Source organism: Hemicordylus capensis, chromosome 3 (genome assembly GCF_027244095.1).
Source record: "Hemicordylus capensis ecotype Gifberg chromosome 3, rHemCap1.1.pri, whole genome shotgun sequence".
NCBI classification, from domain to species: domain Eukaryota; kingdom Metazoa; phylum Chordata; class Lepidosauria; order Squamata; family Cordylidae; genus Hemicordylus; species Hemicordylus capensis.
In genome coordinates this window covers 341,235,558-341,307,646 of record NC_069659.1, presented here as the reverse complement: position 1 = coordinate 341,307,646, position 72,089 = coordinate 341,235,558, and the positions used below count along the sequence as shown (strand labels likewise).

The 72,089-nt window shown below is 44.6% G+C and overlaps 1 long non-coding RNA gene across 1 annotated transcript; it reads left to right on the top strand.

The window, feature by feature from the left end:
- The first annotated feature begins 35,224 nt into the window (after nucleotides 1-35,224).
- LOC128352027 (uncharacterized) lies at nucleotides 35,225-70,340 on the top strand. The gene is made up of 3 exons (XR_008320177.1): nucleotides 35,225-36,311; nucleotides 46,777-46,926; nucleotides 67,863-70,340. It is a non-coding gene; the product is annotated as an uncharacterized LOC128352027 (long non-coding RNA).
- Nucleotides 70,341-72,089: the final 1,749 nt, after the last annotated feature.

The window sequence follows — 72,089 nt, the reverse complement described above, 5'->3', positions numbered from 1 at the left end:
ATTTGCGCAAACCATCGCACAATATCCTTAATTTCACATGCCAGCAAAATAATGTTTAGGATCATCCGATGCAGATTAGAGCCCTACATGGAAGGGGAAATGCTGGATATTCACACTGGTTTCAGAAAAGGCTGAGGAACAAGAGACATCATTGCTGATGCACACTGTATAATTGAAAAAGCCAAAGAATACCAAAAAGAAGTCAATATGTGCTTCATTGACTACAGAAAAGCCTTCAATTGCATCGACAATGTCAAGTTGTGGAATATCTTTAGGAAAATGGGCCTACCAGAACATCTCATTGTTCTCATGAGAAACCTGTACACAGAACAGGAAGCCACAGTCCAGACAGAACATGGTGAAACAGACTGGTTCCAGATTGGCAAAGGTGTAAAACAAGACTGTCTACTTTCTCCTTATTTATTCAACTTATATGCTGAACATATACTGAGAGTAGCTGGATTGGAAGAAAATGAGCGTGGTTTTAAAATTGGTAGAAGAAATATCAATAACCTGCATTACGCTGATGACACTACTCTGATAGCTAACAATGTGAATTATCTGCAAGCTCTAGAAGTGAAAGTCAGGGAGCACAGTGAAATAATGAGACTATGACTAAATATAAAGAAGACTAAACTAATGACAACGGGAACAGCAGCTAGCCTCAGAACTGATAATGAAGACATTGAAATGGTGGAGAGCCTCTGCCTTTTAGGATCGATCATCAACAGTAAAGGATCCAGCAGTCAAGAAATACACCACAGACTACAACTTGGTAGGGCTGCAATGAAGGTCTTGGAAAGGATATTTAGATGCCATGACGTGTCAATATCTAGAAAGATTAGAATCATTCGGACAATGGTGTTTCCCATAGCAATGGTGTTTCCCATGACACTCTATGGATGCAAAAGCTGGACTTTGAAGAAGCAGGACAGAAAAAGTATTGATGCTTTTCAACTTTGGAACTGGAGAAGACTTTTGAGAATATCATGGACAGCCAGGAAAACAAACAAATGGATCATAGAACAAATCAATCCAGAATTTTAATTTGAGGCACAAATTACCAAGTTCAAACTATCATACTGGACACATTATGCATAGACCCAGCTCCCTTGAGAAGCCCATAATGCTGGGAAAAGTTGAAGGAAAGAGAAGAAGGGGTTGACCAGCAGCAAGGAGGATGGACTCAATTATGGCAGCAACCATTGAGAGACCTAAATGGCCAAGCTGAAGACAGATCATCCTGGAGAGAATCTATCTATGTGGTCAGTAAGAATCAACACTGACTTGATAGCACTTCATCAACCAACCAACCAACCAACCAATCAATCAATCAATCAATCAGGGCAATGGGAATCATGGAGTCAGGTTCCCGGATGCCGAAAATCGGCCTAAAATTGGTTGAAAATGGTGGGTTTTGCTGCATTTCGCTCCCTAATCATGCCCAATCACTCCAAACGGCCTCTCAAAGTGCCATATCATACCCTACTGTGCCACACCATCATCCATGGGACCGGAAATCAGCCAGAAATCACATTTTTTTGCCTTCATTCTGAGCCATAAAATGGCTCCTGATCTCTCCGACAATCAAAATGGCAGCCAGAAATGACCACCAAGGTAATTTCCAGCCATGCCCAACCCAGGGATACGTGGGTTTAACACTTTTTTCTCCACGTTGTTTCTGCATATATCGAGGTTGGGTGCTAATGATCCAACCGCGGATATGTGAAATTGCGAGTGCTGGACCCATGAATAGCAAAGTCGTCCTATATGGATCACTCAGGGTTAACTATTTTATTATTGATGTTATCAATTTGGCTTATTCATATACCAGCTAAATATATGTCTCAAGGCTTCTTATTAAAATTAAAACCTACAAAATTTTAAAAAACTGGCTCATGCACTGCACAGCGAGCCAACTGTCTAAGTGACAGGGAGGTCTGTTGCATCTGAGCTCCTTTAAACATGCTGGTGCAGTTTTCAAAGGCAGGGAGGCTCCGTGCCTACTAAGAAGTGTGTCCTCCATAGAAGTCTGCTACCCCCATTATTTCTAATGGGAAAAGAGGCTAGGGGTGTGCGAACCGGTTCAGATCAGAACCAGTTCAACTTTGAGCCAGTTTGGTTCAACAATTCAAGGTCGAGCCAAACCACCCCCGGTTTGGATTGACTGCGGACTGAACCTCCCCGGCCATTCAGCGGGATCACGGACCAAATACTAAGACTTTTTTTTTCAACTTACACATTCCAGGGGGCTTCTCTGAGGCGGGTTCTCCCCTCCCTGCTGGCCTCTGTTATTACAGCCAGCTATTGCTTGCTCTGGGCGGTCTTCGGCCCTTTCCGGGCCTTTGCCCCGACACGGTGGCCATCTGTGAGGCTGCCACGCATGTGCAAATGGCCCCTGTGTAGCCTGGGCCACCTGAACCAGGTGATGGCTGTAAGAATGGAGGCTAGTGAGGGGAAGAGGAACCTCCATGTACCCTCCCCTGCTGCCTTGGAGAAGCCCTCTGGAGGGGGTAATTTGAAAAAGAATAAATATTTTTTTTAAAGTATTTGGACCAGACTGAATTTGTGGGGCGGGTGTTGAGGGGGTGCTGGGCCAAACTGGCCCAGTCTGCTTTGGGTCCAGTCTGAACCCAAACTGAACTGGGCCAGCTGGTTCCATGCACACTCCTAAAAGAGGCAGGAGTGTGAGATGTGCACACTGCATAGCCTCCCTGCCTTTGCAAGTCACACAGGAAAGGTTTAAAGGGGCTTGGAAGCAGTGAGAGGCTTGGAAGGGTTTAAAGCACAAAGGTTTAAAGGGGCTTGGAAGTCACTTAGACAGGCAGTTTTCTGTGCAAGCCAGAAAAACTAAACAATACAAACGTTTTAAAATTAGTTTTAAAATGAACAAAAAGCTTGGTTAAACAAGTGATACTTGAGCTTCTTCCTAAAAGCTGCCAGGCAAGTTGAAGCTCTTATTATTGACACTTGAAAAGGATTTCATACTTCAAAATGGTTGTACACGAGGTTGCCATTGTGGAATTGATGAGTGCATTTGTTTCACCTGTTCTCTTGACCCTTGCCCAACTTGGTTTATCTCACCTGGTAATAATATTATCACAGGGATCAGGTAAATATTATAAATGCTTCTCTGATAGAAGGCAGGATGCTTCCTTGTCTTAAGGAGGCTATTATTAGACCTTATTTGAAGAAACCTGCATTAGATCCCTCGGAGTTGGCTAATTACAGACCCATTTCTCATATTCCATGGTTGGGCAAAATGATTGAGTGGGTGGTGGCCTCTGATCTGTTTCAAACTGGCTTTTGAGTGGGCTTTGGTGTTGAGACTGCCCTAGTTGGCTTCATGGATGGTCTCCAATTGGCTATAGACAGGGGGAGTGTGACTCTGCTGATCCTTTTGGATCTCTCAGTGGCTTTCGTTACCATTGACCATGATATCCTTCTGGATCACCTGAGGGAGGTGGGGCTGAGTAGCACTGTTTTACAGTCGCTCCATTCCTATCTCTCTGGCAGGTTCCAGGTGGTGTTGCTTGGAAACTGCTGCTCCAGCTAGCATTTGAAAGTACGGTACTGTAATTTTAGAGCAAGCAGGAAGGCAGGAGGAGGACTGAGGAACTGAATGGGGACCCTAACCATAAACCTAACCCTAACCCGTGCTAACTTGGCAAAGAGGCACCTTTTAACATGGTGATTCTCTTTATTTAGCAGGGTGAGAGTAACTGGCCCTATCCACCCCCAGCACATTACCTCCAGTGACTGTTGCTGGTGTCTATCTTGTGTTTCTTTTTAGATTGTGAGCCCGTTGAGGACAGGGATCCATCTTATTTATTTATTATTTCTCTGTGTAAACCGTCTGAGCCATTTTTGAAAGGGCGGTATAGAAATCAAATGAATGAATGGCAAGGGAAGATGGAAGGAATATGGCTGTGGGCCTGTCTCCCTCTAGGAAAGTAAAACATTTTAAAAAAACAAAACCCAACCCTTATCTGACTGTTAGTTTTGTTTGTGTGTGATTTGTTTCCCTTGCTTAAACCACTGTGTTTCTCTTTCCCCCGTGTGAACCATGTGTGCAAATGTGAGAGAAGCAGAAGCCCCATCCCTACTTGAAAATTTCCATTTGTGTGTGTTTGAGAGAGAATTAAATTTTAAAAAATCATTTTCAAAGTTTAAGTCAAAACTTCTCCACCATCCCAACAATATACCTTCTTGTGGGGAAATTGGTCAGTAAAAAAGTATTAAAAAATTCAGAAAGAGTAAGAGGAAAGAAAAAAATGCTCTAATGAAATGGAGTTGTTCTTGTTCCTGCCTTGGTTTATCTCATGCTGGTTGTGTGTTGCTAAGAGCTCTAATCTGGTCTCTATCTGCGATTTGTTTGTTTTCCTTATTAAAATATATATTTTTAGCAACAAAGTGCTCAAATTGGCTTAAATAGCAAAATATATGAGAAAATGGTTCTTTCTCAACATGTTTCTACTTATAATTTTAATTGCTTTGTGCTTGTAACAGTAGCTCATATATAAATAGCGTACATGTTGTCTTTTTCTGCTCTCCTGTTTGAAATCAAATTGGTGGCTTTTCATACACTATAGTTTGCATATGCTGTTGCCTAAATGTAGAGATCAAACTGGGCTGCTTGCTACTATAATAGGTGTAAAGAGCTGTTTGAATTTGCTTCTGAGTTTACATTTTTAGGATTGGAGTGCATGTGGCTAAAAGTCAACATAAATATGTATAGGTTATGTAAATATGCTTATGCTATATAAATAAGTATATGTATATGTTATATAGACACACATCCTGTTCATTCTCCAATGAGTTCAAGGTAGTGTACTTGTTCTTCCTCCCCACTTTTATCCTCACAACATTCCTGTAAGGCAGGATTGGAGGAGAGAGAGAGTGTCTCACCTAAAGCCCCACAGTGAGTTTCATGATTGAATGGGGAATGCAAGCCCCCCAATCCTGTCTTAACACTCTAATCACTACACCACACTGGTTCTCAACTGTGTTGCAAGAGAAATCTGATGCAGGTGAAAAAGCAGATTCATTTTTAGTGGTGAAGTAAACTAGTGGGGAAGAGAGAAAGTAGTTGCAAGGCAAGTGGGGCAAAGGGAGGGAATGAAAGAAAGAGGAGGAGGGCATTTGTAAATGCACTATGCTCAAGTTTTCAGTCTAGGGACATAGGAATATGCCATCTACCAAGTCAGACCATTAGTCCAACTAGCTCAGTATTGTCTACACAGACTGGCAGCAGCTTCTCCAAGGTTGCAGGCAGGAGTTTCTCTCAGCCCATTCTTGGAGACATCAGGGAGATAACTTGGGACCTCCTGTAAGCAAGCATGTAGGTGCTCTTCTCAGAGTAGCCCCCCATGCCCTAAGGGCAACACCTTATAATGTTCACATGTAGTCTCCCATTCATATGCAACCAGGGTGGTCCCTGCTTAGCAAAGGCAACAATTCATAATTCCTGCCACAAGACCAGCCCTCCTCCCATCTAGATCAGGTCTAGAAGGTCTGAGTGAGAACTGTGAAACAAGGGGCCTCTGTTGTGCTTTCAATGTTTTCCCTTACAGATGCATTATATGTTCAAGCTGGTTGGACATGTCCCAAAACCTCACTCACTCTACTCAGACTATTTACATAGTATGTCGTCAGTCAGTATGATTCTGCAAACATATGAAAGGTTTCTTTGCCCTAAGCTCCGAGGAAAACCAAGGAGCAGAACAGGCTCCACCAAGTTGGAGAGGGCATTTAGGAACGACTGTCAATAGCCTGGGCTGTCTCCAATTTATGAGTGTGTATGGTCTTTTGTGGATCCTTTTGGGTTTTTTTGTTGGTTGAAGCTCTTATTCTGACAGGGAGTAGGTTTCAAAGTCCTTTGACAGCTATAGAGAAGGCCCAGCTCTGAGTCACTACCAGATGAGCTGGTGGAAACCCTAGGTGGACCTTCCCAGTTGATGAGCACTGTAGTTGTTAACCAATCAAGTTGCAAGTTATGCATTATTAATAGTGTAGCAAATGTGTCTCAATTGTACAATATCAGCTTTAATCTTTTAAACCAAATACATTACCAAGAGTCACAAGTTGTATAGGTCTGCTGTGAAGACTATGTTTGTGATTGCCCTTTTGTCATTCCCATATGTCTTGAAATGTCTTGAAAAGCTAAAAATTAACAAATCGCCAGGGCCAGATGGCATCCACCCAAGAGTGCTGAAGGAACTCAAATGTGAAAATGCGGATCTCCTAGCAAAAATATATAACTTGTCCCTACAGTCAGGCTCTGTACCAGAGGACTGGAAAGTAGTCAATGTGACTTCAGTTTTCAAGAAGGAATCCGGGGGGATCCGGGAAATTACAGGCCGGTCAGCTTAACTTCAGTGCCAGGTAAATTGATGGAAAGAATACTTAAGGACAAAATTGTTACGCATATAGAAGAACAGGTCTTGTTGAATGAGAACCAGCATGGCTTCTGCAAGTGAAAGTCTCCCCTCACTAACCTTTTGGAGTTTTTTGAGAGTGTCAACAGGTATGTGGATACAGGTGATCCGGTTGACATAGTATACTTGAACTTCCAAAAAGCTTTTGATAAAGTTCCCAATCAAAGGCTCTTGAGTAAACTTGGCAGTAATGGAGTAAGGGGACAGGTTCATGTGTGGATTGGTAACTGGTTGAAGGACAGGAAACAGAGAGCAGGAATAAATGGACAGTTTTCACAATGGAGGTAGGTAGGAAGTGCGGTCCCCCAGGGATCGGTACTGGGACCAATGCTCTTTAACTTGTTCATAAATGATCTAGAAATTGGGGTGACCAGCAAAGTAGCCAGATTTGCAGATGACACTAAACTATTTAGGGTAGTGAAATCCACAAAAGATTGGGAGGAACTCCAAAAAGATCTCCCCAAACTGGAGTAGTGGGTGACAAAATGGCAAATGCAGTTCAGTGTAAGCAAGTGCAAAATGATGCACATTGGGGAAAAAACCCCAACTTCACATATACGCTGATGGGATCTGAGCTGTCGGTGACTGACCAGAAGAGAGATCTTGGGGTTGTGGTGAACAACTCACTGAAAGTGTTGTCTCAGTGCATGGCAGCTGTGAACCGGCCCAGTTGGGTCTGAGGCCGGTTCCAGTTGGGTCTGAGACCGAACCAGGCCAACAAGTTCCATGCACATCCCTACCAGCTTGGATGGCTTTAAAAGGGGTCTAGACAGATTCATGGAGGACAGGTCTATGTGGCTACTAATCTGGTGGCTGTGGGCCATCTCCAGCCTCAGAGGCACGATGCGCTGAATGGGAGCAGCAGTAGGAGAAAGGGCATGCTCATACCTTTTGCCTGTGGGCTCCCCATTGGCATCTGGTGGGTCACTGTGTGAAACAGGGTGCTGGACTAGATAAGCCTTGTGCCTGATCCAGCAGGGCTGTTCTTATGAAATAAAAATGTCCAACAAGCATTTCAGTCCTCAGTCATTTGCTCCAGTGGAAAGAAGTGCCCTTACACTAGACAAGCAGGTTTGTAATTACATCAGCAATTTAGGACAACTGATGAATGTGTAGCTGAGTTGCATGTTGTCTCCCTCTCACTTGGTTGATAATATGTTTGCTGCCATACTTGTGTACTTTAGAGGCTGCTACTGCTGCCACCCAAAGAGCAACAGTAGACCCTACGGGAAGTATTTGTTTTGTTTAGCGAAACAAATTAGCAGCTGAGTACAGCATGCAGCTGTAGATCAATCTTTCAAGCCTGCTGTCAACATTGGCGTGCTGTGTTCTTTTTGAGCGTGCTTGGTAAATACACACTCTCCAGTAAGAGGGGGGAATCAAATGTTGTTGCAAGGATTAATTAAGCAGTTCAGGTTTGTGGAGCATTCTGAACATGAAAAGCTCTGTCTGTGCTAATGATAACGACAGAAGAGCCAAGGCACTCTGCCATTAGCAAGCCACTCCAGCTAACAAGGTTATTAGCCTCTCTTGAGCTATTATGGTTATTTAACAGGACAGACCGTATGATGCAGGAAGGACCTTACTTCCTACTTGCAGCTCAAGAAGCTTTTTCCAGTGGAGAAAATGGATCTTGACTCCAGATATTGAGTTGGTGTCCACTGTTATATCTGTTTATCCTTCAGCAGAGACCTTCAGATAAATCATACTCATAAAGCTGGTTTCTTTCTGGCTTCTCTAGTCCTTAAGTCATAAAATATAAAACATCTGTCTCTCTGGACAAAAATGCATCATGTATCTATTAGGTTAGTCACACCTTCTACTGACTGAGAATGCTGGGGGAATTCTCCATAGAAACTGGGTGGTAGGGATGTGCATGAATCAGTTGTTTGATTCTATTTGTGCTTGAATCTAATCACCCGATTTGTTTTGTGTCCAAATCTGTCCCATCCAAATCACCTCAGATTTGATTTGATTTGGATTTGATTTGATTCAGACCACTTATAAAGGTCCTAGGGGCACCAAATTTGGGTGGTGGGTAGCTCTCCATGGGTGCCACCTACCACCCAGATTTCAAGGCAGTGGGGCACTTGGTTGATTTTTAATGATTTTCTATTAGCTTTTACTCATTTTTTTATATTTCCGCCTTAGGAAATAATGGGGATTCGAAGTCGCCCTATCCTAACCCTAACATGGATCCGCAACTTTATTTTTATTTTATTTTATTAAAAAAAGCTAAGCTCTAGCCCTTATAGAGTGGCACAAAGGAGTAAAATGTGTGGTCACAATTTTTCAAGTGCCAACTGTCAACTGCCATGTGCCAACTATACCACCCACCCCACCTGCAAGGCAGAATATTGGCATGTTTAGATTCTTTGGTGCCTAATAACGCTTTATCATAATGAATCCCTATGAGGGATTCATATTTATCATCAATTTAAAAAATTCCTAGAACATAAACTGAGTAGTACCTCACTGCCTTGCAGGTGGGGGGGTGGGTGTAGTTGGCACATGGCAGTTGACAGTTGGCACTGTCCAAAGAAAGACACAATGAATAGAAGTAATGAAGGTGTGTAATGAATCCTCATAGGGATTTATTGAGGGGAAGTTATGATACACCAAAGAATCCAAATAGTGACCACACATTTTGCTCCATAACTCCACTTCTGGAATCTGGGGAAATTAATAGGAGTGATCTGAATCTTGAATCAAATCTGTGCGTGATTTGATTTGGAACTGAACCTATCCAATGAACCACATGGGCAATTTGTTTTGTCTCCAAATTACCCAAATCAGCTAGATTTGTGTACAAATTGATTTGTACCCAAATCGATTCGCACATCCCTACTAGGTGGAACTGCTCACATGTGGGTTTGGTTTTCAGTGATCTCACAAGATTAGGAGATATTGTCCTGGTTACTCATTTTTTTGAGAACCAAATCCATGAACTTGGTTCAACAAAAAGATGGTGCTCATGGATCCATTCAGCAAAAGTTGTTATTATTACTTACTATGATTGGTGTACATGTCCTGCAGTGTAACACAGCCCAGACCTAAGTATGCTGGCACAGGTTTGAGATGACAAGTCTGCTTATGAGGCATAACTGGGGGAAGTGGCAGGAGAGCTTCTTGTTAGGACAGATTATTGATATCAGAAGCAGCCATGATGTAATGAAGCTGGAGCTAGTTGCCATGGGAGAACAGGGACAATTATATGCCCTAGATTCACTATGAAAGGTGAAGGAAATAATCAGTGCAGTGTTTGGTTACTGGAGACTTGAGATGGCCTACTTTGCCTCATATGAGATGGAGCTGCCCCCTTGGGATGAGGGAGTTGACAACTGAAAACTTTCCAATAGACTTAGTTTGAAAAGGGTTCTGCCATGTTACTGAACAACCACTACAGGACTTGGTGGCATTGAGCTGATGTAAAGAGCAAGGCCAAGACATCATCCTGGCACTAGGGATGTGCACGAAACTGGTTCAGCGCTCCTTTTCTGGAGCACCGAACTGGTTCAAAATGTTGGCCTTTGAGCCAGTTCGGAGGTGGGGGGTGGTTGCTTTAAGGCACGGAGAAGGTGCATTTACCTCCCCCGCCACGTTTTCCCCACCAGCAATGCTGCCAAAACCACTGACGTGGGGTAGCTGAGTACCTTCTTGCTGCTTCGGTCAGCATAATACCTGAGGTGGCTGGCGCACGTGTGCAAGTGTAATGTGTGCAAGCGCGCTGGCCACTTCTGGTATTATGCTGACCAGCGCAGCAAGAAGGTACTCAGCCACTCCGCATCAGCAGTTTTGGCAGCAGCACCGGTTGGGGAAACACAGCAGAGGAGGTAAGCACACCCTTAAAGCAACTACACCCACCTCCCAGGAGTGTGAGGAACCAGTTTTGTGCACATCCCTAGCTGGCACAGGTAGATAGGTATATGCACAACTACTATCAACCATGGTATCCTTCTGGAACATCTGAGGGGATTGTGAGTGGGAGGCACTGCTTTGCAGTGCTTCTGCTCCTACCTCTCGGGCAGATTACAGATGGTGTATCTTAGAGACTGTTGTTCATTAACCTCTGAACATCCATATGGTGTCCCTCAGGGCTCCATATTGCCTCCGTTGATGTTTAACATCTACATCAAGCCACTCGGAGAGATCATCAGGTGATTTGAAGGGGGGTGCTATCAGTATGTTCATGACACCCAAATCTATTTCTCCATGTTAATCTCATCAGGAGAAGGCATAACCTCCCTAAATGCCTGCCTGGATGCAAATATGGGCTGGGTGTGGGATAACAAACTGTGGCTGAGTCCAGATAACACAGAGGTACTTATTGTGCAGGGTCAGAACTCAGGAGTCAGTTTTGATCTGCTGGTTTTGGATGGAATCACACTCCCACAGAAGGAACAGTTACACAGTCTGGGAGTGATTCTGAATCCGAACCTCTCGCTGATGTCCGAGTTTGAGATAGTGGCCAGAGGTGATTCCTATCAGTTTTGGCTGATATGCCAGTTGCGTCCATTTATTATTATTATTTTTACATTTTATATCCCGTTCTTCCTCCAAGGAGCCCAGAGCGGTGTACTACATACTTAGGTTTCTCCTCACAACAACCACCCTGTGAAGTAGGTTAGACTGAGAGAGAGTGACTGGCCCAGAGTCACCCAGCAAGTCTCATGGCTGAATGGGGATCTGAACTCGGGTCTCTCCAGTCCTAGTCCAGCACTCTAACCACTACACCACGCAGGCACAAGATTGCAAAACCCGCATTCATGCACATCTCTAGCAGCAGCCAGTGTCACCACCGAGGAGGAGGGAATGAAGGTTTGCATTTTGCGTATGCACCTAAAGGAGCAGCGGCTGTTGCAATTGACACAAACAAATGAACAAAAAGCAGGCATACAGGAGAATGGCAATTGGTCCACTACTGGGGACAACTGGGACCCCCTAAAAGAGCAAGACTTGTTGCTGGAAGTCTTCCACAGGTAAAATTCAGCACCTACGTAAGATGTTAAGACTTCTACCTGAGAGAGAAATTTTGCCAGTCTTTTTTTGCTTCCCTCAAAATTCCGCAAATATTATGTCCAAACAAGAACCTTATAATTTGCCTTGTATTTTTGCTTTAGGTGCAAAAATTTAATCAGTACCAACTTCCATGTCCTTTTATTTCGTAGCTTTCTGGCACAATGCAACAGATCAGCTCACCTCATCCCGTAGGTGTCCTTTTTTGACACCTCCACATGCAGCTTTATAGGGATGTGCACAAAACCAGAAAGCCTGGACTCAACTTGAAAACTCAACTTGAAAACTCAGTTTTGTGCATACCCAAACTGGGCCTGATTCAGCTTGAATTCGAGCCCAGTTGGGGGGGGGGCTTGAGGCCATACTGGTAATGGGGAATTTGCAGAGGCCATCCCCCCACTGTGAATCCACAGAGGCCTGAACTAGGCCTACCTGCTCCGGCAAGGGTGGGGATGGGGAGTTCGTGCCACCACCCTTGACCACCCCCTAGATAGCTGCAGCTGCCGCAGCCACCACCAGCAGCAAACTGAAGATAAATTTTTACTTCCCTGCTGCCACAACTCTTTTCCTTTAGGCCCCCTGCACCCCTTCTTTGCTGGTAAAGAGGAATTCTTACCAAATTCCCCTTTAACAGTGATTTTGGAGTCAGTTTGAGCCAAACCAGGCCTGGTTCGGCTCGACCCAAACCCCCTCAAGCTGAACGGCTTGAAGTCAAGCCAGCTTGATGTCAAGCCAGCATGTACATCCCTATAGCTTTATGGGCATACATTTCTTTAAAGGCCATGCAGCATGAATTCTGCTCATTTCCATTTGGGAGTCAAAAACTGTGCTTTTGGAAATAGGGTCAGAAATATTTCCCGAACAAACCTTCCTGTGTTTGAATATTCACTTTCTGCCCCAAAGCCATACAGTACAATGGTTTCCCCTGTCTAAGCACCACTTTTCTCTCTGGTTAGGGCTTCTTTTTAATTCCTAGCATGATTCCCCCCAGTCGGGAATCACGTAGTGAATGTGATGACATAACTGAGGGCAAAGAGCCTATTCAGAATGAGGGCAATGCTTCCAGAATTGGTGATCACTTTTATACTTTTTTGCAGCAGTTCCTAGAAGATCTTCAGAAGGGACTGGTGCCTTTCAATGGTGATTAAAAACTCCATAATACCCCTCCCCTGACTTCTGGCTGAGTCTGACCTTAAGTTTGTTGAATTTCAGCAAACCTATTGCAAGTGCAACAGGCCATTGGGTCAAGCTATTAGAAATATTTGATTTTTAATTGCTTCCCTTCACTGAATACAAAAGGAGCTTTTTAAGCATTTAAAATAATTAAAGGGAAGAAGTGTTCAAATATAAATGTTAGCCAAGTACAAGCTGATGTGATTAAACAGTTGCTTTTGCAGGAAGCTGGCCCTGTTCGCTCCTCCATATGGTAGGCAGGCAGTCGGATTAGATTTATGTTACGTGCTTATTTTCCTCCTTGTAACAAAAATGGTGAGTCTTGTTTATATCTCTAGTTATTACAAGGTGGCTAACAACTTTGCAAAATATATCGACCCACATTTTTAAAAGGAGAAGATTTAGCTTTAAAAAAGAACAAAGCATCCCCTGGTACCACAATATTTTACTTAAGTCAAATGGAAATAAAGAATCCAAACCATAAGAAAAACCTTGATTACAGCCCTTAAATAAAGCAAATTGCATTTATAGTGGAGTTTGTTGAGTGCAAGAGCTACCAGTAAGTTTCCTGGAAGCTGCTTCTCAAAATGAGTTTTGGAGAATTAGGTTAGTATCGACTTGGTCTTTAATAGCTGGCTGTTCCTTTCTTAAAATATTTATTTGGTTGTTTTGGTAAAAAGATTAAATTATTCTGAATGAGCTAGCTCCCCGTCTGTGGACTTATATGAGGTTATTTGCAAATATATACCCTTCGCACATTCTAAAACGTATTTCAAAGAATAATCTCCAAGGCTGGAAGGCTGTTGTGCTTGTTATAAAAGGCAAATAAATTGAGCTGATTTCTTAATAAGCATCTCACTTTCTATTTGTAGCTTATACTTTTCTCCCCCTTGGCAAAGGACTCAGCAGTTTCAACTCAGATTTCTGTGATGTAGTGTGGAAGTTGTTCATGAAGAAAAGTTTTGAAGGTCAGCTCTCCATCCTATGTTAGGATGATCTGGAATGGTTTCAGTGCATGGTGGCCATAGCAAATTCACCATGCACAGGTGCTAGTAATGTGGAGAGTCAATGGGTAATAGTCGGACTGTTCTCATGACCCTAAACAGAGTTGGAGGATTGGCCAGCCAGGGTCGGAGAGCCGTACGTGCTCCTGTTTGCTGGTCATGTGTATGCAAAGGTCAAGGTGGGAGGAGGGGAGAGAGTGGTTGTATGAGAGCCAGGAGCCTTATAAAATGCTAGGGACAGAACGTGGGTTGGCTGTGCCTGTCTTACCCAGCTCCTGGCTCTTGCAAAATCACTCTCCCCTCCTCCTACTTTGATCTTTGCAAACACATGGCCACAGATCAGGAGCATGGCTCTCCTAGCCTCTCTGGGTGCTCCCCGAATCCTGCTTAGGGTCACGAGAACAGCTCTGGTTTCTAGCATGTGGCTATTGTTACCACACTCCTACAAGCCCCCATGGCCTAAGGGTTCCCAGGTCAGAAGCATTCCTAAACCTGAGATTCAGGAGGTGGGGCCTGATGATGTCACATGGCTGCCAATGACTGATTGACCAACCCACCCATCCAAGCAAAAATCTGTCTCTTCAACCCTTTCAGAGAAGTTGGAGGAGGTAAAGCAACATGCCAGAACGTACACTCAGTTTAGAATGGAGGACAGGAAGGGAGAGGCAGAAGGGTGGCAGATGATTGGGGGTTGTGTTATGCTCCCAGAGGGCCAAACCAGCCTTCCACAATTTGAGTCTGAGGCCCCAAACCTGAGATCTGGCTACCCTATGCCTTCTGGCCCACCTTAGTGATGAAGGAGCCTCCGGTTCATATTTCCTCCCTGCACCATTCTGTTAGAAACTCCAGGTCAAACTGTAGAAGCCCACAACACTGATGTGGGAAGTCGAACTTTTGCTGGGAAGCAGTATATAAATATTGGTAGTAGCACATAAGAACATAGCGACATAGGAAGCTGCTATATCTATATACCGAGTCAGACCATTGGTCCATCTAGCTCAGTATTTTCTACACAGACTGGCAGTAGCTTCTCTAAGGTTCCAGGTAGGAGAGTCTCCCAGCCCTATCTTGGAGATGCCAGGGAGGGAACTTGGAACCTTCTGCATGCAGATAGTCAGCAATCTGGCCACCCAGAAGGGAAGTCCAGGAAGATAGTCCACAATACAAACTGGGCTGCAGAAACGAAACACGGCTTGGAATAGTCCTCTATATCAGGTTCGGGCTGAAAGCTGTCGACACGAGGGTTGACAAATGTTGTCTTCCAGCAGCTAACAGAAAGCTGTTGACGTGCTTTATAGTCCAAGCTGATAACTCTCAGTTGGCAGGGATTCAAGGCTTATCAGCCCTCTTCAAGAGGTGGTTACTCCCCCTGCTAGTTTCCAGCTGTATTCTTCGCCTTGCGACATGGCATTGCTGTAGAGTCAGTGGGGGATGCCCACACAGCTCATCCTCTAGTCTGTCCATCACTGTCTCTGCTGCCCCAGACTGCTGGGCCTGCTCTGAAACACCAGCCAGACCCTCCTCAGCCATCTCTTGGGAACTGACAGCTGGGCTCTGCCCCTCAGGCACCCCTGCATCGGCCGGAAGGCTATCAGCTTCCCCTTCCTCCTCACTATCTGAGACCGAGGGCGTGACACAGATGCTCTTCCTGGAGCAGCCCCATCCCCTAAGGGAAATATCTTACAGTGCTCACACATGTTGTCTCCCATTGTCCCCGGCCCCAAGAAGACACAGAGACAGATGTTGGGTAAATGGGCCACAGCTTTATTTAAATCAAACAATCAGAATAGCGGACTGAATGGGGGTAATCACACACCCCTCAACAGTGCGGGCCTACTAAAGGCTGGGTTGGACTACACTATCCTCGACCCGCGCCTTGTATGGGAGACCCACCCTGGCTCAGCAAGAAAGCAGGCAAACCTGCTCTTTCCCTTCACAGCCAACCCCCTCATGAAGGGGGGGGGGCTGCACCCTTCTAGGTCTTCACCCACTCCGGACTGTGCAACCCAAGGGTTGGTGAAGTCCTGAAGCTGGTCTCATGGCAAATCATCTTCCCTGGGCTGCACAAACCACAAGGGCATGACTGACCAATCAACCTTCTAACATTCCAAGGGTGCTCACCGACACTCAATACCCTCTAGATACCACCCAGCCTGCACTGTCCCTGTCACACAAGGAGGTTAGCCTAGCTTGACCTCCCTGCCTCCACCTCTCTCCAACACCTCCACAAGCCCCTTCTGAAGATTTTGTAATTACAAGTCACACCCCTCCTCAGACAAGTGAACCTCATTTGGACGAAAAGGGTGGGGGAGCTGGGCCGACAGCCCCGGCTGTGACAATACCATCCCACCAGCCGAGACAACCATCTTGCCAATGGCACTGGAGGTTTTATGCCTGGCTCTTTCTACCCCACTAACACTTTGAACCCCGCACCAAACACGGTGCTGTAACCAATCAACCCATAGCAATCGGACGCCAGGCATCCAGCACTTTAAAACTAAAAAGTCGGAAGCAGCCTGTTGAAGAATGGAGAGGCCAGTCCACTTGCCTAGCTCATTTTCTCCCAAATGGAGGAAGATAAAATTGGGCCAGAGATACATCGCTAAATAATCCCATATAGTGGGGAGCAACTGGCTCCAGACCATGCCACACATACCCTTCCAGTGCAACTTGGCATGCTTCCCCAAACCAAGCTGGGTGCCCCACTGGGAGGTGCTGGCTCTCTTGAATGCCCAGAAGACCAACGAGTGGCTGCAGACAAGGACACGAACTGGAGCCGCTGCTCTGCCAGCACCTGCCGAAAGAACAAACAGATGAACACCAGCAATGGCTGAATAACCAATTAGTGCATGTAATGCCGCACCACCTTGGACTTCCAACCCCCAATCTGTATGACGGCTGGCTCCTGAAAGCCCAAGTGGCTGGCTGTAGTGGCGGCCCCTATCCGAAAAGAAAAACCCCTCCACGGATTCCCCTGCACCTGTAAAGGCTTTCTTCAGGACCGACCAGAACTGAAACTGAGTAAGCGTGTCCCCCCTCATCATGATCAAATAGGCAACCTACCAGATTAGGTCGCAAGGACACATATTGCCCCAACACAGCAACAGGGCAGACCGGGGACCCTTGAGCAGCCGACAAGTGAATAGTTAGCCCTTTGCCTTTCTGGTCTGTCTTTGAGGAATGTAAGATGAGCCAAGCCCCGCCTTGAAGGAAGGACAAGCTGGCATATTGCAAGCAGCGGTCCCTGGGTGAACGCTTGCTGCAAGGCAGCACTTTGCCCAAAAAATGACACCAAGGCAGCTGCACGAAACATGGTCACCTCCCAAGAGTACCTGGAGAATGAGGGCAGATTACTTAAAATCTTAAAAACGAGCTTAAGGGAACGCTTTCCCCCTTAACCTCATTTGAAAGGAAGGCTTCATAGGCGGATTTGCTGCTGTGGTGCCACTGGGGTCGGCCTGATCCTGGCAGTACACACGCATGTGCAAAACCAGGCTAGACTCCCTTAGCGCGGTTTGCACGTGTGTATGAATAGCCTCTCTGTTTCCATCTAAACCCTGCCTTTTTGCTAATGACTCTTAGCAGGAATGCTTGAAAGGTGGGCATGGGAGGGGGAGAGAGAGAGGAGTCTGTATGGTCTGATCCTCAACTCTGTCTGAGTGCTTCCATTAGTTTGATTTGTGCTTGCTTGTTCTTAGTATTTTGATTTGAAATCCCGGTCCACCAGATTCTTTCTAGCTTTGCGTTCTGCTAATTAATTGTTCCATTGTACATCCACTGCTTCCAGTTTGTTCCCTTGCCTTTCTGCCAGCCTCTGTTAATACAGCTCTGTCCCCTCAGTCTTATCCAAGCAAAGCAGAAAGGCAAGGGAGGGGGGCTGCCCCCTTGTCAGACAGCCCGACACACATCAGCCTGCTTTTTGAGGGACAAAGTTCTCTCAGAAGAGGCTTCAGATGTCTTCAAGCATCCAAGTGAAGCAGTGATGCAAGTACTGTATCTGTTCAAAGGCATGGCTGCTTCTTAGAAACACTGGCACTTCTGCATGAAATATGGGTGGCATCTGGCCCTAAAAAAGCTCCACCATCTACCCTAGCAAGGGTCTATCATGCCTGGAAGTTTCATTGCTTCCTGACTTGAAATAATACATTTGTAGACATAACCAGGGCCAGCATGGTGTAGTGGTTAGAGTGCTGGACTAGGACCGGGGAGACCCGAGTTCAAATCCCCATTCAGCCATGAAACTAGCTGGGTGACTCTGGGCTTTTCTCTCAGTCTAACCTACTTCACAGGGTTGTTGTGAAAGAGAAACTCAAGTATGTAGTACACCGCTCTGGGCTCCTTGGAGGAAGAGCGGGATATAAATGTAAAATAATAACAACAACAACAACTTGATGCATTGTTTCATTATATTCTATGGGACAGTGCATAGACCCGATAATGATGGTTTGGACCAATTTGGTCCAGGCTGGTATTTATATTGGATGAACAATACAATAATCACTTGAATTGGATCACTTCCAATAATTTGATCTGTGCAAAGTTTTTAGATGCTAAGTTGAATTCATTTTCAACTCAGGTGAATGAGTTTTCACTTGAAACGACTCTGGTCAATTAGTTGCAACAACAACTTGGAAGTTCAGCTGTGGAGATCACTGGCTGGCCTGAAGTAGCCTGTGATTTCTGATCTCAGCCTGTCTTGCAATATTATTGTTAGGTAAAATGAAGAGTGTAAAATTCCCGTGTGCACAGAGAAGTGCTATAGAAATGAATAACCGCTCCAATAAACCTAGGTGTAATATATTGCAGCTTCTCTCTCCCCATTCCTTGAGCTTGCAAACTGGTTGTTTTTTATACCGAGAGAGCTGATTTATTTTGTTTTAATTTGAACGCATTACTTAGCAAGTGAATTTATTACCACCTTACAAAAGGGGGAGTATTGATATTTCTATTCACGCATGCAAACGGGAAGGTAACAATGAATATGAACGATCAATAAGAAAATAAAGCTATTTAAGCATGCTAAGCATTTTAATTAGCAGCTTCTCATCTTGGGGCTTGAATACTAGAATAAATGTGGGATAATATTTGTGATTTTTTTTTTTTAAGGCATGCCCTGTTATATTGTTCTCCATCTTCTATGATGTATTGGCTGAACAGGTTCAAGCTCCATCTCAGGTGAAGCTTTTATAGCAAAGCACAGAAGTATACTCTGTTCTGTGGTCCTCCTAATCCAGATCAGGCCCTCAAATATGTGCTGCTTACAAAGAAAATAGTCCTGGCATGCTTGCAATGACATGATTAACATCACATGTAGTTAGGCCCTAACAGCCCAGTTTAGGAGGGAGGAGGCCTTTTTGATATTGTTGCTGTCTTTTTAGAGAAAAAGACTAAAAGAATCAACTGGCCAAGAAATGGGTCACACTTCAGGAAAACAATTGGACAACCAATTTCTTGAGAGCTAGTAGTAGAAGTTGGATGAATTATCTAGAGACAAGATTATTGAAACAGAAGAACTCAAGTGAACCTGTTCCTTGGTTAAACTAAACATGACCATGGTGAAATCCTAATTCTCCAGCAGTTTTTAATCTCTGAATTGCAACCTGAGCTACATTTCCAGATATTTTCCAGCCTGAGTGACTCAAGAGGGTGAGAACACCCAAGCTGCTGAGATATCATCTGGACTGCTGCAGCCGCTCACACATTTATTTATTTAAAATATTTGTATCCTGCTCCTCCAGGACGATACTGCTTGGGGCAGCTCACACAGTAAAACTATGACAGTTTTACTTAACACAATAAATAAAAGACAATGCAGAGCAAAATCAATTAAATCAAACATAATTTAAAAACCCATCAGTTTATACAGTAGTAAAACACATTAAAAAGCCTCTCTAAACAAATAAGCTTTAAGATCTTTTTTAAAAGTCCTAAGGGACTTGGCGGAACTCTTCTGGGAAGGCATTCCAGAGCTCATTTGCAAGAGACACCTTAGATTCTGGGGCACCAGGAGCTTTTTCAGACAGCAACTTTAGCACAACTTTACTTTGGGAGGGTGGGTGTGCATTCACGTATCGGCCAGATTTACCCCGAAGTCCATGTGATATTTCATAGAGCACTTCACACATGATTCACAGGTTTTCCCCTCCATATTGGAACCCAGCCCAATTTATATCTGGGTGTGGGGGAGAATCCTCTTTTTGCGTCGGAGTATCCGTTATGCCCCAAACTTGCAGTAAAGCCTCCATGTAAACCTGCTGTAAAGCCTGCTGTCAGAAAAGCCCACAGGTGGGAAAAGAACCAATGTTTACTATGCTATTGTTATCTTTTTTTGCCTAAAACATATGGGTGGTGAGTGGTGGTGTAGTGTGGCAAGTCACCCAGTGAAAATTAGTTTCCAAATTTTCTGGATGGAACATAGGAAGCTGCCATATACTGAGTCAGACCATTGGTCTATTTAGCTCAGGATTATCTTCACAGACTGGCAGCGGCTTCTCCAAGGTTGCAGGCAGGAATCTCTCTCAGCCCTATCTTGGAGAAGCCAGGGAGGGAACTTGGAACCTTCTGCTCTTCCCAGAGTGGCTCCATCCCCTAAGGGGAATATCTTTCAGTGCTCACACATCAAGTCTCCCTTTCATATGCAACCAGGGCAGACCCTGCTTAGCTAAGGGGGCAAGTCATGCTTGCTACCACAAGACCAGCTCTCCTCTCAAGATGGGACTCAGGCAAGTGAGAAATAACTTTTGTAATTGATGAACCTGATCCTTGAATGGCATAGTTTACATCACTGCAGTTAGGGATGACTGGGTGCATCACAATCCACTGAATTAGGACATGTATACAAATATAAATGTGAACAACTACATCTCCCTAGGAGCATTAAAGGTTCTAATTGCTGTTTGATGGGCTAATTGCCAGTGGCTGGCATCCTGACTAGCCAAGCACCAGATCAATGGGAGATGCACTGGTGCTTCTGAAAAGTTGAACTAATTTAAATCCACTGGTGGCTTAGTGATGGGGGCAAATTTTGATGATGTCCCTGTGAGTTGCAGCAGGTAGGGCTGCATCTTGGCATGAGACATGGCAGGAGGTGAAGTGGCCTCAGAGCGCCTTGGGTTGGCAAGAGGAGATTACAGTACCTATGCCTCCTTTTCCACTTTATCAGGCAGGCAGCTGACTCACAGGGGTATGGCCAACTGATGGCCTCGTTGGAAACGAGTCCTTCATAATTGGCCAGTGTTGCCTTAATAGTCTCCCATAGTCTGCACAGCTCTTGCAAGATCTGCGACCTGGCTGAGATCCCATCCCAAGATCTTGTGAGAGCCCTGCTCTCACAAGACAGCAGGGCTCTCATGAGATCTTGGGAAGGGATCTCATGAGAGCCCAAGATCTCTTGCTCTTCTCACTTTCCCACCCAGCTGGGCTCTCTTGGTGCCACTCTATGAAACCACATTGTTGACATCACCCGAAGTTGGGGCTAATGGATGAGCCCATGAACACATGTTTGTGACCATGCACACACCTGGCTGGTGCTTGGAGTAAGTGTCTCCCCACTTTCCTGTCCCTCACCTGTTACACTCTGACACACCCCTTCCCCAAAAGAGCTTTGTTAGACCAAAAAATAGGTCTGTCAGAGTCGTGCAGTCCACAGGGACCTATTTTGGGGTGATCCAGAGGGTTTCACATACTAGCACCAGTACAGTGTTGATCTGGAACAGTTCAGAAATACTGGTGCTGACCTGGTGCTTCTCTCACTTCACCAGTGATTCATTAATCAGGATGTCAACCGGTGAATGCAAGAATTTATTTATTTATTTATCGTTACATTTATATACCGCCATCATTAAAATAATCCCAAGGTTGGTTTACACAAAATTTTAAAAACAAGATGATAAAAATGACAATTAAAATATTAAGTTAAAAATATAAAACAATTCTGATCAAAAAAATTTAAAACACAAGCATAAAAAACAGTGCAAAATACAAAGAAGCAGCAGCAGAGACAATCATATAAAAATCTTGGTAAAAAGCCAAGATTTAAAATGCCTTCTAAAAACTGTGATGGAGACCAAGGAGTGAATAGCCACCGGGAGAGTATTCCAGAGTCTGGGGGCAGCAACAGAGAAGGCCCTGTCCTGCACACACAACCAAGCCTCCCTCATTGTCAGCACCCAGAGCAGAGCCCCCTCAGATGACCTTGTCAAGTGGGCAGCAACCCTTAGGAGCAGGCGGTCCCTCACGTATCCCAGACCCAAATCGTTTCTAGCAAGCTGGAAAACCTGTCCTTGTGAATCACTAGCAATATGTAAGACTTGAATCTCAGTAAGGCAGAGAAATGATGGCAGTTAGTAAAATAATTTCCCACAAGGCTGGACAATTACAGACGTAATAACTGTTTCTGTAACTTTTGGTGACAGAAGTTGCATTGTGGTACAGTGCTAAGCCCAAATATGGAATCATCATGGTTTACAGTGCTGCCAAATCAGATTTGGTAATTAATTTCACCCAAATCTTTGACCTAAAGAAGGAAAAATGTATGATAAAGTGGCACCTCACAATGTATAGCCTTGAGCAAAATAAGCATGCCTGAATTAGTTTTTATGCAGTTGTAATAAAAATGTAAACTTATTTCTTATTCTGTACAGCTGCGATTAAAACTCGCATATGGTGTGTTGGAGACGGTTAATACAGGCTCTTAATTTGTTTTGTTTTTATTTTATCTTATTCCATTTTATATTTTATGTAATAAAATATGACTGAGCCCCTGGTGGCGCAGTGGTAAAACTGCCGCCCTGTAACCAGAAGGTTGCAAGTTCGATCCTGACCCTGTTCCTGGGGCTCAAGGTTGACTCAGCCTTCCATCCTTCCGAGGTCGGTAAAATGAGTACCCAGAATGTTGGGGGGCAATATGCTAAATCATTGTAAACCACTTAGAGAGCTTCCAGCTATAGAGCGGTATATAAATGTAAGTGCTATTGCTAAGTGCTAATAGTTCTTAATTGTATATTTTATGTGTATGTTTATATATATGCATGCACTGGTATCGATGTTCACTTTTGGGGACTCTTGTTTCTGGATTTGATCTATGTGATGATCTTTGATTGTAACAAACTGAATTGAATTGAATAAAAATGTCCAGATCCATTCCACTTGTGAGCAAACATGCATACACAAAGATATCCTGGGCCGCAGAGCAACTGATAATATTGACTGAATGCCAACTGTAACTAACCAACATTTGAAATCCTGCCTGACTACAAGCAATGATTTTTATCCATCCTACATTTTGCTCAGTGGGCTGAATTGATCTGTCTGTTTATGTGAGCAACCCTAGAGAGGAAAGGTTAGTTTCCGAAGCATGGGTCTCCCTCTACATCTATGGTACACCACGTGGGTTCCTGATGAAGCTTTTAGCTTTCCCCTCTCTGGCAGGGGACCAGGAGTTTGAATGGCAATACTGATGTAACACATAGCGTGTATACATCACTGGTATATACAACATAAATAGCCTCCCTTGATTTAGGCAAAATATAAATGGTGATCGTTTTGCTTCTGAGAGAACTACAGCCACAGCATTAAAATGGTAGGCATATTTCAATAGGCAACTGCAGATTTATATAGTATTAGCATTAGCTCCTGCCTTCTAAATGACTTTTTCTTTAGTTCTCCCTTTGTTTATCTCTCAGAGCAAAAGCAATAAGAGCAGGCAGCAGCATTCTTCCTGTATATTCCCTCTCATGGAAAAAACAGTCCAGTCCTACAATGTGAATTTATGGGGTATAACCAAGACAGCCACAGGGAGGAAGAGCAGAACCTCCCATACCAGGCATGAAGGCAACAGGGAGCCTAACAGGGGAAGCGCTACCCCACTGGCCTGCCCACTGCCCCCCTCCTTGCTGTCATCACTGTATGGAGGCCAGGCAATGCTGGCCTCAACATACTTCCTTGAGAATAGCAGAGTGCTGGACTTGGACGTCTCCAATTCCATGCTAGGGATCATTAGGAAGGGGATTGAAAATAAAACGGCTAGTATTATAATGCCCTTATACAAAACTATGGTGCGGTCACACCTGGATTACTGTGTGCAATTCTGGTAGCCACATCTAAAAAAGGACATTGTAGAACTGCAAAAGGTGCAGAAGAGGGCAACCAAGATGATCAGGGGCCTAGAGCACCTTTCTTATGAGGAAAGGCTACAACACCTGGGGCTATTTAGTTTAGAAAAAAGACAACTGCAGGGAGAAATGATAGAGGTCTATAAAATCATGCATGGTATGGAGAAAGTGGATAGAGAGAAATTCTTCTCTCTCACACACAACACTAGAACCAGGGGTCATCCCATGAAATTGATGCTGGGAAATTTAGGACCAGCAAACTGAAGTATTTTTTCACACAATGCATAATCAACTTGTGGAATTCTCTGCCACAAGATGTGGTGACAGCCAACAACCTGGATGGCTTTAAAAGGGGTATGGATAACTTCACGGAGGAGAGGTCTATCAATGGTTACTAGTTGGAGGGCTATAGGCCACCTCCAGCCTCAAAGGCAGGATGCCTCTGAGTACCAGTTGCAGGGGAGTAACAGCAGGAGAGAGGGCATGCCCCCAGAGTAGCGTCAACCAGTCTCTCAGTTATGGAAATGGCCATCATGGTTACGGCATTTGCATCTTCAGATGAATGCCTCAGCAGCTATGAGCATCACAGTGGAGGGGGTGAGTGATGTGCCAGGGCGGGACTTCTGACCTGCTTTTGAACACTTGTGTGTGCAGCCCTGGTTTTTTGAAATGTCTGTGTAGGTCTTAAAAGAGAAAGCCAATAGAATTAGAACTAACCCAAACAACCAAATGAATTTTAATTACCCAACCAACAGAATAAAATGGAAGCAGGGTGATATACAGGCCAAACCCCAAAAGAACCAATTAGGTAGAATATCTGCCTAAACAAAAACATCTTAGCCAAATGACAAAAGACAGTCAAGGGGGCACATAGTGACAATCCATATTGCCAAAATGTTCTCCAATTTAATAGCTTATGAATAGGGTGATGAAGTTGTAGGGGGATTTCAGCTGAGCAATAATGACTCTACCTTTAGGTAAATTTTAGAATGGGGTTATTAGGTAGCCTGGGAGTACTGAGGATTATCTGAAATAGCTCTCCAGGCCTTTGGACTTGCTTCTATGTTTCTTTCCAGCTAATATTGCAAATAACTGGCCCTGTACATCCCCAGCACAGCATCCCACCAGTGGCTGTTGCTGGTGTGTCTATCTTATTTATTTATTTTAGATTGTGAGCCCTTTGGGGATGGGTATCCATTTTATTTCTTTATTTATATCTATGTTAACTGCTTTGGGAACTTTGACTGAAAAGCAGTATATAAATATTCATCGTCATTGTAAATTGATTGACTGGTTTTATGGGGGCCTGGCCAAACAATTTTAATCTCTCTCTCTTTGGGTGCTCAGGATTTTACCCTGTCTCTCATTAATTTCTCTACAGTTTCTTCCCCCAGTAAGCAGCCCCTCTTTCTCCCTTTCTGTTCTATAGTCGAATCCACCTGGAATTCAGTAGTTTTGAGGTTAACTTGCCTCATTCTGTCAATGTCAATTTTTGGACAAGCTGCTATTTTGTGACTTGTTCTGCTTCCCAAGCTTCCATTACATGACTAGCTTTACTTCCCCAAGCTATTATTTCATGCTGGAAACCTTTTCCTAAGGTTCTGGGGTTGGGGTGGGGAGTGGCTCTCGGAAACCTTGCCTGCCCACTGCTATTTTAGGGGATGGGGCCAGTGGTGGCTGGTCACTAAAGGCAGTAGGGGCAGTGCCCCCACAAGCAAAAACAAACAAGTTAATAAAGGATCAGACTTAGCAGCAACCAGGGAAATCTTCAGAGCAGGGAGTATCTTCCAGCCCCTCCTCTCCTACCGGTAACTTCTTATTTTGGTCTTATTTGCTGGAACAGCTGCTACTCAAGCTGCTCCAGCCAATCCGATTCCTAGGGGGCTCCTCCTGGCACTGCCCGTAGGAAGAACTGAAATAATGAGTTAAAATACACTTCCTGGTTGCTTCAGGGAATATACTTTAAATACAGTTTCCCCTTCTTCCTGGGGGCAGTGCCAGGAGGAGACCCCTAGCAATCAGATAGGCTGGAGCAGCTTGAGTAGCAGCTGTTCCAACAAGTAAAACCAAAAGAAGAAGTTGCAGACAGGGGAGAAGGAGCTGGAGGAAGGAGGAGGAACTGGCTTGTTTGTTTGTTCGGGCGGGTGGGGGTGTAATCCCTGCTTTCTCCCTTCTGTCCCTCTTTCTACCTTTTGGCTTCTGCTTCCCCCCCACCCCTTGCTTTCTGCTTTCTTCCTTTGCTCTCTGCTCCCCCCCCGGCTTTGTTTTTGTTTTCTGCCTTCTTCCCCCACACCCCACAAAACCTTTCTGTTTTCTACTTTTGCCCCTGCTTTTCTGCTTTTTTTCTCTTTCTGTTTTCCTCAGTGCTGGCAGGCTTGGGTAACTAGTGTAGAGGAAAGGGGGGAGTAGGCTTCTGCCTCTGTGACTAGATTCTCCCCTGACCCTCCTGCTCCAGTGCCCACCAGCTGCTACTGGATGGGGCTGTAGGTTAGTGGTAGAGAATCTTTTTTATGGGAGGAGAGCTGGTCTTGTGGTAGCAAGCATGACTTGTCTCCTTTGCTAAGCAGAGTCCACCCTGGTAGACATGCGAGCCCTGTAAGATATTCCCCTCAGGGGATGTGGCTGCTCTGGGAAGAATATCTGCATGCAGAAGTTCCCAAGTTCCCTCCCAAACTGGGGCTGAGAGAGATTCCTGCCTGCAACCTTGGAGAAGCCGCTGCCAGTCTGTGAAGACAATACTGACATAGATAGAGCATTGGTCTGACTTGGTATATGGCCGCTTCCCATGTTCCTATGGTATTAATAATGGGCAGAAAATTGTCAGTTATTGTGTTTATTATTCTATAGTTTTGCTTCAGTGGGGAAAGTCAGTAGGACAGTTCAAATGGCCATAAATTGGGTAGAAGACAAGTCCTACTCTATTTCTCGAGCTGAATGCATTCACATTTTATTATCCTCCCTTTCAGTCTTTAAGATCTTATTGAAGACGTTTCTTTTCTACCAGGCATTTGCCCTTTAAATCTCTCTCTCTCTCTTTTAAATCTCGGATGGTATTCTTTCCTTGTATATCGCCCAGTCCCTGAGTCTGTGGATTGGGCGGTATATTAAATATTTTAATGAATGAATGAATGAATAATCTTGTATTAGATAAAACCAGGAGGAGGGGAACTTGATAATCTGTCAAGCCCAAGCTAGGTAGGACAAGCTCTCCCTACCCAGATTCCATCTAAAACTACCAAACGGTAGGTAGAAAAATCATCCTACCCAGCCGGAGCATGACAGACGATCAAGCTCCTACCACCTTGTTTTTATCTAACGGAGGATAGCGGAATGAGAGCATGCCCAGCTTCTCTTATCCAGTTTACGGTCATGTGAACTGCCCTAGGATCTGGATTCGTGCTGCAGGAATAAAGATTTCCTGGGCCATCTCTGCCCAAAACATATTGCAGAACCAAACAAAGTCCAGCACTGTAGATTGATTGATTGATTAAGTGCCTTCAAGTCAGTGAAGACTCTTAGCGACCACATAGATAGATTCTCTCCAGGATGATCTGTCTTCCACTTGGTCTTTAAGGCTTCTCAGTGGTGAATTCATTGCTGTTGTAATCGAGTCCATGACCCTTGCGAGTCCATCCACCTTGCTGCTGGTCGTCCTCTTCTTCTCTTTCCTTCAACTTTTTCCAGCATTACAGACTTTTCAAGGGAGATGGATCTTTGCATAATGAGGCAGGTCTCACGATTGGTGAGACCCACCTCCAGAGGGTTTGCGGGGAGAGCGGGCTAAGCCCGCTCTCCCCACAGACGATCATTAAGCCCACCTTGGGCGGCTGGATTGGCTGCCCACATGACTGCCAGCTCCATCACAGAGCTGGTGGGGGCTTGGGAGTTCGGGGGCCATGCTCCTCTCCAGAGCATGCTGGAGAGACCCCCCGAGCCAGGAGGCTGTCTTTTAGCCTCCCGCTAGGGAGTCTCCTCGTGATTTACCACAGAGCCACCCTGCAGCAACACACGATCCAGAAACCCTGCTTAGCAGAGCACTCACTCTGCTAACCTGGGCTACGGGGAGGGCTTTGCAAGCAGGTTAGCCGCTTGTAAACCACCGGGCTCGCCTGCAAGCCCAGTGGTTTACAATACCAGCAAAAATTGGGCTAGGCTCTCCTAGCCCGATTTTTGCTGGTTGTAAGAATAGCCTCATTGTGTTTGAAGTATGATAGTTTGAGCCTGGTCATTTGTGCCTCAAGTGAAAATTCTGGATTGATTTGTTCTATGATCCATTTGTTTGCTTTCCTGGCTGTTCATGGTATTCTCAAAAGTCTTCTCCAGCACCAAAGTTCAAAAAGAATCAACGGAGATATGGCGTTGGTAGGCCAGCAGGACATTATAGGGGAAAGGAATTAAGAAATCTAATTGCTATTTCTCCTTCCAGCAGGCCTACCACCTCTTTGATTTTGAAAAGCAATGCCACCCACCCACAGAACCTCACCTTATTACTCTGTAATGCCAGTTTGGTTCAAAATAAATCTGAGGTAGTCCATGACTTGATTATGGATGAAGGAGGTGACTTGGTATGTATTATGGAGACCTGGTTGGGAGTGGCTAGTGGTCGACTTTGGTCTCAGCTTTTCCCAGAGGGTTACTCCGTAGTAGAGCAGGTGAGAGGATGTGGTCAGGAAGGTGGGGTGGCTGTGGTATATAAGAATACCATCTCCCTTACCTGTCATGTATTTGGCCTATACTGAATGTGTGTGCCTAAGCCTAGGGACCAGGGATAGATTGGTACTTCTGCTGGTGTACTGATCACCCCACTGCCCAGTGGAGTCCCTAACTGAGCTGATGGACCTGGTTGCTGAGTTGGCATTGGAGTCGCCCAGGTTGTTGTTGGTGGGGGACTTTAATGTTCATTTTGGGACTGGGTTGTCGGGGGTGGCTCAGGAGTTCTGACACATGATACTGGTCACATGCTCGATTTGGTCTTTTGCTCCAATCAGGGAGGTGTTCTGTGGGTGGGGACTCCTGTCATCTCCCCATTGTCATGGACAGATCACCATCTGGTTAAGGTAGAACTTACTGCCATGACCCACCTCTGCAGGGTTGAAGGAACTATTAGATTGGTCCACCCAAGGAGGTCATTGGATCCAATAGGATTCCAAGAAGCCTGAGAGGGGTTTAGGGTTGGCTCTGCTAATGATTCTGCCGATGCTCTGGTACAAAGATGGAATAATGAACTCACTAGAGCAGTAGACATAATAGCTCCTAAGCATCCTCCCTGTCTTGCTTTAAAGACAGCCCCGTGGTTTTTGGATGAGTTATGGGAGCTGAAGTGGTGAGGTAGACAATTAGAGTGCAAGTGGAGGAAGACTCATTGCGAGCCTGATCGGGCACAACACAGAGCACATTTGAAGACCTATGCTCTGGCAGTACAGGCAGCAAAGAAGCAGTTCTTTTCTGCATGCATTGCTTCTGCAAATTCATATCTAGCTGAGTTGTCTAGGGTTGTAAGGGGACTACTATGTACCCCCTCCCCCTTAAATTTAAACTTGGAACCATCAGCCACTCACTGTGTCATCTTTAACTGCTTTTTTTGCAGATATAATCTCTCAGATTCAGGCCAAGCTGGATTCCATACTTACTGCAGAATCTCCCACGAAGGTGTCCAGCAACTCCTCTTATGGGATTAGAATGGATCACTTTCAGTTTGTGACTCCTGAGGAAGTGGAAAAACTGCTTTGGACTGTGCGCCCTACAGCCTGTTCTCTTGACCCTTGCCCAACTTGGCTTATTGCATTAGATAATCATGTTATCTGGGAGGGTCTGGTTAATATTATTAATGCTTCTCTGAAGGAGGGCAGGATGCCTCCTTGTCTTAAGGAGGCTATTATTAAACCACTCTTGAAGAAAGCTATTCTGAATCCCTCAGAGTTAGCTAATTACAGTCCTGTTTCTAATCTTCTATGGTTGGGCAAGGTGGTTGAGTGGATGGTGGCCTCTCAGCTCCAGGCAGTTTTGGATGATGCAGATTATGTAGACCCATCTCAAACTGGTTTTCGTGTGGGCTATGGGGTCGAGACTGCCTTGGTAGGCCTGATGGATGATCACCAACTGGCTGTTGACAGAGGGAGTGTGACTCTGCTTGTCCTTTTGGATCTCTTTGCGACTTTCAATACCATCAACCATGATATCCTTATGGACCACCTGGGGGAGGTGGGATTAGGTGGCACTGCCTTACAGTGGTTCCGCTCCTACATCTCTGGCAGATTCCAGATGGTGTCACTTGGAGACTCTTGTTCCACTAAGCGAGAACTGAAGTGTGGTGTCCCACAGGGCTCCATACTGTCTCCAATGCTTTTTAACATCTACATGAAACTACTGGGAGAGATCATCAGGAGGTATGGTGCTAGGTGTTACCAATATGGCATGGATTTACTTTTCCATGGATTTACTTTTCCACTCCAACCTCATCAGGAAATGGCATATCTTCCCTAAATGCCTGCCTAGAGGCAGTAATGGGCTGGATGAGGGATAACAAACTGAAGTTGAATCCAAATAAGACAGAGGCACTGACTGTGGGGGGCAAGGACCCAAAAGATGGTTTAGATCTGCCTGTTCTTGATGGGGTTACATTCCCCCTGAAAGATCAGGTACGTAGCCTGAGAGTGCTGGATCCAAAGCTCTCCCTGGTTTCTCAGGTAGAGGCAGTGGCCAGGAGTACTTTTTATCAGCTTCGGTTGATATATCAGCTATGTCCATTTCTAGAGGTTCTAGACCTTAAAACAGTAACCTCCAGGCTTGACTAATGTATTGCACTCTGTGTGGGGCTTGCTTTGTATGTAGTCTGGAAACTACAATTGGTACAGAATGTGGCAGCCAGATTGGTCTCTGGGGCAACATGAAGGGACCACATAACACTGGTTCTAAACGAAGTACACTGGCTGCCAATATGTTTCTGGGTGAAATACAAAGTGCTGGTTATTATCTAAAAAGCCCTTAAGGGCTTGGGTCCAGGCTGAGAGAGCACCTCTTTTGTCATAATCCCTGCCACCTGCTACGATCTTCTGGAGAGGTCCGGTTACAGTTGCCACCGGCTTGTTTGGTGGCTACTCAGGACTGGGCTTTTTCTGTGGCTGCCCCAGGGCTCTGAAATAAGCTTCCTGCTGAAATAAGAACATCTCCTTCTCTGTTTGTTTTCAGGAAGAACCTCAAGACCCTCCTGTTCTCTCAGGCTTTTAATCAGAATTAATTTTAATAAATTTTTAAAAACTTATTTTAAGAATTTTATTCTATTGTTTTTATTATCATGTATTTTAATTTGTGACTTTTAAATATTTTAAATTGTGTACACCACCTAGTGATATACATATCAGGCAGTACAAAAATATGATAAATAAATAAAAAACGTCAATGCCTTTTCTGTCAGCTTTCACATCCATAGAGTGTCACGGGAAAAACCATTGTCCGAACTATTATAATCTTTGTAGGTGTAGACACATCATGGCTTCTAAATATCCTTTCCAAGGCCTTTATTGCTACCCTACCAAGTGCAAGTCTGTGGCATATTTCTTTACTGCTGGATCCTTTACTTTTGATGGTTGATCCTAAAAGGCAGAAGCTATCCACCACTTCAATGTCTTCATTGTCAATTCTGAGGCTGGTTGCTGTACCCGTTGCCATTAGTTTAGCTCTGTATATACATCCACCTAATTTGTATAATGACTTTTTGTTTCAGAGCTGCAGATTCTTTTAGCAGGAACACACTTACACACATACACACTTATTATTTCGAGTCAATTAAAAACTTCTCTCAAGACAAAAGGTTTGTGTTTTAAGATACCTGATGTTGGTTCATAAATATAAACAGAAATTATCAAGCCAGAATGTTTTCCGCAGCTGTTTAGAGATTAAATAAAATGGAAATGCTCCACCGTGCCCTCAACAAATCCTGCATCAGCAGTGACATTTAAATAAATTATGCAAAGATGAATTAGATTGAAATTTAGAATAATGACAAACGTTTTGCTTATTCTGTTTTAGTGGTGCACGTTTTCCTTCTCTTTCAATGTTTCCAAGATAAGATTTGTAAAATGTATTGAGAGAAGGGGAAAATAAAGAAAAGGACAAACCTAAAGTGGCATTTCATTGGTTCTAGCTAATTAAGTCAGAATTGCTAATTACATTTCTTTCCTTTGAAAGAGTATTGAAAACCAAGGGATAAGCTGAACAAGTTTTAAAAATATAATTCTATGGCCTGAGATATTGAACAAAATATCAACTTCTAGATGTGAGCATTATTGCATACATGCAGACCACCTTTTTCCTCAACTGATTGCCCATTACATAATTCCAGTGGAGGAGTTCCTGCTTGGCATGCCATCTCCAAGGGAGGCTTGGTTAGGAACACAGGAAGCTGCTTATACCAAGTCAGATTATTGGTCCATGTAGCTCAGTATTGTCTGTTGACTGGCAGCGGCTCTCCAGTATTCAGACAGGTATCTCCCCGGCCCTCCCTCCCTTCCTGAATTTGCTCAGCAGCACAGAGAGGTCACCATGGAATCCAAAGGGTGGCAATTCATAAAATATCATTATTTATTAAATTTGGAACCCTTTAAATTTTTTAAATTGATATATACCCAACATTTACCAGTGTTTTCTGAAGAAATGAATTCTTTGCCATGGGATGTGCCGTGATGGCCACTAGCTTGGATGGCTTTGAATCTGGCTTAGACAAATTCATGGAGGACAGGTCTATCAATGGCATCTAGTCTGGTGGCTATGGGCCACCTCCAGCCTCAGAGGTAAGAGGCCTCTAAATACCAGTTGCAGGTGAGCAACAGCAAGTGAGAGGGCATAACCTCACCTCTTGCTTGTGGGCTTTCCCCACCTCTTGCTTGGTAGGCCACGGTATGAAACAGGATGGTAGACTAGATAGGCCTTAGGCCTGATCCAGCAGGGCTGTTCTTATGTGCATATACAGTATGTTACCAGAATGTTATATGCTAATTTTGGAGATAATATTTAGATAATATTTGAAGTAGTAAGAAATGGGGAGAAAAAAATATGAATATGCTGTTCTATAAAGATGCACTAAATTGACACATTGCCTATGAATTTAAGAGGGATGACAACAGAATTCTATCATAAAGAACTGGCAGCCTTTTATTGTATATTGGGAAAAGATAAAAAAATAACATTATTTTAACTTACATTTTAATTTTGCCAGGAATACTATATTATCATAGATTGTTGTTATAAACAGAGATGGGAAAGCTCTCTTCCATTTGCTTCTGTCTGGAGTAATAAATGGCCACAGATCAGTGGTAGAGCATTTGCTTTGCCTGCAGAAGGCCCCAGGTTCAATCCCAGGTTAAATAAAGGTTAAATAAAATTTAACCCAGGTTAAATAAAATTTAAGGTTTAACCCGGGTTAAATAAAATTTAATAAATAAGGTCCCAGGTTAAATAAAAATTGATAAATAAATAATCCCTGGAATCTCCAGGTAGGGCTGGGAAAGACTCCTGTCTGAAACCTTGGAAAGCTGCTGCCAGTAGACAATAGTGAGCTAGATGGACCAAGGTTCTGACTTGGTATAAGGCAGCTTCCTATGTTACTATGTTCCTGCCCTCCTTCACCCTTCCTGCCTAACCCTACCGTACCACCCCACAATTCCCTTTAGCAGCAGTGGGACAAGCAGTGGAGGCAGCTGCAACAGAGAGTGGAAATTTCCCCATCCTGCCCTACATTCAGTTTCCTAGTGTGCTGCAAAGCAGAGCACCAAAAGAAGCAAATGTACAGTTTTCTTCCTCTTCTTCCCCTTTGTTGTCTTCTGATGTGCTGCTCCTTAGCATTGTCTCCTGATGTGCTGCACCTTAAGAATAAAAGATTGCACAGACCCTTGGAACTTCTAGTCTTTCCAAGGGCCATTGTCATTGCAAAACTGACACCAGTAATTGGTGAACAAGATGAGGCCTCTGCATTGTCCATGTTAAGTATAAATATTAAGATGCTGTCCTTCTGCCTCTGCCCAGTCAACAGCATCCCTAACACTATTTCTAGTGGCAGCCCAAGCCCTTACCTCCAGTTTCTACTTGCAAGAACCCTGAGCTGGAGAACACCCAATCCAGGGGTTAGTTCCAACTTCTTGCTAAGTCCAAAGCCCAGTTAGGCCCTGATGCAGGAAGACAGTGGTTCCCCTCTTTTCTTTGCTTGTTGACTTTCCAGATGAACTGGGTTGGCCACTGCATGAGACAGGATGATGGACTAAATGGGCCTTTGGCCTGATCCAGCAGGGCTTTTCTTATGGACTTAGTCACATGATGAGGCAGTATCTATCTATATACTTATTTCTTGTAGATGGGCCATGCGTGGCGACGTGGTAGGAAGGAGGCGATTGGCTGAGTTTGCAAGCAGAAGCACCTGATTGGGCAGTGGGGATTCCATATGCAGAGTTTGCAAGCAGAAGCACCTGATTGGGCAGTGGGGATTCCATATGCAGATAGGGAGAAGGAGCCTGTGAGAGCAGAAGCACCATGGTGATTGGGCAGTGGGGATTCCCTATGTAGATAAGGAGGAGGGGCCTGTGATGGTTAAGGTCAGTTGGAATGCAGCTGTTACTGGTCAGAAGATGTTCTGGATATAAAAGGATAGCAGGCAGGGGTCTGCAGAAAGACAGGTCGTGAGGGAGGAAAGAGCCCCTTCAGGAGAAGGAGGATGCCGCTGTGTAAATGAACAAAATCTGTTAACTCAGGGAGGGACGAAGGGAGAAAAAACATGGAGGGGGAAGAAAGAGTGGAGAAGAGCGAGTGGAGGAGAGAGAAAGAGAAAAAGAAGGGAGGGGCAGAAAAGAAGGGAGAGACAGAAGGAAGGGCAAGGGACGGGCCTATGCCTGTCAGCAGCCTGAGGGGAATGAGCAGCCATGGCAGCACTGGCAGCAATGAAGGGTCCAGTCAACCGCTGCTGCTGTTTGGGGCTACCGAGGCCATTGTCAGAGGGAGGCAGTCAGCTAAGGGATGGGCCTGGGCCTGTTAGCAGCCTGAGGGGAACGAGCGGCCATGGTGGTGGCAGCAGAGAGGAACGGCCCGGGGGGGGGATAGCGAGCGAGCAAGCTGCGGGGGGAGAGAGAGCGAGCGAGAGCGCTGCGGGGGAAGAGCGAGAGTGCTGTGGGGGGAGAGCGAGTAAGCAAGAGTGCTGCGGGGGGAGAGCGAGCGAGCGAGTGAGAGCGCTGTGGGGGAGAGCAAGCGAGCACGCTGCGGGGGGAGAGCGAGCGAGCAAGAGCACTGCGGGGGAGAGCAAGCGAGAGCACTGCGGGGTGAGAGCGAGCGAGCGGGAGTGCTGTGGTGGTAGAGCGAATGAGAGCGCTGTGGGGGAGAGCGAGCAAGCGAGAGCGCTGTGGGGGAGCGAGCGAGCAAGCGAGAGCGCTGTGGGGGGGAGCAAGTGAGTGAGAGCGCTGTGGGGGGTGAGCGTGAGCGCTGCAGGGGGGCGAGCGAGCGAGAGTGTTGTGGGGGGCCAGCGGGCGAGAGCGCTGCGGGGGGATTCCACAGGCTTAGTGCACAACTGCACAGATGCTCTGTGCGGGGTCAGCTAGTATCATATGTAAATTGTAGGGTCTGCCATGTAAACCAATGGAGAATCTCTCCCCACCACTCCATAATGCAGGAAACATGTTCTTCTCTTTGCCCTTTTGTATTTGAATTCATTTCCTCACCTTTTGCATACACCGCCAGATACTGTCTAGTGTGATAAGAAAACCTGTTAAATAGGAGACCTTCCTTTGTTGTTTTCCTTTGCCATGAATGTGTGATTTAAAAAAAACCCCTCAATCCTCCCTTAAGGAAACAAGTGTCAGATAGACCTTTTGAAATGACATTATATTCTGAAACAGATGCTGAGTCACCATTGGTGCTCAGAGCTTTTAGTATTACACCCTCTGCAAAGCCCTTTGTCAAAATCCAGGAGCCCTTCTTCTGCCTTGGTGGCCGTGTCTGCTGGGGAGCTCGTCAAAAAGCTTCCCTGCAAATCTGCCAGGAGAATGCCATGACAATTAAGACACTGATTTCCAAACGCGTGCCATCAGCTCGAGCACTCTGCGCAGAGGAACAGGCAACTTGTAAATGTCACTGCCAAAACCCAGGCATTTATTAGTTTAAAGCTGACACACTTTCGCTTCCCAATAAGTAGCAAGAAAATGTTTTTCCCTATCGCTGAAGACATTTAGAACTGCGGTAGATTGGACAAAGTGCTATAAAAAGCAATTTCCTTAAGTGGCTCATCTTGCTGCATATTCATGGGGATAGGCAAAATGAACTCCTTAGATGCAAGTCTTTGGCTGCCTTTGGACGTACCTTGAAACTGCAGGTTCAATAAACCTGCAGTTTGCATCTGTTCCCCTGGTGGTCCCAGATGATTGCCATTTGCAGTCTGGGAGACTGGGAGAACCGGCTGCATAGGTTCAACACAAGAAGGTCAGCCATGACAGCCAATTGCTCTGGAAAGAGGGAGGAGCTTCCTCCCCTTAACTCTGGTTTGTGCAAGCTGCACAAACCAGACATCACATTGGAGTTAAGGGTTCCTCGGTTTGGTGAGTGTAACTGAATTCCAATGGAGCATTTGGGGGAAGAATCAGAACTGTGGTTGGGTCGTGGAACTGCAGTTCCAATCATTCAGATGCCATGGGGGGCAAACCAGAGATGAGTTTGCCCAGGTTCCCTGTGAAGGCGGCCTTCATCTCTGGCTGCTAGCAAACAGCTCCTTCCATTGTTTTCAGTTCAGCAAGTGTCAGCCAAAACACAAGAGTAGCAGAAAGTTCATTGTGTCCTCTCTAATGAAGACACAAAATCTACATTTGAAAAAAGGGCAACAACTTTATTCAATCCAGGGATTACTCCAAGGGGTAATGGGTGTCCCCCACAAAATACTTCCCCATACACCAAACTGGAACTTTGTACCAGAGTGTCAAACAATACACAGTAATAGCACATTATGGTCTTATAGCTTCAGTGCATTAGTTTAGAAAGTCTTCTTTGTTTAATGAAGCCTCCTTCACTCAGTCCACTACTCCAGAACAAGTAGCAGAGGTCAGTGCAGCCAGGTAAGCAGGAGAGTCCTCCAGCCTCTTGGGAGTCAGGCCAACCTCTTAGCTTCTTTCCTGGCTGGGAACTGGGCTGGGTGAGACTATTCTCTGCAGTGGAGTGAAGGGTCAGCTCCCCTGCAGATTTCAGCTGGCCTAGTTTTGATCCTTCTCCCCACCCCAGACTCCTCTGCCACATGGTTTTGGATAGCAAGAGAAAACTAGCATGGAGAGCAGACAGGAAAATTTTGTCTTATCTAAAAAGACAGTGAGGCCATTCATACAACCATTGAAAGCACTGGGGAGGGCAGGAGGGGGGGAAAGCAAGATAGCACCTACCTTCCCCCCAGATGATACACCCTGGTCATGTAGTTCATGCAGCCACACAACCAGTGCTTTTGTGAGTCGTGGAGCATACTGGAGACTGGAAAAATACATCCCAGCCTCCAGATATCCCACAATTCACTGCACGATCAGTGCATTGCATTGCATGAGAACATAAGAACAGCCCTGCTGGATCAGGCCCAAGATCTGTCTAGGCCAGCATCTTGTTTCACAATAGTGGCTCACCAGATGCCTCTGGGGAGCCCACAGGCAAAAGGTACGTGCATGCCCCTTCTCCAGCTGTTGCTGGCCTACCACTGGTATTGAGAAGCATTGTGCCTTGTCTAAGCCCCTTTTAAAGCCATCCAAGCTGGTGGCCTTCACCACATCCCATGGCAAAGAATTCCATAGATTAATTATGTTGCAGAATGTGAGCTGTCTGTATGATTTTCAGAACAAACACCAGTGCAAGGTTTAAGACAACTTTACTTGTGAGACAAATGCTTAGAGGTCAGTACAGAACGTGCTGACTCACACACAGGAGCAGGGACAGGAATAAACAGGAACAGGAAGGAGAAAAGAAACTCCTAGATGGCTCAACCAGCACTGAGGAAACTACAGTGCCCCCTCTGGCTTTACAGCAGATTACATGCAAACTATACACAGTATGTTAGGCTGCAGCTGTTGCATATCCCAACCAATTATGCTCTGTGTGCAAAGGTACTTCCTAAATTTCCCAATGTTCAGTTTCATAGGATGAAATCTTCAGTTTCATAGGCTGGCCACTGCATGAGACAGGTGCTGGACTAAATGGGCCTTTGGCCTGATCCAGCAGGGCTTTTCTTATGGACTTAGTCACATGATGAGGCAGTTTATCATATGTAAATTGTAGGGTCTGCCATGTAAACCAATGGAGAATCTCTCCCCACTACTCCATAATGCAGGAAACATGTTCTTCTCTTTGCCCTTTTGTATTGAATTCATTTCCTCACCTTTTGCATACACCGCCAGATACTGTCTAGTATGATAAGAAAACCTGTTAAATAGAAGACCTTCCTTTGCTTTGTTGTTTTCCTTTGCCATGAATGTGTGATTTAAAAAACCCCCTCAATGCTCCCTTAAGGAAACAAGTGTCAGATAGGCCTGTTCTGGATGGGGTCACACTTCTCCAGAAGGAACAGGCACACAGTCTGGGAGTGCTTCCAGACACAAAACTTTCCCTGGTGTCCCAGGTTGAGGCAGTGGCCAGAGGTGCCTTTTATCAGTTTTGGCTGATACACCAGCTGCGTCCATTTCTTGAGATAAAATGACCTCAGAACAGTAATACATCTGCTGGTCACCTCCAGACTCGATTGCTGCAATGAGCTCTACGTGGGGCTGCCTTTGTACGTAGTCCGGAAAATGCAGTTAGTCCAGAATGCAACGTCCAGGTTTGTCTCTGGGTCATCTCAGAGAGACCATATCACTCCTGTCTTGAAACATCTACAATGGTTGCCGATAAGTTTCTGGGCAGAGTACAAGGTTTTGATTATAACCTATAAAGCCCTAAACACTTTAAGCCCTGGGTATTTAAGAGAATGTCTTCTTCACTATGAACCACACCGCCCATTGAGATCATCTGGAGAGGGTTGTTTGCAGTTGCCACCAGCTTGTCTGGTGGCCACTCGGGGATGGGCCTTCTCCATTGCTGCCCCGAGGCTTCAGAACACACTTCCTGCTGAAATAAGAGCCTCCCCATCTCTTACAACTTTTAAAAGGGCAGTCAAAATGCATTTGTTCACTCAGGTTTTTAATTAGATACTGTTTCAATTGTGTTTTAATTGTGTTTTAAAAGTTTTAACTTTTTAATTTAATCGTTGAAATGTTTTAATCTTTATTGTTTGTTTAATCTTTATTGTTTTTATTGTTTTGTAAACCGCCCAGAGAACTTGCGTTTTGGGTGGTTTGGAAATGTATTAAATAAATAAATGACCCCTGGTGTTGTGAGAGAGGGAGAAAAATTTATCTCTGTCTACCCTCTCCACTCCATGCATGATTTTATACACTTGGAGCATGTCTCCCCTTAGTCGCCTCTTTTTCAAGGTAAAGCCCCAGATGCTATAGCCTAGCCTCATAAGGAAGATGCTACAGTCCCCTGATCATCTTGGTTGCCCTCTTCTGCACCTTTTCTAGTTGTACAATATCTTTCTTAAGATATAGCGACCAAAGCTGTACGCAGTACTCCAGATGTGGCACCATAGATTTCTATAAGGGCATTATAAAATTAGCATTTTTATTTTCAATCCCCTTCCTAATGACTCCTAGCATGGAATTGGCCTTTTTCACAATTGCCGACCACTGAGTCAGCACTTTCAATGAGCTGTCCACCACGACCCCAAGATTTCTCTCCTGGTCAGTCACTTTCAGCTCAGATCCCATCAGTATAAATGTGAAATTGGTGTTTTTTGCCCCAATGCATCACTTTACACTTGCTTACATTGAATCACATTTGCCATTTTGTCACCCATGCCCCCAGTTTGGAGAGATATTTATGCAGCTCCTCACAATCTGTTTTGGATTTCACTACTCTAACTAGTTTAGTGGAATCTGCAAATTTGGCCACTTTGCTGCATAGCCCAACTTCTAGATCATTTATGAACAAGTTAAAGAGCATTGGCTCCAGTACTAATCCCTGGGGAACCCCACTTCCTACTTCCCTTCATTGTAAAAACTCTCTATTTATTCCTACTCTCTGTTTCCTGTCCTTCAACCAGTTACTGATCCACACATGATCCCATTTAGCGATCCCCTTATCCCATGACTGCCAGGTTTACTCAACAGACTGGTGGGGAACTTTATCAAAAGCTTTTTGGAAGTCCAAGTAGACTATGTCGACCGGATCACTTTCATCCACATGCCTGTTTACACTCTCAAAGAACTTCAAAAGGTTAGTGAGGCAAGACTTGCCCTTGCAGAATCCATGGTAGTTCTCTTTCAACAAGGCCTTTTCTTCTATGTGTTTAATAATTTTGTCCTTAAGTAAGCTTTCCATCAATTTACCCAGCACCAAAGTTAAGCTGACTGGCCTGTAATTTCCTGGATTCCCACCACCCCCCGGATCCCTTTTTGAAAATTGGAGTTATATTGGCTACTTTCCAGTCCTCTGGTACAGAGCCCAATTGTAGGGACAAGTTACATATTTTTGCTAGGAGATCAGCAATTTCACATTTGAGTTCCTTCAGAACTCTTGGGTGGATGCCATCTGACCCTTGCAATTTGTTAATTTTTAGTTTTTCAAGACAGTTTAGAACATCTTCCCTCGTCACCTCCAATTGGCCCAGTTCTTCAGCCACTAAACCTGAAAAGCTCAATGCCGGAGAGCGTATATGGTCAGTATCCTCCGCCATGAAGACAGATGCAAAGAACTCATTCAGCTTCTTTGCAATCTCTTTATCCTCCTTAATATTCCCTTTCATGCCCTCATCATCTAATGGTTCAACTGCCTCCCTGGCAGGTTTTCTACATCTGATATATTTAAAGAGTTTGTGTTATTCACCTTGACACTTTTAGCTATATTCTCCTCAAACTCTCTTTTTGCATCCCTTATTATCTCCTTGCAATTTCCCTTGCCATAGTTTTATGTTCCATTCTGTTCTCTTCATTTGGGTAGGACTTCCATTTTCTGAAGGAAGTCTTCTTCCCTTTTATAGCTTCCCTGACTCTACTTGTTAGCCATGCTGGCATTCTCCTGGACTTGGTGGTACATTCTGTCCTTCTTGTTATACATCCATAAATCCCATCTATCAGTGAAATAACTATTGCATTAATATACCTCTGCCTTATATAGAAACCAGCTGCCTTGTAGAGACAATGGCATTCTGCTATTTATTTAAATCAGGTGCCTTGCGTTTTTATTGTACAAATGGCTTAGAAAAAATAAGATTCAATAAGGTGGGCATTTCACAGAAAGTAAATTGCACTAATACAACAATATAAAAAGCAATGCTCAATGCTTTCTCTAGATCAACTCCTCTTCTAGATCAATGAGCATTTCTGCTTAGCATTTTATATACTCTTATTTTTCTCCCAGGAAGAAGAAGAGACCCAATCAGCTCAACGTTTTCTGTTCTTTCTGATGTATATTCTGAGGGACATTAAGGGGAATGCATAGCTGCCACTTCTCCTATATATGCCTCCAGTAATATTTAGTGCAAGAAAGTCTAGCCCTTTGTACTGCCTGGCCCGGTTCAGTTCAAGTTTGAACCAGACCCGAACTGGACTGCACCAGTTTGGTTTTGCTCCCCATCAGCCCCCCCACCCGCCATTTAGTTCAGTTTGGGGGGGAGGTTCATTGAACTTTTAAAAATATACATAATCTTTCTTTTTTAAAAACTTACCCTCTCCGGGGGGGCTTCTCTGAGGTGGAGGGGGGTCCACTGTAGTTCCCCCTCCCCTGCTGACCTTCCTTTATGCAAACATCAGCCAGTTCAGGCAGTCTTTGGACCTTTCTGGGCTTATTCCCTGGTGCGGCGGCCTCCAAAATGACCACCATACTGGGGAACAGGCCCTGAAAGGGCCAAAGACCACCTGAACTGGGTGATTTTTTCATAGAAGAAAGCCGGTGGGGGGAGAGGGAACCTCCGCAGACCCCACCACCACCCCGAAGAGCCCCCTTGGATGGGTTACGTTAAAAGAAAAAAAAATCTTTTAAATGGCTCAATAAACCCCCGAACCCCCGTGTGTGTGTGCACTTGGTCCGGTGGTGGTTTGACTTGACCCTGAAATTTTGAACCAAACTGTTTCTATATTGAACCAGTTTGGATTCAAACATATTTGCACACCCCTATCTCCTGGATGGCCAATTTGGCACTACAACTCATTTTGGTTTGTTTGTTTTTTAACAGCCCTGTTTGAAATCATTAAAACTTCAGACCACAAAGTGCAGATTTTCATTAATCACACCAGTTAGATTTCATTGTGTAGGAATCACCACTGTTTCTAGCTTGTGTGGGGCCCAGGGCAAAAATAGCTTGTGGGGAATCACAATGATGAACCATGATGAATCAGTATTATCATAGCCCTAAGAGAACTAGTAATGCTGTGTTGCATTGCAGGGTCCATATAAGTGTGGAACCCCGGGTGACTGCCCCCTAGCCCCCCCTTCAGACAACCCTGCAAGCGGTGGAATGAAACCAAAAAGAGTATGAAGCCAGGCAGGGGCGTAGCAAGGTTGTAGTGGGCCCAGAGACAAGATTTTAAAATGGGGCCCCTCCATGAAGCTCAGCTCATGAAGTAAAGAAATCTTAAATGAGGCTGAATAGTGGTAACAAAAAGCATAATAAAATTTATGTCCTAAATTGTTTTTTAAAAGGTTTTGTAAATTGTGGACGATGCAAATCATTTAATGGTACTAGAGAAAGACATGCTGTTCTAGTAGTTCCAAGTCTTAACACTCACATCAATTTCGGAGGATGAATACAACTGAAAGAAGCCTGGGCGGGTGTTCAGCTGGGGGAGTCAGTCATGTGACTTGCCTCTGGGGGGGGCCCCCAAAGCAGTGGGCCCTCAGACAACTGTCTCCCCTTGCCCTATTATAATTACACCCCTGAAGCCAGGAAAGGGTCTGGAGGCCAGGACTCAAGAAGCACAGAGCACAGTGAAGGGTCTGATATCTAAAGGGCACCAGCAAATAAGATGACAATCATTCCAAAGAGCTGCTTGAAAAGAGCTGGTCTATGGGAGGAGAGCTGGTCTTGTAATAGCAAGCATGAATTGTCCCCTTTGCTAAACAGTGTCTGCTCTGGTTTGCATTTGAATGGGAGGCCACATGTGAGCACTGTAAGACATTCTCCTTAGGGCATGGGACTGCTCTGAGAAGATCATCTGCATGCTTGCAGGCAGAAGGGTCCATGTTCCCTCCCTGGCATCTCCAAGATAGGACTGAGAAAGACTTCTGCTTGAAACCTTGGAGAAGCCACTGTCAGTCTATGTAGACAATACTGAGCTAGATGGACCAATGGTCTGACTTGATATAAGGCAGCTTCCTATGTTGCTATGCTAAAAACTCTGCTGTTGTGTATTCACTGATATTCAAGAAATGGCATAGAAGGGTTGTGTGGAAGGGTTGTGTGAGAACTCATCAGTGCACAGTGGCATCCTAGAGAATCTCTGCATGAATCAGCAGTAGCCTTGTTCAGACAGTGTACCTAGATATAGACCTATACACAGATAGTTATTCACACATGTAGAATATAGGTACAGAGGAACATTTCCTATTTGCACCCTGCATTTCAGGGGGCCCTGTACGCAGGTTCACTTTTAAAATGAACACTTGTACAGTGATTCACACAAAAACATGATAAAAGAACACAGGTAGAATATAAAGTGTGAAGAGGGCTAGAGAGAAAGAATGTACATGTCAGGAGGCTAGTAGCCAATGAGGCTAGAACTAGGGATCTTCAGTTGTGTGCTGCTACCAAGCATCGTTGCTGACTTGCAAGAGACATGACAGGATCTTTAATGGGAAATTTGGAAAGCTAACTACTATGGAAAACCAACTACTGAGAAAATATGAGAGAGAGAGAGAGAGAGAGAGAGAGAGCACATGCACAGGGAAAGGGTAGGAGAGGTGGCTGGGTGGTGGTCTTTTTCCAGATGGGTGGTAAATCAAACAGCGCATGGCTTTTGATAAGTATGTGCATGGAACCAGTTTTGCCGGTTCTGTTTGAATCCGGACTGGATTCAAAATGACCCAGCCCGCCCGAAATGCGTCTGCTCTGGTTCGGCCATCGGACTGGGCCAAACCAGTTCATCAGCCAGTTTGGGGATATACTTGTAAAGTGGAATTTGGGGAGGATTCCCCTTTACAAGTAAAGGGGGCATTCTCTGTCCTAAAGGCCAATGGGGGTGGGAGTAAAGGTACTCTGTACCTTAGTGGAGGCCACTACAGAGTTGGCGGAGACATCAGTGGCAGTTGGGGGCAGTGGTGGGGGCTCCTCCAAGCCCCTGCTGGCCTCCTGAAGATCAGCCTGGGACAGCTGTGGCCCAGTTCGGGCCTCCGCGCACATGGAGGCCTGAACTGGGCTGCATCATCTAGCCTGGGCTGTCCTTCAGGAGGCCTGTGGGACGCTTGGAGGAGGCTCCGCTGCTGCTCCCAACTGCCACCTATATCTCCACTGAATCCACCACTTCTGCAGCAGCCTCTGCTAAGGTACAGAGTAGAGAGTACCCTTCCCCCTTTACAAGTATATCCCTGAACCAGCCCATGAACCACTCCTTAGAACCGGGTCTGGTCCTTTTGGATATGGAGTTCCAGTGCATTGATCTTTTGCACCAACTATCCTAATGACCACTAGGGGCATTGGGAGTAGAGATAGTGAGTAAGGGTCTCCCAACTATTTCTACTTTATGACCCCCCGATCTGACTCTTCTGCACTTCCTGTGCTGAGTCACAATCCTCCCTTTCCTCCTAGAGAGAAGATGAAAACATCTCTCTCCCTCTTTACCTATTCATTATGTAGTCCTTTAGATTAGGTTTAGGTCTTTCCTATCCAAGTGTACTTAACCAATGCATACTTAGTATGTAGTTCTACAAGAATCCCCATGTGTTTTCTCTAAATAGCTGCAACCACTAAACCATCCTCTGCTACCTACTCTGTAACTGGAGTGTGTGCTCATTCCTTAGTGCTCTACTGTGCTCTATCTACTGGGGGTAAAAATTAACAACCCCCAACAGGTCCTGTTTGAACACGGACTGGCACCTCCCTTTGGGGGCCAGTCCAGTTCGAACTCAGACCGCCCAAACTGGACTGGTTCAATTCGAACTACAGTTCAAATTGAGCTGGCTTGCACATTCCTAGCTGTGGAATCTTGGCATCCCAATTCTTCTCTCTCTGCCTGACCTGGCTCAGAAGTCATCCAGTGATATTTGAAATGTTGTTTTTCTTCTTCTCCCCTGTGCAATTACAAAGGATTGGAAAGGGCTACAGGGCCGAGTGCTATTCATTGATGTTTTCTTGACTGGATCAGTGATCATAGATTTCACCTAGGGATCAAAAAACTCTGAAATGAGAACTGGCCTTGTTCTTAAAACATTTGGCAACCAATCCTGTCTCTTCTGCTGTCATGCAAAATGGTAGTGGACGCTTGTAGGGTAGAAGCATAGATGGGAAAGGGTGGGGTTTCTTTTCAGCTTCCCAAAGCTTTCTTTCTGCAGCCCTTCACCGCATTTGCTTTCACCACTTCTGGCACATGTCTCTTAGAATCCCCTCTGAGGAAAATGTGACTGGGGAGATGTATTCTAGAGGGGAAATTGTGAGGGAATTTTCTAGAGGGGAAATTGTTTTGCACACTCATACTTGCCATTGTCTCCTCTGTACTCCTTTGCATGTTGGTGGCAAACACAGAGCTGGGACTCTTGTGTTTGCTACAAAATATATCATTCTAGTCTTACAGAATTTTTCTGTACAGAATTTTTCTTTAAATTACACATGGTTTCTGATGTTTTAGCAAGTCTGCACTATCACTTTGTCCAGTGTGTCTTCATGATGGCTAGATACGTAACTCCCTCTTATGAGTCCATTGATTCTAGCATATGTAAAATTGTGTGCAAATGTGCCACATGCAAGATGTAGGGATCATATGAATTTGGGGCCATATGTCATTCACTACAGCATAAAACAATAGAGAAACTGGTATCCATGGCCTCTCTTTTTGAACTGACTAATTTCATTCTTCTATCAGCCACCTAATGGCACAGCAGGGAAGTAACTTGCCTAGCGAGCAAGAGGTTGCCGGCTCAAATCCCCGCTGGTATGTTTCTCAGACTATGGGAAACACCTATATCTGGCAGCAGTGACATAGGAAGATGCTGAAAGGCATCATCTCATACTGCAAGGGAAATGGCAGTGGTGAACCCCTCCTGTATTCTACCAAAGACAACCACAGGGCTCTGTGAGCACCAGGAGTCAACCTACTCAACAGCACAACTTTACTTTACTTTTGCAGAGGATAATTGCTGAAAACAATGATAGACTCTGAGATCCTTTATTTTGTACATAGCAAGGGCTTCATCACATTACAATGAAACCTGATTCAGTATATCTAGTATTGTGGAAAAATATATCCAAATCATACTGGGGGCCTGGCATCTAAAGAAACAGATTTACCAAATTAATGTTATGGAATGTATGCAATAAGGCATTTTTGCTCCTATAAAGGACAGCGATCTCTGCTTTAATGCCCCTAGGGTCCACTTTAATAAACACTGAACACCAGCCAGGCATTTTCTTCAGTTTTGTTGTCAATAAATACCATCTGTGCACGAAGCACACAATTCAGGAGAGATGCTGATCGTAAGTAAGATCCAGTGCATTATTTTTCTGGCGCTCCAACTTGCTTGGCCTTCAAAAGGATAATGAATTTTTTATATACTGCTTGAAGAATTATATTAGCACTTTGTTTAGGCGTAATGGAAATACTAGATTCTCTCCATCTGAATGGAAAATCATTGTCTAAGGAAATGAACACAGTGAGGTCATGTTTTTTACTTCCTTTGAAGGGTTGCAGAAAAAATGCAGTGGAAATGAAGAGAAAAAATGACTTGCTTTTAATGTCTCCCAATTGCCCCATTTCTTCTTGATTTCTTTGTATCTGGGCAATCTTTTCATTTCAGATTGACGTATTGAAGAAGAAAGAAAGAAAAAACTCCTGAAAAGGAAAAGCTGGAATATTGATGCACTGCACACGTACGTTCCTGCTTACATTCCATAAGCATTCAGGCTGGATCTAAACATGTAACAGAATGAGGGGGAAGAATCCTGAGGTAGGGAAATCGAATATACCACTTCAATCAGGTGAAGTACGATCTTTTTTGAATATAGTATTCCTCTAAGGGGGGAAAATCCCTTAAATTTGCTATTTCTCCATACCAACTTCATCATGAAATGGCATGACCCCTCTAAGTGCCTGCCTGGAGGTGACATTGGGCTGGATGAGGGATAACAAGCTGAAGTTGAATCCAAACAAGACAGAGGTACTATCTGTAGCAGGTCAGGATCCAAGAGATGATTGAGATCTGCCTGTTCTGTATAGGGTTACACTCCCTCTAAAATATTAGGTTTGTAGTTAGGGAGTGCTCCTGGATCTCAAACTCTCCCTGGTTTCTCAGGTTGAGGTCATGGCCAGGAGTGCTTTTTATCAGCTTCGGCTGATACACCAGATACGTCCATTTCTGGAGAAAAATGACCTTAAAATGGTGGTACATATGCTAGTAACCTCTAGGCTTGACTACTGTAATGCACTCTATGTGGGGCTGCCTTTGTACGTAGTTCAGAAACTACAATTGGTACAGAATGCGGCAGCCAGATTGGGACAACACAAAGGGACCATATAACACTGATTCCAGGGGCGGAGCCACTATTGGGCGAATGGGTTCAAAGAACCCAGGCTGCCGCCAATCAGGGGCCGCACCTCGTGGCCCTGACATGCACCCTGCATCTGACGTCAGACACGGGGGGGGGCATTATTTTACTCCCAAATGGGTCTGCGTAGCCCCATTTGGAAACAAAATCGGCCCATGCTGCAAGGGCAACATGGGCTGGAGTGACTTTCCCTGCCTTTAAAGGCAGGGAGAGCCTCGCTGCCAACTCAGCGAGGCCGATCTCCCTCCCCAATGGGGCCACTGCATCCTTTAAAGGCAGGGAGAGTCACTCTGGCCCATGCTGCCCAATGCAGCGTAGGCTGATCTCCCTTCAAAATGGGGCCATGCAGCCCTATTTGGGAGGGAGACCATGCCCCACATCAGACATCAGATGCGGGGATGGGGCCAGGGGGCTGTGGCGGCCGAATACGGGCCGTCGCCAGCCTCGCTCCACACCTGATCAATTCTAAAAGAATTGCACTGGCTGCCGATACGTTTCCGAATGAAATACAGAATGCTGAATATTACTTATAAAGCCCTTAGTGGCTTGGGTCCAGGGTCATTAAGAGGGTGCCTTCTCTGTCATGAACGCTGTTGCCTATTAAGATCATCTGGAGAGATTGGGTTATGGTTACTACCAACTCCTTTGGTGGCAACTCGGGACTGGGCCTTCTCTGTGGCTGCCCCAGGGCTTTGGAATGCGCTCCCTGCTGAAATAAGAGACTCTCCTTTACTGTTTGTTTTTAGGAGGAGCCTGAAGACCTACCTGTTTCCCCAGGCTTTTAACTGAAATTTAAATTTTAATATTTTTAAATCTTTTAATGTGTCTTTATCTATTGTGATTTTTATCTGTTTTGTGAATTTTAAATGTTTCATATTTAATATTATGTTTTAATTTGTACACAAATTGCCTAGAGATTTCTATATCAGGCAGTATAGAAATTCAGTCAGTCAATCAATGAAAAATGGCAGGTACAAGACTATGATAAATCCTTTCTAGACTCCTTTCCAGTAGTCTTATGAGATCACCCAGCATTCCGTGTGTGTGTCCGTGTGTGTGTGTGTGTGTGTGTGTGTGTGTGTGTGTGTGTGTGTGTGTGCGCGTGCGTGTGTGTGCCATCAACTTTGCAATGCCTGGACCAATATAAACCAAATCTGGAACAGTTGTAGGGAAACATAGGGACACCTCAACTGCATAGTTTGTGATGATGTCATCCACCCCAATTCAAGATAGCAGATGCATAAACCTTTGAGGTGAAACTGGGATAACTTGTGAACCGCCTAATCAATTTGAACTACAAATTTGCTGTAGGAACACTTAGGAATTCCTCAAGGGCATAGTTTGTGTTGATGTCACTCATCCCAATTCAAGAGGGCGGATGTGTGAACATTTGAGACACAAGTAGGCTAACCTTTGGACTGTCTGATTTGAACCAAATTTGGAACAGTTGTAGTGAGTGACACACAGGGACACATCAACAACAGGATATGTGATGATGTCATCCACCCCAATTCAAGATGGCAGATGCGTAAATGTTTGAGGCGCAGGTGGGTGAACTTGTGAACCGCCTAACCAATTTGAACCAAATTTAGAATAGTTGTAGTGACTGATGTATAGGGGCACCTCAGTTGTGTAGTTTGTAATGATGTCATCCACCCCGATCCAAGATGGTGGACACATGAACATTTGATGCTCAAGAGCTTGATTTGTGACAACTCAAAACCAGGCTTTTTCCAGTGTTGCCCTGGGACTCTGGAACGTGCTTCCTAATGAAATTAGTGTTTGCCCTTTCCAAACAATTAATAACTTCTTATTTTTCCCCATTTTGAGAAAAACTGTGGGTTTTGCCTAGTGTTACTGTAATGAAATTAGATGCTTAGAAGACCTAAAAACATACCTCTTTAGTCAGGCTTTTAGTTTCAAAGCTTCGGTTTTTAGACTTTTTATAGTTTTTTAAATTGTTTTAATTATGTTAATGTTTTAACGGTTTTATAGTGTGAACCACCCAGGGACCTTTTTGTATGGGGCGATATACAAATTTACTAAACATACAAACAATTAAGAGGGCTAACTTGTGGACTGCCTAACTGATTTGAACCAAAGTTGGTACACTTATAATGAGTGACAGAGAGACATCTCAATGGCATGGTTTCTGTTGATGTCATGCACACCAATTCATGATGGCAGACACATGAACATTTGCGGTGTAACTGGGCTAACTTGTGAACCACCTAACTGATTTGTACCAAATTTGCTATAGCTGTAGGAACACATAGGAACTGCTCAAGAGCATAGTTTGTAATGATGTCATCTACCCTGATTCAATATGGCAGACACATGAATGTTTGAGGTGCAAGTGGGAGCCAATATGGACCAAATTTGTTACAACTGTAGGGACACATAGGGACACCTCAAATCAAATGCATAGTTTGTGATGATGTCATCCACCCCAATTCAAGATGGTGGATGCATGGACATTTGAGGTGCAAGTGGGCTAACCTGTGAACTGCCTAACTGATTTGGACCAAATTTAGTCCAGATGTAGGGATATTGAAAGGAAAGTAGGCAGATTAGTTCTTACTAGAACAACTTGTTCACTGATATGGTAGTTTTATTTATGCTCTTTTCCCCCCAGTGCAGAAAGTAATAAAAATTGGACTTCCTACCTGCAATCTGAAATGGTACAGTCCATTCTACCACCTCAATTTTCTGCCAACTCATTTAATGGCCCATCTGCCATTAATGGCCCATTCTGCCAACTCATTTAATGGCCCATCTCCTAGAAGTGATTTCCAAACAATTGGCCAGGGTACATTAGTGTGCTTTAAGTTGCCTTATACTGAGGGAGCTGACTTGTACCGAGTAGGACTATTGGTCCATCAATCTCAGTATTAACTACACTGACTGGTGGCAGCTCTCCATGGTTTAAGAATCTTTCCCAATCCTGCCGGGAGATACCAGGGATTGAAACCTGGGACATTCTGCATGCAAAGCAGATGCTCTACCACTGAGCTATGGCCCTGCCCTCCATTAGAGGGGCTGCAATTTGCTTTGAAACCATTTTGGATGCACCCACCACTCTATACCTCATGAAGTAGGCAGACTCTGTGCAGCATTGATGTCCCTCCCTCATCCAATTTGTGAGCAGTGACGTCAACCTGAGGGAGGGAGTGGGGATGCACCAGAATTTGCTGCCAATACAACCTGTGTTACAGCTGACTGGCATATAGGAATCCAGGAAGCATCTCTTCATCGCATGGTTCCATCTCTGAGCCCTGCATTACAATGTGGAGGTTGGGATGTTAAGAGGCAAGAATAAATGAGTAATCCCTTCATTCAAGGAGGATACCTACCAATTATTTGGGGAACTAATAGAGAAAAACACATCTATATTCTGAGTGTAGTGTGAAATGTGTCTCCTGTTTTGCTGCAGAGGAAAGCTCTGCTCAGACATTGAGAGTGTTCACACAACGGAAACCTGGGTAAGACAAGTGTCCAACCCAGGTTTGGGAGCTATGCGTCTTCCCAATTTTTGGTTATGTGGGAGCAAGCAATTAGGTAGGAGGAGGGAGAAGTGATTGCATGGGAGACAGGAGCTGGTTGGGACAGCTTTTCCTCCTACCTTGGTCAAAGTCTGGTTATGAAAGCTGGATAGCACCTGTTTCCCACACAATCACTTCTCACTCCTCCTACCTAGTTATTTGCTCCCATACAACCAAAAATTGGAAGTGTATGCTGCTCTCAAACCTGGGTCCTACCCAGGTTTCAGTTGTATGAACAGCCTCATTGTGTTGTACATGTGTACAGATGTCTGTACACTCGTACATGTTTTTGTGTAAATTACTGTATCTGCAATCATTTTAAAAGTTATCCTTGGTACAAGCCCCTCAAATGCATGGTACACATTGGAAGTGTTCAGCTATACAACATAATATGTGAATCACTGCACCTGTGTACGGATCTGTACAAGTGTCCAATGTAATATCTGAGTAGGACTACAAGCTCTGTCCAGGGTATTTAAAAAATGCCCTCTCCAACCTGCCTTGGAGGCATTGTGGAATGCAGCATAGGTGTCTAGTGAAGATTTGGGATGTCTCTGGGCTCTGCTAGATACTACCTTGAATTTCACACGGACCTCCAATACAATGGGAGGGCAGCATTATCCCTCTCTCCTGGCTGTCTTGGAGTGTTTCACTTCATGGATGGGAAGGCGGGGAGGAGTCTGCATTCCAGAGAGGTTCAGCCATGACAGCCTCTTTACGTGTGCCAGAAGTGAATTTCTGAAGCCATTTTTGCTTCCATAATCCACTCCAGAGTTTTGGTGGAGCTGAATGATTACATTCAACTCTCTTCCAAGATTCTGTGTAGTGAAATTGGTCAGTTCCACTAGTCTCTAACCTAGGTAATGATGCAACAAATTTTAAGAATAAAGCAATTGGATCATAAGTGTATTGTGTACATGATGCACATTAGACAATATGTATTTGAATTGCTCTTCCTAACTTCCTTAAGCCTAGGTGGAAAGTCTAAGTCAGTGTTCTTCATTTTAAAGCCTGGGGGCCAGTGACAGCCCCCATTAACCCTAAGTGCAGTTCCCTGACTCTCTGGCCGCATTTGTCATGCCCTTGAGCTCCGACAGCGAGGAGGAAGGGGAGGCTGGCAGCTTTCCGGACGAGTCAGGAGTATCTGAGGGGCAGAGCCCGGCTGTCAGTGTTCCTGAGACAGCTGTGATAGATCCAGCTGATGGTTTAGAACAGGCACAGCAGCCTGAGTCAGCAGAAAGTGTGAGAGACCAATCGGAGGGAGAACTAGGCATTGAAACACCATTGACACCACAACAACGCAGGTGTTCTAAACGCAGGATGCATTTAGAAGCTGTTAGGAGGAGCAAACGCCTATCGCTGAGGGCTGACAAGCCATAAATTCCTACCAGCTGGGAGCTCTCAGCTTGCTCCATAAATTACAGCACCAGTCTCCTACTCATTGCTGAGATTCAATGCACGTCATTTAGTTGACAGCGTCCAGCCAAGCCGTGAACTTCCCTGGCCGTGGGCCAGACCTTGACAGCATTCACATGTAATTCGACCCGAGGTTCTGCTTTCCCCCCCTCCACCCACCATCCTCCTGCTCTCTCATCTAGATTCATATGTAGTGGAGAGCTCCCTCTCTATAGTCAGCGAGACTGCAGAAAGGAAGGGGAACTGGCTGTGTGGCCCTTCTTGACTGAAGGATAGCACTGGCAGCCAATAGCAGCTAGAGCGAGGGAGGAGCTTCCTCCCTCAACTCCAGTTGTTGAAGAGTGAGACTGTGGTGCCGCATTTGGACGTAACTCTGGCACCGCAGAACTGGAGGCACATGCGGCGAAACTCACTACAAACTGAAGATAAAAATCAGAGAGGGAAACCGTGGGTTCATTTTCTGTCAGAACTGCAGTGGCATGCATTTTGATGTACACAAATTTGAACTGGAGGCCCCTCCAACTCCGGTTTTGTGTAATCTGCGAGTGCAGCCACTGTTTATTGGGCCTGTGTGAAGCCACGTCCAAAGCTGAATACTCTGCACAGTCCTGCTGGCACCATATGGAGACTACCATTCCTTTAAAAGAAATTGAGTCCTTTTGAGCCTCTGCACAATCTTGTAAGGCATGCACAGAGTGCTGGGAAGCATAGGTTTTCCCAATGTGTTTCCCACAGAGCTCTTAAAAGAGGACTCTGGCTCTCTTAAGGGGCCCTCCCAACACTGAGAAAAGTGCAGGACTGTCTAGCGGTCAACACAGTGGGAAATAACTATCATATTGACATTTTGTTTTTTGCCAAAGTGGCCCCTGCTTGAAAAACAGTGAAGATCCCTGGTCTAAGGTTTCATGAGGTCCTTTTCTTAAAACTAAGCTTTCTTAAGTCTAAGAAGATTGGCTAAAGTCTAGGAGGGAAGTTCTTGATGCTATTCAGTTTAGAAAAAGGATGATGAAGGAGGAATTTGACAGAACTTCATAAAATGTTGCAGAAGGAAAATGTTTTTTCTTCCTCTCCCATAATGCTAGGAACTGGTGGTTACCCACCATAATTGATCCCTGCTAACTAGGCAAGGAGGCATCTTTTAAAGTGGTGATTCTCTTATATTTAGCAGGGGGAGAACAGCTGGCCCTATTCAACCTCAGCACAGCATCCCACCAGTGGCTGTGGCTGGTGTCTACTTTATGTGTGGTTTTTTTATTGTGAGCCATTTGGGGTTAGGGAGCTATCATCATCATTAATCTTTTTCTATGTAAACTGCTTTGTGGACAGACTTGTCCTTCATAAAATGAAATTTTTATGACATATGAAATTTGCTGCCACCGGTTCTTGGGATGGCCATTGAATTGGATACCTTTAAAAGAAGGAACAGACAAATTAATAGAGAATTAGTCTGTCAATGACTATTAGCCATGGTAACTATATGGACCTCCAGAGGCAGTATGACACTGAATGCCAGTTGCTGGGTGGGGGTAACAGTGGGGGTTATGGTGTTTTTGGTTACTCCATTCCTTGATCCAGGTCAGCTTTTGGTGGGGCTTTAGTTACTTGTATTCCAGTCCTGGAGTAGAGGTGAGGCAAACAAACAGCCAGCAACAAGAGCACTGAAGGGAGACTGCACTTGCCTCTCTGTATATCTATATATATAATTCGCCTGGGTGTGTCTTTCGAACGTGTGTCCTGGCAGCCCAGCTGATTGGCTGGGCTGCGGGGGCGCCTGATTGGCTAAGGCACACCCAGGAGAATTGCCTGGCTGGGCAGATGCGAGGCGGCGGCGGCGGGCCTGGCCTGGCCAGGCCGCGGATGCGAGGCGGCGGCTGGCGGGCCCACTCAGGCCGCAGATGCGAAGTGGCCACCAGCGGCCCCGTGGCCACGGATGCGAGGCAGCGGCTGGCGGGCCCGGCCAGGCCGCTGGTGGCGGTGGCCACACTCGGCCCGCTGGCGGCGGCGGCCGCACTCGGCCCCGCCGGAGACAGAGGATGGAGAGGGAGAGAGGTAGCCGGCCCCAAAGAGCGAACAGATGCTCTGTGCGGGGTCGGCTTGTAATATCTATTTCATTAAGCTATTAATATTCCTGATTCAACTCCTCACATACCCCAACTCTTTCACTTGGATTTAACAGGGGTGCACCATTATCCTGCATATGGGCTTCCTGGAAATACTTTGCCCATTGTGTGAATCAGTATTCAGGACTAGATGGACCCCTGGTCTGATCTAGCAGAGTCTGGTTTGGAATTATTGTTTGGAAATGATGGCCTACATATATTACAACATAAAGACAGGAGGCGAGGAGTTTAGCTATATTCATCACTGTGAAGGCAGCATAAGGCCTTTGTTTGTTTCTGATTGTGATTATTCTCCTAGGGTAGGAATGATTATGGTAACATCCCCCTTCTTCCAACCACCCTGTCTTCACTATATCAGACATCAGCTAGGAATTTATTGTATTATAATGCATTTCAACATCTGCAGTTGAACTCATTATTCCAAAAGCTTGAATACATTCAGTGTAATGAGGAGTCTAAACATGATATTTTTCATTTTTCCAGCATTGTTCAACTATTCCCGTGACTTGGCATCCCAGATATCTTTTTTGAAAGGGCTCCAGTTCTCTCTGAGCTTCTGCAGTGGGAAGATGTTTCTACCCCAGCATGCTAATCTGCCTCTGTGGCAATTTATTTATTTATCCATTCATATGAGTAGTTATTTGTTTACATGTATGCACTCATATATATTTATAACCTCCCTTTCAATTAGAAGTCCCTGAGTGTGCAAACAAAACATATTCCAAACAATATAAAAACATATCAACTGACTAATGTTGCGTGAGCTGAAAAATATTTTTGCACACAAAACAGGGGAGAGATTATTTTCACAGATCTTCCCTTTCTTTTGGAGCCCACTGTGCCACCCAAAAATATATCCCTCAGGGTCTCACAACCCTCAGGGGAAATATATCCCTCAGGGTCTCACAACTTTTTGGGAGGAACAGTGGACTCTAAAAAGGGAGCCCAATAAAAATCACCCCTCCCCTGATACACACACTGAACATTAGTCTGGATGTTAGCAACCATCTATATATATATAATTCTCTAAGGCGTACCTGTGGCTAATCCTGTGTGTGGCAGTTCTTGCGAGAGTTCGCGAGCAGAAGCACCGTGGTGATTGGGCAGTGGAGATTCCATATGCAGATAGGGAGGAGGGGTCTGAAAAGGATAGGATAGGGAGGATAGGATAGTGGGCAGGGGTCTGCAAAGAGAGGAGTCATGAGGGAGGAGAGAGCCCCTTCAGAAGAAGGAGGCTGCTGTTGTGTGAATTAGATGAGGAAACAAGATGAACAAAATCTGTTAACTCCGGAAGGGAGAGAGAGAAGAAAAAAGAAGGGAGGGGAAGATTGGGTGGAGGAGAGACAAAGAGAGAGAAAGAATGAAGAGGAAGAGAGAAGAAAGGGTGAGGGATGGGCCCAAGCCTGTCAGCAGCCTGAGGGGAATGAGCAGCCATGGCAGCATCTATTGGCAGCAAGGAAAGGCCCAGTCAATCACTGCTGTTGCTTGGGGCCACCGAGGACATTGATGAAGGGAAGCAGGCAAACAAGGGATGGGCCTGAGCCTGTCAGCAGCTTGAGGGGAATGAGTGGCCATGGTGGTGGTGGTAGCAGCAGCAGCAGCAGCAGCAAGGAAGGGCCTGAGCAACTGCTGCTGCTGCTCCTGTGGAGAAGAGCAGGAATAGGGCTCAGGTGAGGATAGGGAGGTCTCTGGGGATAGGGGGCTGCAACTTGGCCAATAGGTGCCAGCAACGCTGCAGTCGTGACCAAGAGGGGTGAGGGGAATGGAGTAAGGGGTGGAGGAGTGACCAAGAAAAGTGAAGGAGATGGAAGCAACTGGATGGAGGAGGAGGAGGAGGAGGAGGAGGAGTGCAGCTCAAGTGAGGGTGGAGAGATCTCTGAGGTGAGCGGGGGGCAGAGGGTGAGGGGAGCAATCAAGTGCTAGCGTGCAGATGCTCTGCATGGGTTAAGTTAGTTTTAAAATAATCTGCTAAAAATTATTTAGCAGTAACTCATCAGAGCAGCAAAAACGGGGGGGGGGGGAATAGGTTATCTCTTCAAAAGAGGCCCGCCATGCCCTGGTGTCTTGAAGCCAGTAAAGAAAGAGTGAGCTAAATTTCCCTAGAAAGAGAGAGAGTTCCATAGCTTTAGTGCTCCCACAAAGAAGATCCTGTTTCTTGTGGCCACCTAATGTATATTAGATGATAGGGACATAGAAAGGAGGGCTTCTAGCAACTGTGATGCAAAGCTTGAGAGTTCTGAGTGTGGCTGTCTTACCAACCTTTGAGTTAAGAAATACTTGCCCTCTGCAAGGGAACAAGGAGGAGCCATGGCAGGATCTAAGAACATGAATGGAATGAGGACAAACATTTATGAGATTTTCAGACCCAAACACTGGTTAGGCCAGTTGGCGACTCTTAATTATGCACCCCTGACCTAGTCAACACTTTCACAATGTTTATAGGTGTAAGGCAGCAGCAAGTTGGTCTAAAAGTTTCTTTCCTGTGCCAACAATACAGCTCTCATACAATGTTGTTGACCTTACATTTGCTGCTCTGCAGCACCACCTAGGTGATGGTCAGAGAGGGTATTACTGCTCATCAGCCCAGCCAGGCTAGATGATCTGGGGAACTAATAGGTCCCTGGATATCCTTTTATAACTATTGCTTCAGGCTTAGTTTCTCAGTCTGAACAGCATGTTTCTGAGAGTAGCCACACAGACACCTTTCCCTTTCTCCAACCTGCTTCTGTCTCTCATCCCTAAGTTCTGTCTGCCTGATCTGGGGTCTGACCAGTGTCCCCACTGCTGTTCTCTGGACCCATCCAAGGTCTGACAAGAGGGGTGTGTGTGTGTGTGTGTGTGTGTGTGTGTGTTCTGAAGCTGTGCTTCAAGTGCCTCTGCAGATACCATCCTGATCTGCCTCCCACTTTGAAATTTGATCTCTTTTGCAGAGGAATTGAGCTGTCTATCAAAATATTTTGTTTTGATACAGCAAGCTGATTGCTAGGAAAGTTGATCTTGGCTGCAGATAGCTCTGCTTGGGAAAAACAGAGTGAGAGTGAAACTGGATTAGACCAATGGCAAAGTTAGGTTTCAAGGGAGACAAGGAAGGCAGCCTTAAAATCAGGAGCCCCCTTTTTAAATTCTGGCAAGTCTGCACACATCTGTCTAAGAACCAGATCATCTTTCATACATAGTTTAAAGCACATTAACATATTAACATATTTATAATTAAACTATCTTTTCCCAGAAATGTGCAGCATGATCCATCTCTTCCTTGATTTGCAAAGGAAGTCCATATAGGCACCCCCTGAGCCACTCCCCAATACACACATATTGGCCCTCAGCTGGGCACCCTTTGCTGGATGTCCTCCAGTGCAACTGGCCATAGCTGATAGTGAGGCCTCTACTGCTTCCAATAGCGTCCCCAGATGTTGTTGGACTTCAACTCCCATAATCCCCAACCAAAGGCCATTGAGGCTGGGGATTATGGGAGTTGAAGTCCAACAACATCTGGGGATCCAAGGTTGAGAATCCCTGATTTAGTGGCTCATTCCTCTTCTCTCCTGTTTCTGGCATGATCATCTCACATCAGTGCTTTGTCAGCTGCACTGGCTCCCAGTCCATTTTTGGGACCAATTCAAAGTGCTGGTTTTAGCCTTGAAAGCCCTACAAAGTCTGGGCTCAGGTTACCTGAAAGACTGCCTTATCCCAAATGCCCCTATCTGGATTTAAGATAGTCTTTGGAGGCCCTGCTCAGAGTTCTCGAATCAAATGAGGTGCGGTGGGTGGCCACTAGGGAAAGGGCCTTTTCAGTGGTAGCACCCTGTTTATGGAATAGGCTCCCCAATGAGGTCTGCCTGGTGCCATCATTATGGTCTTTCAAGTGCCAGGTGAAGACCTTTTTATTCACCCAGACATTTTAAAGTTTATTTTTTTTAAGATCCTAGTTTTGATGTTTTAAAGTTTTGTTTTAAATTGTGTATATTTTAATTGTATATTTTTTTGGTGTTGCTGTGAGTTGCCCAGATCACATTTGTTATTGGGAGGCTAGATGATGATGATGATGATGATGATGATGTTATTTACACACAGTCTACCAGATGTTATTGACTGGATTTGCTACTTTAATTATCGGGCCCTTTCCAAGTGTCTAGGATAACTGAAGAAAAATTAAAGATAGTGTCGTAGTATTTGTGCTGTCCCAAGTAGTGTGGCCTTCTGTAGTTGATAAGTGTTAATTTTATTGATGCCCCAGGTGTTGAGATGGTGTTCAAGTTCTTTTGGTACTGCACCAAGGGAAACAACAACTATTGGCATCACTATTGTTTTCTTTTTCCAGAACCGCTCAGTTTCAATCTGAAGGTCCTTGTATTTAGTTATTTTCTCCAATTGTTTTCATTGACTTGTCTATCCCCTGGGATTGCAATATCAATTATCAGAACCCGATTCTTCTCGATGACTGTCAGATCAGGTGTATTGTGTGCTAAATGCCTATCAGTTTGTATTTTAAAATCCCAAAGGATTTTTGCCTCTTCATTTTCTGTGACCTTCTCAGTCAGATGATTCCACCAATTCTTGCTTGCTGGCACTTTGTAATGCTTGCAAAAGTTCCAGTGGATCATTGCAGCAACTTTGTGGTGTCTTTCCTTATAATCAGTCTGTGCGATTTTCTTACAACATACAAGGTGCTCAACTGTCTCATCTGCTTCCTTGCATAATTGACACTTACTGTTTTTCTGGGTCTTATCCATTTTTGCTTTTATAACATTTGTACATTATTCTCTCTCTCTCTCTCTCTCTCTCTCTCTCTCTCTCTCTCTATATATATATATATATATATATATATTTCTCTAAGGCATACCCGTGACTAATCCCATGCTCTCACGAGAGTTCATGAGCAGAAGCACCTGATTGGGCAGTGGTTGTGCTGGTCTTTGTCCGTAATAAAGATGATTGATTGATTGATTGATTGGGCAGTGGGGATTCCATATGCAGATAGGGAGGAGGAGCCTGTGATAGCAGAAGCACCATAGTGATTGGGCAGTGCGGATTCCATCTGCAGATAGGAAGGAGGAGCCTTTGGCACCGGAGTGATTGAGCAGTGGGGATTCCATATGCAGATAGGGAGGTGTGATGGTTAAAGTCAGTTGGAATATGCAGATAGGGAGGTGTGATGGTTAAAGTCAGTTGGAATGCAATTGTTACTGGTTGGAAGATGTTCTTGATTGTGGAGAAGAGGAATCTATGAAAGGATAATGGGCAGGGGTCTGTGAAGAGAGGGGTCGTGAGGGAGGAAAGAGCCCCTTCTGGAGAAGGAGGCTGCCACTGTGTGAATTAGATGAGGAAACATGATGAACAAGGAAGGGAGTGGGGAGGGGAAGAAAGACAGAGGGGAAGAGCTAGTGGAGGAGAGAGAACAAGAGAAAAAGGAGGAAGAAGGAAGGGTGAGGGATGGGCCCGAGCCTGACAGCAGCCTAAGAGGAACAAGCAGCCATGGTGGTGGTGGCAACAAGGAAGTGCCCAGTCAACCACTGCTGTTTTTTGAGGCTACCAAGCCTTTTGGCAGAGGAAGGCAGGCAGGCAAGAGACAGACCTGGGCCTGTCAGCAGCCTGAGAGTAACGAGTGGCCATGGCAGTGGCGGCAGGGAGGAAAGGCTTGGTCATCATCAGCTGCTGCTGCTGCTGCTCCTGTGGGGAGGAGCAGGAGTGGGGCATGGGTGAGGGTGGGGAGATCCCTGGAGATAGGGGGTTGCAGTTTGGCCAATAGGAGCCAGCAACACTGCAGCCATGACCAAGAGGGGTGAGGGGGGTGGAATAAAGGGATGGAGGAGTGACCAAGAGGGGTGACCAAGAGGGATCGAAGCAACCGGATGGAGGAAGAGGAGCAGGAGTGCGGTTCAGGTGAGGGTGGAGAGATCTCTGAGGTGAGGGGAGCTGTGGTGGGGGTAAGGAGAGCAATCAAATACTAGCATGCAGATGCTCTATGTGGGTTAAGGTAGTTGTTTTTATTTTATTTTATTTTATTATTATGTGAAATGCTGGAGGTCCATGTATAACAAGCAAACTTCCGGTAGTATGCCCAATTGATGGCTTGGTCAGCGGAGCAATTGAAAGGGCAGAGTAGAAAGCTCTGTGGATCCCCTCAATGGACATAAAAAGCTACCTTATACCTCAGAGACCTGCGTTTTGGGCAGTATATATAGATATGTTAAATAAATAAATAAAAATATACCAAATCAGATCATTGGTGCATCTAGCTAAGTGTCATCTACACTGACAGGCAGCTCAGACAGGATCTTTCCCAGCCTTATGTGAAGATGCCAGGGATTGCAGGTCAACGGGATGTTCTACCACTAGGCTGTGATCCCTTCCCCAAAGCAGTGAAGCTCTGCAGACGGAAGTCCCTAAGCAAATGGGAGGGAATGGATTGTGCCCAAGACTTCCAGTTACTTCATCCTGCAGTAAAGGAAATCATTCAGAGCATGGTAACTGATGGCAGAGGTACCATGATTAGCCAGCATCAAGGCCTACAGTTTGTCCTTAGTTTCCAAAAGCAGCTACCTCTCCTTGGAAGTTTGGAGCAAAGAAAAGAAAAAATCACACTGAAAACCTTTCCGTTTTGTTTGACTAGCACAGTCTACCTTGTCACCTTGTCACATTGATCTTAATGTCTAATGACTCTCTGGATGACAAAGAGCTAAATATTAAATACCCCTTCCTGTGTTTTGACTTCAGATTTCTCAGTTTTCCCCAAGAAAAGTGAAGGCAGTTCTTAATTATTTGAATAATCAGACGGGTGAATATTTGATTGCTTGAATCTAGGATGCAGTCTCAGCCTCTCTTGTGAAATCGATTTTGTTGCCCATTATTTACAATGCCATAGAAAAGGTTACCATCAGAGATCTCTTTAGCTCTAGAGATTTGAATGACTGACAGTAGCTGCTGTAATTTCAATAACATCCATATGAAATGTAAATATATACCTTTTTATTATTGATAAACATATTTTCCTATGCAGAAAGAGCGTACAAAAATTTTTTTTTGAAGGGATGGAAATAAACAAACATGTTCCCCATATCAAAAAGGTGGCTTAATTCTGGAAACTCCCACAATGCATTGTGATTTGTGATAGCTGCTATTAGGACTAAGGTTTTACTGAATTTCTAGAATGGTTTGCCATGTAGCATAAGGTCTGCCATTTGGGAAACACAAATCCAAAACCCCTTTTGGTGGGTGGAGGGAGTTGTATGGATAATATCTCAGTTTAAAGAGAAGAGAACAACTTGTGGCAGCGAGGGCTCATTAAACATGCTTGCCCAACTCTTGAGCTTGAAAGGACACTCCTGAAGAGCATAGTTTCTTGTGTTGTAGTTTCCTTTGGACAAAGAAAATTACTCATCCCATTATCCTGACAGGAAATGACATCATCAAGCTCAGGAGCTGGGTGGCCAAGCCTGTCTAATAAGGCCTCCCCACTACCAGTGATCCCCTCCCCTTTTTATGAAGGATCATGACATTTTGCTGCCTGAAGCATTGAACCAGATGGTGTCCTGCTCTTCCCTCCTCTTACTCTTTTTTCCTGCTAAGATCACACTCCCATTTCCTTCCTTCCTTTCAAATATCTGCTACTTTCTTCCTGTTTTGTTAGGAAGGGAACATAGGAAGCTGCCACATACTGAGTCAGACCATTGGTCTATCTAGCTCAGTATAGTCTTCATAGACTGGCAGTGGCTTCTCCAAGGTTGCAGGCAGGAATCTCTCTCAGCCCTATCTTGGAGAAGCCAGGGAGGGAACATGAAACTTTTTGCTCTTCCCTGAGCGGCTCCATCCCCTAAGGGGAATATCTTACAGTGCTCACACATCAAGTCTCCCATTCAAATGCAGCCAGGGTGGACCCTGCTTAGCTAAGGGGACAAATCATGCTTGCTGCCACAAGACCAGCTCTCCTAGGGAAGCATGGTGCCATTTTGGTTTCCTTCCACCTTTTTTGGGTTGGGGGGGGGGCGCTGAGTGGATTGCTGTGCTTCATGGCAAAGCAGGCTTTCTTAGGGTTGTTGCTCAAGTATGACAACATATGCCAATTATTTATTTTTGTCTACAATATATGTTGTTTTCAGTATTTGGAGTCTCATTGGGTACTGAAAGACACTCTAACTAGGGGAGTCCACATGCTGGAAAGACACACCCATGCTGTGCAAGACTTCCAGAGTACCACAGTGCAAAGTGTGGAGAGTTATCTTTCTTTTTTCTCTGTTTCCTCTGGAATTGCCCTGTGCAACCCAAAAATATGTCCCAGAGGACTGCAAAAACCTCAGGGACATATTTTCAGGTGACATGGAATTTCTGGAGGAAGCAGAGACTGGAGAAAATCACTCCACTTCTCACTCAGTGCTGTGTGGCTAAGAAAGCTCTCTTCTAGGGATGTGCAAAATATTTCAATGTTGAAATGTTTCAAACTCAAAACAAACCCTTTAAATGAAGGGTTTCTTTCAAGCTCAGATCAAAACAACCCTGTTTGGATTCTAAATGTTTTGACATTTTGAGTGCCATTTTAGAGGCCTGTATTCCCCTTGCTGATTGGTTTTCTGGCACTAGTTTGTGGTTGGCTTGTGATCTCCTTGCTTCTTGGTTGGCTTGTTATCATACAAATCAAGTGTTCTTATGGGCAACTGTGACCCCATTGGCTGGGAGGAGGGGGGGAGCCCAAAAGGAGGGAGTTTCAAAATGTATTCAAAGGGACTGGGAGGAAGAGAGCACCCTTATGGATACATCAAGAGAGGAAGAAGAAAGGTTTGGTTTTGTGGTTTTTCTCAGCACCAAGTATAATATGCTGTGTTATTGCTGCTATATCTATCTGGCTTCGCTGGATCTCAGATTGACAATGGCAGAACATGGGTGCCTTCCTCCTTGGGTTGTGATTTGTTTGTTTTTGAGATAGTGCTGTAGCGAGAAATGAACAGGGGCAGCTCTCTTTCCTCTCTATCTCTGTAATATTTCTTAGTGATTGCTGTGATGAGCCCAAGGCCAGCCTTGAGGCTAACCTGTGCTTCACTTACTGCTCTGGTCTGTTCTACAATCCACATTGCAAGTCAAAATGTGGCTGAAGTTTCTCTAATTGAGCTTATGGCTAAGCTTGCTGCTAAGGGTGCTGCGGTGGCAGCTGTTGCAATGCTAGGAATGTAAGAAGTCATAATTGTGTGAGAGAGAACAACTTGTTCCAGTGATGTTACTGCAGCACTGTGGCTGGCAATGGATTCTGGGTTGGTGATTCTTTTTTGGCCATTTTTGGCCTGTGTTTGAAATGTGTGTTCTGAGTTGGGAGGTTCAGATTCCCTTTTACTGTGTGCTTCTGCAGTGTTTTTCAAGGAAGGGTTGCAAAATGCATTGCAAATTGCAATGCAAAACTCGTGTGTGCATACTGTGCATCCACCTTGGTCTGGCCATAGGGAACAATGGGGACACTGAAAACACCCCATTGTTTCCTATGGGTAGATCCTAGGGAATAACAGAGTGGGTTGGGTAGTAGGGCATGATGGGTGCTACCTATCACCCAAACAACAAAAGAAATGGGCAAGTGGTCAGTTTTAAGCACATTTCTAACTTTTCCCCAAACTCTCCATAGGATTCTATGGGTTTTTTGGGAAAAGGTTAAAATTTGTTTAAAAGCTTCTGCTTGCCCATTGCTTTTGTGGATTGGGTGGTAGGTAGCACCCATCATACCCTACTACCCAACCCACTTTGGTGTCCTTAGGAGCTACCCATAGGGAGCAATAGGGTGTTTTGAGTTTCCCCATTGTCCCCTTTGGCCAAAACACTCAAAATGTTTAGAATTTTTTCCTGACAAAACAACCAGTCTGACCACTGTTTCAGTGAAATGTTTTGATCATCTGTGTTTTGATTCAAGCTCAAAACAAAATGCAAAATCTGTTTCTTGCACGTCCCTACTCTCTGCAGCTTTGGTGCATCTTCCTGCCATGTAGATGCTTCCTTAGGAAATCAGTCACTGTTTTTAGAAGCCTATTGGGAGGGGGGCATGATTTAACTAAAACTAGGGGGAGTCAGGGAGTTGGACTTGGGGATTTGATTAAAGGCTGCCCTAGCTTTTCCCTGATAAATCAAGCACTGTCCAGGTGTTGGTCTGAATGTGGACTCTAGAACCTCCCCCTGCCCCAGTACCCATAATCCTCCTAAAGCCACAGTGGTTCCAAGGCACAGATTCCTTGGTAGGTGAACTGACATGAAATGGTTCCCTGAAGGCTGGAAGCTTCCAGACTACTGGTGTAACATGTAGACCAGCTCTGCATCTAATCTGAATTTGTCTGACTATGAGTCCTCAAACACTGCTGTGTAAGATATGCAATAATGAAAGATACGAAGACTGGAAGATTTAGCTTTCTTTCTTTCTTTCTTTCTTTCTTTCTTTCTTTCTTTCTTTCTTTCTTTCTTTCTTTCTTTCTTTCTTTCTTTTCTGCTAATAAATCTTCAGATAGTCAAAGTGACATCTCATCAAACGCTCTTATTGTAACCAGCATTTCTTCCCCCTTACAGGGGATAATTTTGCCCCAGGGATGTTAGTGGGTGATATGTTTTTCAGAGGCAGATGTTTGCACTGATATTACCTTGTGCGATATGAACAAAAATAGGCACAATAAACATTTATATTCAGTGGGAGGCTGGTTAACATGAATGGAAGTGGCACAGCCTGGCCTAAATGTTCCCCACAGTCTTGAGGAGGCCCTGCATCCGCTAATGCAGGAATAAATGTTCAGCATATTCTTGTTGCAACATACAAACAAGTACTTCAGCATTAACATCTGACAAGCCAGCTGTCAACTTTCCAAAAATACTTGCTGTCGAATGACTGTAGCACTCACTGCTGGTGCTGCTACTACTACTACTGTTTTCAAACTAGGGAAAGGAATTCTGCTCTGGGGCATTTTGACAGAGTGATAGCTGTTGGATGACAGATGGTTTTTTTGTTGGCTTTTTTGTCCATGCTGGAACACTCAGATGTTTTAAAGGCCTGTGCTCATGTTTTTGAAGAGAAAGTGCTAAACATTTTTCTGAACGTCCAGAGTTAACATTCAGATTTGAAGGCTCTCCTCCTACTCAGCTGCATTCAGGAGATGAGTGGTGTGCTAAGCTGAGAGAACAGGAAGCAGGACACGGTTGGTATTTTGAATAACAAACAAGAAGTTTTAGTAAGAATTAATCTGCCTACTTTCCTTTCACTATAATCTTAATTGATAATTACCATCTTCACAAGTTTGCCAACTTCCACCTCAAATGTTCACACACCCACCATCTTGAATTGGGGTGGGTGACCTCATCACAAACTATGATGTTGAGGTGTCCCTATGTGTCACTAGAGTTGTAACAAAAAATTGGTTAGGCAGTTCACAAGTTAGCCCACATGTGCCTCAAATGTCCATATGTCTGACATCTTATTTATTGTTTATTTATTTGATTTTTATACCACCCTTCCAAAATGGCTCAGGGCGGTTTACAATTACAATTACAATCTTGAATTGGGGGGATGACATCATCACAAACTATGCCATTGAGGTGTCCCTATGTGTTACTACAATTGTACCACATTTGAGTCCACTTGTGCCTCATAATTCATGCATCTACCATCTTGAATTGGGGTGGCTGACATCATCACAAACCATGACTATGCATCTCTACAACTGTTCCAAATTTAGTCCAAATGATTCCAGGCATTGAGAAGTTGATAAGGGGCCACACACACATGGACACAGACACACAGGAAGCTGGGTGATCTCATAAGCTGCTTTCCTTAAGGAAAGTAGGCTAAAAAAATGGCTGACATGTCCCACAGCACAACATGAGCAGTGCAGACCTGCCTGCACCCTGGCAGGGTTCTAAATCATCCGGAAATGCTGCTGCACTTCCGGGGCCTAGAGCACCTTTCTTATGAGGCAAGGCTACAACACCTGGGGCTATTTAGTTTAGAAAAAAGAGGTCTGCAGGGAGACATGATAGAGGTCTATGCATGGTGTGGAGAATGTGGATAGAGAGAAATTCTCCCTCTCACATAACACTAGAACCAGGGGTCATCCCATGAAATTGAATGCCAGGAAATCTAGGACCAACAAATGGAAGTACTTTTTCACACAATACATAATCAATTTGTGGAATTCTCTGCCACAAGATGTGGTGACATCCAACAACCTGGATGGCTTTAAGAGGGGTTTGGATAACTTCATGGAGGAGAGGTCTATCATCAGCTACTAGTTGGAGTGCTATAGGCCACTTCCAGCCTCAAAGGCAGGAAACTTCTGAGTACCAGTTGCAGGGGAGTAACAGCAGGAGAGAGGGCATGCCCTCAACTCCTGCCTGTGGGCTCTCCAGAGGCATCTAGTGGGCCACTGTGTGAAACAGGATGCTGGACTAGATGGGCCTTGGGCCTGATCCAGCAGGGCTGTTCTTATGTTCTTATATACAATAGGGCAGTACCAGCACTGCTGACTCTTGAACATCATGCACTGCTTCCATTAGGAATAATGGAAACCGTGTGCAAATATGCAAGAGATCAGTACTCTAGTAATGAAAGTCAAGGAGCATAGTGAAAAAATGGGACTACAACTAAATGTAAAGAAGTTTAAACTAATTACAACAGGTACAGCAACCAGCCTCAGAATTGATAATGAAGACACTGAAATGGTGGATAGCTTCTGCTTTTTAGGATCGACCATCAACAGTAAAAGATCCAGCAGTCAAGAAATACTCCACAGAGTAGCACTTGGTAGGGTTGCAATGAAGGCCTTGGAAAGGCTATTTAGATGCTGTGACGTGTCTATACCTACAAAGATTAGAATCATTCAGACAATGGTTTTCCTCATGACATTCTATGGATCTTTTCTTCAAAGATTAAGGGACGTCAGCATAGAGGTCTATAAAATTATGCATAGTGTGGAAAGAAAGAAAGACGAGCGTTTCCCAGAAGTCAGGACATCCCACACAGGGCGGGACAGTTGGCAACTCTTCCTGTCACACAGGGGTATCCCCCCACTGCTCATCGCGCAGTTCACTGTGGGATACATGGAGGTCGGGAGGGACACATTGTCCCAGCCTCCAGACATCCGATTGTGTGGGAGCGCAGCCTGCACTTCCCAACAATATGGAAGGATTGTCTGGGGGCAAGGTAAGTTCTGCACAGCCTTCCCACAGCCCACCCACCCTCTCCACCTTCCAGTCATGTGCGTAGCCTTATGGAGTTTTTTCTCTTTTTTTCTCTTTTTTTCACAACACTAGAATGGATCCCATGAAACGGATTGCCAGAAAATTTAGGTCTGACAAAAGAAAGTACTTTTTCACACAGAGCATAATTAATCTTTGGAACTCTCTGCCATAGGATGTGGTGCTGGCCACTAGCTTGGATGACTTTAAAAGGGGCTTAGACAAATTCATGGAGGACAGGTCTAACCATGGCTGCTAGTCTGATGTCTATAGGCCACCTCCAGGCTCAGAGGCATCTTGCCTGAATACCAGTTGCAGAGGAGCATCAGGAGGAGAGAAGGCATGCCTTTATCTTCTGCTTGTTGGATTCCCAGAGGCATCTGGTGGGCTGGACTTGCTCCAGCAGGACTGTTCTTATGTTATGTTAGTAAAGTAAAGGTAAAGTGTGCCATCGAGTCAGTGTCAACTCCTGGTGACCACAGAGCCCTGTGGTTGTCTTTGGTAGAATACTGTAGGGTTTTCCATTGCCATCTCCCACACAGTATGAGATGATGCCTTTCAGCACCTTCATATATCACCGCTGTCTGATGAGAAACACCATAGCCTGGGAAACATACCAATGGGGATTCGAACCAGCAACCTCTGGCTTGCTAGTCAATTCATTTCCCCGCTGCACCATTAGGTGGCTGATGTTATGTTAGTACTCCTCTTTTTTAAACCCCATGATATAACTCCAGAATGGCTGGCCAGAAAGCTCTCAAAATTCATATGGTAGAAACACATCTAAATAGCATTGGTTGTGTTTAACTTGGAGAATTGGTCCAGCCATCAATTTGTTACTCATGGCAGAACATGTAGTAGTATCAGAGAATCCACTCTGTGTGCAGTTTCAGACCTTTCTCTCATGGAAGGACACCTGCAGATCCTTGAGAGACAGGATTGCAGGAAGCTTGAATTCTCTTCTGGAGTTTGGGGTGAGTTCAAGGGGGAAGGAAACCAGGGCTTTTGGCTTCTGGAAATTTAGTCTAGGAAATTTAGTCTAACCGTTTGCTAGTTAGTTTGCATCAGAAACTTATTTTTGCTTTTGTGTGCCTTGCATATCCTTACAACTGTTCTATGGTGTTTTATCTGTAATGCAACTAAACTAAAAACGCTTAGCCTGCACATGGGCATTGCAAAAGTCTCTATAAACTCTTAAAGGTGCTTTTTGTATATTCTTACATCTATGTACTTTGCAACTGGGTAAGCATGATTTTTAAAGTGTGCCACCCCAATATCATCTGAGCGTGCTTTTTGAAGTATTCTTGCAGCTACTGAGTGTTCCTTTTATCTGTAACTAAAAGCTGGGAAAGCCTCAGACAGAAACAGTCTGTAGTATTTTGAATAAAGTTTCTTTTTTCTTTTTTTGTTCTTTGCAATTTAAACTAGCCTCTTTGAGTGGATTTTTAACTCAGGGAGGTGGGGGCTGGAAATGTACTCTGGTGCAAATATGCCTCAATTTGATTGTTCAGCAACTCTACCAAGTTTTCTCATCATGTGTAGGCTTGCATGTGGTGGTTTTTGTGTACTTTTACAATAGTAAAGAGAAAGAGAGTTTCCCTGGAAATTTACCCAAGCCAGGGGGGAATAAGGTCTTGATAAGTGGGTGTGGTGGCAATGTATTATCTACTAGGAGAGTTTTGAGGAGCAGTCTTTGTGGGTGAAAACAAGAGAGATGATGATTCAGCATTTTTTCTTCCCCTCACGTGGGCTTCCTTTGAGACAAAGCCTGGGTTAAATCCACCCACTGCAACAAGTTACTGTATATAGTTAGCAAGCAGGACTTGCTTTGGGGTCTTTACTACCCATCCAGTTCAAGCAAGCCACAAGCCACCTAATGGCACAGTGGGGAAATGACTTGCCTAGGGAGCAAGAGGTTGCTGGTTCAAATCCCTGCTGGTATGTTTCCCAGACTATGGGAAACACCTATATTGGGCAGCAGCAAGACAGGAAGATGCTGAAAGGCTCCATCTCATACTGCACAGGAGATGGCAATGGTGAACCCCTCCTGTTTTCTACCAAAGAAAACCACATGGCTCTGTGGTCGCCAGGTGTCGACACAGAACAGAGAATACTCGGTAGATGAACCAATTATCTGATTCATTGTGAAGTTGTTTCATGTGTCCATTATCTATTGTCATGTACAATTTTAAAAACAGCCCCCCTGTTTAATTTGAATCCTGATTCCTGCAACATTTCCCTGCATTGAATCTTGCTATTATTGAATGTCTAGTTCCACTTTCACTTAAGAATAGAATTGGCAGCTTTTCACATCTCTGTAGATTTGCATACAATAGTTTTGAGGGGTGTGTGTGTGTTGTTTTTAGAGATACCTTCTTAGAAGAGGCCTTCCCTTCTGTGTAAAGGAGGGATATCTAAGATGGTTCCTGTATTTAACCTTTTTAAAAAATGCATTTCCTGAGTAATCTGGGATGCTTCTCCTAGGCTATTAAAAGGAGCTTTAATGTATTAGTCTAACTAGTAAATTGAATAAAGGCTGCAGCTCTACTAAGACATGTATTCTTAGAGTGAACTCACTAAAATCCAGTATATGTTTTTCACCCTCTTGGTGTCACTGTAGGGTAGAATTGAGACATCCAGACAGCTTCATCAGTATCTTTTAAAACCAAAAAGCAATGCTAGCAGAAAGAAAAGAAAAGGGTGCGGGGAATCCTCCTACTATCAGTTACTATCAGGCTCAGTTATGGCTTCAAAAGTACAACATCCCATCCTACGGTGTTGTCGGGCCAGCTTTGCAGTCTGCCCAAGGATATTATACCAATGACCACTATTTCCAGATCCACTAGAAGAACAGCATTACTAATAGCTGTCAGAGGACACAAAGATGAGCAGAAGGGAAGCTCTGGCAGATGGGACAGGGCAGAAGAAGATGACTCACCTATGTACCTCCCTAAAGGGATTTAATTTACTTTGTCACTTACATCCTTCAACCTGGCTATTCAGCAGTGACCTTTTAGAATGAGAGTGCTACAGGCAAGTAGCACAGAAACACAGTGTAGGCCCTACATAACTCAAATGTCCACCTCTTCCCCATGTTTCACCATGAGCTTTTGAGATCATCAACCACATCTTCTCAGTTATATGATCTCAACTGTCAGAAAGGTGCCTGAATTTGGACTTGGTAATGCTGTGGCAATTTATTCATTTATAAAAAGTTGTATCCTTTAAAAAAAATGCTAAACACATTTGCAAAGCAGTGCATGATACAGGGTTGAAAAATAAAACAAAAACCTCCAAACACATTTAAAATGCAAGAGATAAAAATCAAATCAAACAGTCACAGAACAGAAAAATGGAGGAACATCAAATGGTAAAAATAACAAAGCACCAAATGAAAGATTAAATAAAACAGGCTTTCAAAAAGGTTTCAGTAGATAAAATCAATATTACTGTCTATTAAAAGCTTGGACAAATAGAAAGAACTTAATCTTAATCGGCAAGGTCAGCGTTGGAACCAACATTTTCCCAATATGATGTTTGAAGAGAATTTCAGGATTCCTCCCCAGAAGAAACACTGATAATTTTCTTAGGTGGTTTCCCCACATACCTGGCTTAAATCTTAACAGAGAAGGCATGAGGAAGATCTCTCTGGGGAGTATCCCACAAGAGGGCACCACCACCAAAAAGGCCTTTCCTCTGGTCTCCGCCTGTCCCATTTCTGAAAGGAGGGGTACCTGGAGATGGGTCACTGGTAAAGTCTTCTTGCCCAAGCAGGTTCAATTGCAAGTAACAGACCTTTGATATCATATGTTTGTACAGTTAAATGGATATATAACAAAACATATTTGTTGAAGCAATGGCAACTGTCGTGAAACTGTTTTATGACATATCCCAGAGAACACTGGGAAGTTACATGATGATTTTATATTGTTAAAGCTAAGCAATCTTAGTGCATGAATAGGAAAAGCCTGGGAGCGCATATGTGATATGTTGTGGAGCTCCAGAGGTTATTTATTTAACATATGTTTATACTACCCAAAACTTACATCTTATCACCTTTCATGATGCAAAATGAAACAACTGCACCAGGAAGCACACAGTGCAAACTATGGACAACTTTGAACACAATGGCAAAACAGAGGCAAATGTGCCAGAGGTTCAAGAATGTGGTAGTCCGAATGCGTTAAACCATGGTTTCATCACTGTGGGTTGGTTTTCAGCCCCATACATGAATTTGTACCTTAAATTTGCATTGAGTTTCTCTACCAAAACCTCAGGTCTGAAGGTGGCATCGTGTTGTCT